The 72,089-nt window shown below is 38.8% G+C and overlaps 1 protein-coding gene and 1 pseudogene across 1 annotated transcript; one reads left to right on the top strand and one right to left on the bottom strand.

The window, feature by feature from the left end:
- The first annotated feature begins 30,603 nt into the window (after positions 1-30,603).
- Positions 30,604-34,763, top strand: LOC145821707 (uncharacterized). The gene is made up of 3 exons (XM_082918257.1): positions 30,604-30,736; positions 34,111-34,207; positions 34,352-34,763. Exons 1-3 carry the CDS (start codon positions 30,604-30,606, stop codon positions 34,761-34,763), a joined length of 642 nt encoding a protein of 213 aa, XP_082774383.1.
- A 4,531-nt stretch (positions 34,764-39,294) lies between these two features.
- LOC114314697 (adenylate isopentenyltransferase 3, chloroplastic pseudogene) lies at positions 39,295-41,087 on the bottom strand (annotated as a pseudogene).
- Positions 41,088-72,089: the final 31,002 nt, after the last annotated feature.

Here is a 72,089-nt window from a genome sequence, read left to right as displayed (position 1 = left end):
GCTTTCTTGCATGCTTTAGTTGTGTAGTTTGGTTGATTTGGCATCATCCCTTGCATGATTTCATAGCTTGACATGTTTGTCACATGTCCATATTTGTCTCTTTTAAGTGTGCTTAAGAGTTGCCCTTTTTATGCCTTAGTCTTTAGGCTAATTAGCATGCATGTTTGTATGTGTATTTCATGCCTTTGTTTCATCATTTTGGCCACTGATTTGGGCACATTTGAGAGCTGTCCATATTAGTTTAAGTCCATTATTCGCATCTTGTTGCATGCTCGCCTTGCATGTTGTTGCATACTTGGCCTATTGCATGTTGTTGCATGCTTGAGTCATATTGCATTTGGCATGCTTTTCTTTGCTAAGTTGCTTTGCATGTTTGTATGCTAGTCCCATTGCATGTTGTTGCATGCTTATCATTGGCATTGTTGTTGCATGCCTATTACATTGCAATGCTTTCATGATTATGCTACTTTGTTAAGTTCATCATGCATGTATTACATTGGTCTAAATATACTTGTCCCTTTACATGTTGTCACATGTTTGCCTCACATGTTGTTGCATGTTTGTCATTGGCATTGTTGTTACATGCCTTGCATGTTTACTTGTTTAGGTTGTATGCTTATTGCGCATTGCTTGTTTGCATGCTCATGTTGCATTAGCTTGCTTCCATGCCTAGGTTGCATAGCATTAAGCATGCATCCCTTGCCTCTTGATTAAGCATGATAGAGGTTGGGACCCTTTATATGTTTTGTGTGCATTTCATTTGACATTAAAATGCACACTTGGCTCCTTTGGCCATCATGCATTGAAATGCATAATTGGTGGCCCGAGAGTCGAAAACCATACTCCTTTGAGCTTTAAACATCATAAGGAGGGTGGTTGTGCAAACATTTCCTTGAAAATGCATTGCCATGCTCTGTCTATCCTCTGTCGCAGCAAAAATAGCATTCTACCGGAAGAGATGGTCGGTCGGCCATCTTCAGTGCCGGCTGGCTATGCATTGTTGGCCGAGAGCTTCATTCATGGTCGATGACCAATTTCCCTTGGCCGATGATCTCATCTCTTGGTCGATGACATCCCACAGTGCTCAGAAGGTGATTCAAAAGCATCCTTGAGACTTGCACAGTTTTCAGAGGTGCAGAGTAGTGTAAACAGAGGCAGCATGAGCATGGCGATAGATTTCCGAGCGAAGCCGAGCATGCATGTATTCGTCCCTCTTCCCGAGGCTGCTTTACTGCTTTCATAGTTTAATTAATTTGTTTAATTAGTTAAGTGTTGTGTAATAATTAATTAGCTAGGATAGTTAGTTAATCAGTTGGTTTGTATTATTCTTTCGGTCCCTCTGTCGAGAGGGCGCAATTGTTGTAATAAGCGTGCGTATGTGCGATGCATGTCTTCCAAACCTCCATTTCTTTCTCCCTTTTACTTAACCGCTTACGATGGTTAGTTCTAGGTCATTTTCAATTAGCATCCTTATGCTATGCATGTTTGCATCATTCATCTGTATTGCATGCACCGGACTCGGCGCATCATACTAACTGCATCGTATTTCAATTCCAAGTTGAATACATGAATCAAATCGTCGCATCTCATATGCCATCTTAGGATAGCCGAGCCTATTTCTAGTTGCATTTCGTATGTGTTGCATTAGCCATCTTAACATGAATTAGGATCATGCATTGATTACTAACTAGTTCTTTATTTTGGCTCGGAATACACTGTGAGTGTTTATGCTTTAGCATCTTGCATGTATGTGAGTGTTAACATGAAAGCATGCTTGCCATGAGGCTATTTGCTTATGTGATATAACTGCATGAATGCCTGTGGGTGAAGGTTGGATTGTTTGAATTGGGACAATTCATTGAAATCTGCATTTTAGCCTACTTGCGAGTAGCAAACTTCAAACCGTTTCCAAACAAACGGATATGCAATGCTTTGTTGCAAATTAGGCGATCTAGTCTATACTTGTGTATTGTGCGCATCACTTAGTAAATTCTAGCTAATTAACCGGAATAAGAACACATGTGTTTTCAAAAACTAGATATCATGCTTAGTACAAGCCGATCTTTGATCGGGTGAGCGGGGGTGCTCATAGATGACCTTCCCCAACCGTACCCAAGTTCCCGAGCCGAGGCAACTTTGGTGATGACGGACACGTGGCCTTAGGCACGAGTCAGGGTATCCTAAATTCCCCCAAAATAAAATATTTAGGTGGCGACTTTGTATCTGGCAAAGCAGTCCATGTTTGACACTTCTTTCTTAAAAATCAATTTTCCAAAACGATTTGCCGGATTTGGACTCTTTGGTGATTTATCGGTCTCGCATTGCACTTTGCGGGATTAGATTCAAAACTGTGACAAATGAGTCTGAACTGTAGCATGAGGCCCTTGGGGCGCGTCTACAATGAGAAACTTAGAACTGTATTGTAATAATTCAAGGGTTAAAGTCTAAATAGAGTTTGCAAAAGTTAGGAACCTCACAACTTATCCTTTTTAAGCAAATTTCATCCTCGAAATTTAAACTATACAGCAGGTTAAAAGAGTTGTGGATAATTTTCCCTCATCATGGCATTCCCAAGTTGATTCTTTGATCCTGTGATGACACCAGAGCACTCTTACTAGTGGAATCGCCTTTTCATTTAGGTTCTTCTCTCGCCTGTCTTGAATATTGAATGGCCTTTCTTTAAATATGGAAGCTTTATCTAATGTAATTTTCTCCTAGTTGACAATATGAGCGGGGTTGGCAAAGTAATTTTGAAGCATTGATATGTGGAAGGAATTATGTACGTTGGCTAATTACAGGGGCAAGTCTACGCATATGCAACTTTTCCAACTCTCTGTATGACTTTGAAAGATCCAATGTATTATGGAGAAAGTTTCCCTCTATTACCCAAGCGTATGATCCCTTGACGTGGTTGTATTTTTAGGAATACATGATCTCTAACTTCAAACGTTGGGGGGTCTCCTTCTTTTATCAGCATAGCTCTTTTGTCTATCATGTGCTATCTTAAGTCGTTGTCAGATGAGTTTCACGTTTTCGGTAGTTTCCTAGACAAGTTATGGTCCCACTAGTCCTGCCTTGCCAACTTCCATCTAACAGACCAATGATCTACATGGTTGGCTATATAACACTTCAAATGGAGCCATTCCAATACTAACCTAAAAATTGTTATTATAAGTAAATTTCACCAACAACACATGTCGTTCCTAGTTGTCTTTGAAATTCATTATGCACACTTTTAGCATATCTTCCAAAGTCTAGATAGTGCATTCAGATTAGCCATCTATTTGGGGATGGAACCAGTACTAAAACATAACTCTGTTTCTAGTGCATTCTGTAAACTCCCCCAAAATTGAGAGGCAAAGTGTGGATCGTAGTCAAAGACGATGGAGACGGTAATTCTATGTAGTTGTACTATGTCTCAGATATAAAGTTGATTCAATGACTCCAATGTGTCTATGATCTGATATGGTAAAATGTAGGCAATTTTAGTTGGTCGATCCACCATAACCTAGGTGACATCATGTCCTTTCGGAGATCTCGATAATTCGGTCACAAAGTTCATGGTCACATTGTCACGACCCGAACCCGCCCCCATGGGTTAAGGACGTAACCGGCCAGTAATCCTGAGATCACCTACGGCCTCAAACCAAAATAGACATAAGTCAACAGAGTAAAAGGCCAAACGGAAGCAATAATCAAAAACTTTGTCCATAGAGCCGTGCTTATATGCACTTCAAAACAAACCAAACTCATATACGTTAATAACCCACATCAAAAGTACAGTACCATAAAATTCTTTACAGACAGGATCATCTAATTAAGTCAACCCATGACAGACTATTTACAAATATACATAAAGTCCTTGCCGGCAAGACAAAATATAATTACATAACAAAAAGGCAAGGATAGGTCTCAAGAGTGAGACGCAAGGCTGACTTCCTCAAAACTCGTATTTTTCTTAGCAGACTTCACTGGGGCTGGGTTTGGACTTCCCTTGGCTCACCTACAAACACATGAATGAGCGTGAGCGATAGTCCAGTGAATAATATCAAATACAGAAGTCATATAAACAATATGTAGAACAACATACTCCAAACGGCCTTGGGCCCAATTCATATTCCTACTCAACATATGTACATTTATACGAAGTTTAGATCAAGTGGTTGTAGTTCTAAACATATCGGCCTTTGGCTCATTCTGATTTCCATTTACGTCAAAACGGCCTTCGGCCCGTTCATTTATGTCAAAACGGCCTTCGGCCCATTCATTCTTGTCAAAACGGCCTTCGGCCCATTCATTTATATCAAACGGCCTTCGGCCCACTCATTTATGTCAAAACGGCCTTTGGCCCACTCATTCATGTCAAAACGGCCTTCGGCCCACTCATTCCTGTCAAAACAGCCTTCGGCCCATTCATTTATATCAAAACGACCTTTGGTCCATTATCTCTATCAAAACGACCTCTGGTCCATTCATTTCCACGATCCCAATTAGCAAATTCATAAGGCTTATAAGGGAATAACAATTGGACATTCACAAGCTTTCAAATATTGATATTACTCACAGTGATCGGCTTGTGGATTTGCCCTGGAGCTTGACCCTTCACATTTCATGAACATAAAAGGGTCACTAACAGTTCAATCCGTTCTTTGCTTCACATGTTCCTCATTAGGCTTTATTCATATCTCATTAATTCATTTACAATGCTTAACATATGCCTAAGAGTGCTTACAAGTGAAAGAGAACAGAAAATAGAACTCAGAATGCAAAAACAGAATCTCAGAAAACAGGGTCCCCGCTCGAGCGTGGACTTCCCCGCTCGAGCGGACCCCTGGGGCCTGCAAAAGTACTGGATATAGGAAATTTACGCTCGAGCGTTAAATCTGGCGCTCGAGCGGAAGGCCTCTTTACATGGCTCCCCGCTCGAGCGCGAACTTACCCGCTCGAGCGGAAGCCATGCCTGCAAAAAGTTCTAGATGTCTCATTTTTACGCTCGAGCGTGACCTAGGACGCTCGAGCGGAAGTCCATCCTACGTAGCTCCCCGCTCGAACGTTGACTTCCCCGCTCGAGCGGACATCAAGGGCTGCAGAAAATATACTGGGAGCACGTATTTCCCGCTCGAGCGGCAGTTCCCCCGCTCGAGCGGACATTAAAATTTGGAAATTTCATATTGAGTTCTTGAGCTCCAATTCGAAATCTCAGCCTCAATACTTGCATGCAATGGCTCAAATCTCAAATATAATCATACTAACATGGTACCAATGCAAGATTATAACATTATGGAGCTCAATTTCTTGATTTACCTACATGCATGTCTCACAACATGTCAAACTCAACATCAACATAACAAACTCATGCATTCAAGCTCATGTCTTCTCAAATTGTACATGCATGTGATGAATTAGCCACATCCTCAACTTAGATGGCACAAATGATGATTATAACATGAGCTTCAATTAAAATTGTACATGGATTATACAAAACATGCAAATTCAAGGTACTTTCTTACATGCATGCACATAATGGCCTTCAATTCAACCAAACCACTTCAATTTCCTCATAATCAAACTAAATCATGTTCTTGACCATTATTTCAACTGGAATTCACAAAATTACAACTTAATATCCATGAATTCACTTACCTAGAGGCTTGATTCTCCCAATCTATGGTCAAAACTTGAATAATCTTCAAGGCTCCCAAGCTTTGAGCTAAGTTTGCTCAATTCTCTTCTCTCCTCCTCTCTACAGCCGGCTCTCTCTTCCTCTCAATAGTCTAACTCAGATTTTGAGTTCATAAGGGCTAGAGGGGAGTGTAATGCTATCATACAACAAGGCCCACTAACATAATATTTCAATATAAAATATTTGGGCACTAATTCATCAATTAAATCGACTTAATCTGGCCCGAATCAATTTTTCAATTAAATTTTACCGTAGGCTCTAAAAATTACGCTAATCACAAAGACGTAATCAATTTCAGGTTTTGTAGCCGATAAGGCCTCAATTTAATTTCCAAAGCGGATTATTCAAACAGATATTCCTACGGTGAACAGATAGAATTGCAAAATCACATATATTCACATAATGGCACATAAAATCATGCTAAACACATAATCATACTCAAATTAAGGACCAATTAGCGTACTTCGGAACAGGGGTATCACACACATACTCCCATTTCCACTCAACAATGGGCAAGGGTTAAAGCACTCATCCTAGCTTTTGACGCTCTACTTTTACTTATTGACATGTAAGACATTTGGCTACATACTAAGCCACATCCTTCTTCATTCCACTCCACCAATATTGGCGTTTCAAATCTCGGTACACCTTGGTCCCTCCTGGGTGTATCGCAAAAACTGAATGATGAAATTTAGCATCAGAAAAACGATGAAGAAGATTGGGAATGTCCAACTCCCCGCTGTGAACCAAAGCTCGAGCATCATGCAAAGTGAACCCGCACATCCTTTCTAGAGCCTGGATGTGGCCAAAACGAGACTGGGGCAAGATTTCCTCATCACGCCGGGATTCCTTCAAAGCTTGGAATTCTTCGATTGTGGGGCATATCTCTTGTATGCCAAAGCTAAACACATGTGTAACCGGGTTCTAACACCTAGCCACGGCATAGAGGAATGGAAAACACAGTGGAGTGCAGCTCAGCAGTAATAGTGCGTTTAGCCCAAAACCTCAGAAATTCAACTTTTTCGTGCCATCCAAGTTTGTAATCCACTCGGAGAGTTTTTTGGAGAAGAACAGTTCTATTTGGAGCAAAAACAAAGTTGGAATGAAGAAACCACGAAGCTGGAGCTTTTGTAGAAGATAAAGCATTGAGTGGAGGACAGATGGTAGCAATCTGAAGGTTCTCAAAATTTCTGGCCGACCGACCACCTTTACTAGCCGACCGGCCACTTCAAGTGGCTGACAATGAGAACAAATGGCCGGTAATGAGCCTAAGTGGCCGACAACCACTTCTTGTCTCCAGCAGAAAGCTTTTAGCCTTCCTGTGTGCTGAGGATGCTGAAAATCTGAGTTTGATTCTACTTTAGATGCATCTTGCTGTTCTGTTTAACGGTTGTACTTGTTTATTGAGTTGTTGTAATTTGTTTATCGAGTTGTTGCACTTAGCTTATCGAGTTTATTGTAATTCGTTTGTCGAGTTGTCGTTGTTTTGCTTATTGAGTTGTTCTTTAAGTTGTCTTATTTTGTTTGTTATGTTTGTTGTGTCGGTTCACTACCTGACTTTGCAATGTAAAAATGTTCAATGTTCATCAATCTCATTCTTGTGTAAAATGGTGCGATGCAATACTCAGAATATAAATGCAACACTTTTCGATCAAAAAAACTGTTTTTCATTCCAGTCATGTTTTCTTTTACAAAAGGAACAAGTTTTAAGAAATAAAGCTGCCTAGGACTGTACAATGAGCTAATACTACTAGCAAAAAGAAAACAAAGCAAAAACATCTGAATCAGTGCCATCCAGCTCAGGATTGAGAGGCTCTCTTCATCTTCTTCCATAGCTGAGCAGACTCTGTACCATCGCCGTCGGCACACCTGTCTGAACCAGGGCTGCCTCCGTTCCCACCCTCGGAGCCCTCCTCAACATCGTCGCCACCCTCAGAACCTGAGCCGGTGCCATCTCCTCCACCCTCAGATGACTCTGACTGAGGACTCGCTGGCTCCGCATCCTCACTAGACTCGTCATCGTCATCGCGCATGACGGGCTCCTGATCTCTCCCTCGGCCGTGTGCCGGAATCTCTCTCCCTGCTGCTGGAGTAGGCTCTGATGGTCCTGGCTGCAAGGGTGTGACCTGAAAAGGCAGTTTGAATTTATCAGCAAGTATCAAGTACAAGTTTGGTATGCAGAGTATATGTAGAAATCAGATACAGTATGCGCATGCAGTGTGTCGTGTCAAATGTGATCTATGCATGCAGTGCATCAGTGCAATGAAATGTTCAGTTTTAGTATATCAGCAGAAGTATGATAAATGCAAGAAAATCGAAGAGTACCGAAATGCCGTGGGAGCTCAGTATCATCTCTCTCCGCAAAATCATGCCCTCAAATGAGGCCATCACCTGGAGTAACCCCTCTACGTACTCTATGGAGGGCTGCAAATGCAAGTTGAAATGATCAATGCATGAATGAATCTCTGAGTGATAAATAAAAGTTGTAAAGTGTACCGGTGGTGAGCCGGGTGTCCTGACGTATCGGTGATTAGGCAACGGGGGCTTAAGTGGAATCTGATAAGGTACCCCACCATACCGCCAACCTGTCAGCTCAGTCGGGGGATTTGGCCATCCAACACACTGCCTAGTAGAAGGCATCCCTCTAGTCTCACCCATCGATGCCCGAGCCCTGCTCGTCGAAGGGGCATCTGCTGGCCGGGCCCTACTTGTCGAGGGGGCACCTATTGTCCGAGCCCTGCTCGACGACGCAATATCAGTTGTCCTCCCTGTGGGAGCACGAACACCTACCAATTGAGGCATGAGGTATGCCTGGATGTAGATTGTGTAGTCCCCTTCCCTAATGAACCGGTCTGCATCTACGCCTCGTATGACGTCAGTAAGCTCCTGATGGGAGAGGCTCTCTACGGCCCGCATAGATGGTGGAGGTAACAAAGGAACTGACTATAATGGCAGGCCTAGCGTCTGGCGCATGAAGCACTCACCTAAGAACCAGGCTCGGCCCACGAGTCCCTCGAGCATAAGCCGATATCGAGAGGCGCCCCGAGCTCCAACAAAATAAAATTGGGCAAACTCTAGCGTCGCCTCCCAAGGCTGCCATGTGACCTGCAGACAGCAAGTGCATGAACTGATTAGTTGCCATTAGATATGCAAAATGAATTGAAGTTGAAAGTAAGAAACTGTGAGTTTTCAATTACCTATGTCATCCTCACGGTGTCGAAGTACTGGCGCAGGTATGAGAGGGTCTCCCGGGCCCTAGGCAGGCACCGGCCGTCGTAACGACGTAAGTAGGGTACCTCAAAGGGTGTCTCAACCTTTGGCTCAGGAGCAAGCACTGGGAAATAGGCGTATGCCCATAACTGTAGGGGTGGCATTGAGAATACAGATAAACACAGATAATGCGGAAAGCAGAGTATGTGTACAATGTGCAGAATGCAGAAAATACAAGACAAGCACAGAAAATACAGAAAGCAAAGTGTGGCACAGTGTATAGAAAGTACAAGTGTAGAACAGAGATCAGATTATGTGTTTGTTTGCAGTGTGCAGTATACCATGTACAGAAAATGCAAGGCAGAAAGCATGGCAGGAAATTTAAAGCTGAAAAGTAAAGCATACCTCCCAGGCTCTCCAGTAGCCGCCCAATATGTTCCCGCTCCTGCGGGAGGTTGAGCTCATATAGCAGTAAAGGGTAGCAAGGCCGGCGCCCCCCCAATCATAGTTCCGCACCTGGGATAGGTCCACTATGGCGTTCAAAACATATAGCCCAACAGTGTTTCCCGTGTCGGCAAATAAGGCAGTGCCGAAGAGGAACATGAGAAAGCCTCGAGCGTACTGCTCTGTCTCCTCGATCGTCGTAGGCTCTCCCCCTCTGAAGTGGTCGGTGAACCAAGTGTACCGAACCAAGCCTGTCATGACCCGAACCCGCCTCTAAGGGTTAAGGACATAATCGGCCAGTAATCATGAGATTACCTACGGCCTCAAACCAAACCGGACATAACTTATCGGATTGAAGGGGGCCAAAGGGAAGCAAAATTTAAATCTCTGTCCATAGAGCTGTGCTTAAATGGCACATCATAACAAACCATACATAGACATATTAATAACTCACAACAGAAAACACAGTAACATAAAGTTCTGTACAAACAGGATCATTTAAGTCTAAGTCAACCCATGAAACTATGTACAACAGATTCAAAGTCTTCGCCAACATGACAAAATATAAATACATAACAAAAGGGCGAAGATGAGTCTCGTGCGTGAGACGCAAGGGCTGACTCTTCAAAACCTTGGTTGTTCCACACAGACTTCACTGAGGCTGGGTCTGGACCTCTCTTGGCTCACCTACAAACACATGAATGAGCGTGAGCGAAAGCCCAGTGAATAATATCAATTAAAGAAGATGCATTGGAACAATATACATCGGACGGCCCTAGGCCCAATTCATATTTCTATCTAGTACATAAATAGATATGGATCAAGTAACTTCGGTTCCAAACACTTCGGACGGCCTCGGGCCCAATCCATTCATGTCAAACTGGCCTTTGGCCCATTTGTCTTTCATTCATGTCAGACTGGCCTCTGGCCCATTCATTCTTTCATTCAAATCATACTGGCCTCTGGCCCATTCATTTTACCATTCAAATCATACTGGCCTCTGGCCCATTCATTCATTTATTCATGTCAAACTGGCCTTTGGCCCATTCATTCTTTCATGTCAAACTGGCCTTTGGCCCGTTCATTCTTTCATGTCAAACTGACCCTTGGCCCATTCATACTTTCATTCAAATCATACTGGCCTCTGGCCCATTCATTTTACCATTCAAATCATACTGGCCTCTGGCCCATTCATCCATTTATTCATGTCAAACTGGCCTTTGGCCCGTTCATTTGGCATAGCAAACATTGTCTACCAATCAATTTAACAAACTTACAAACTTACGTAGAAGTAAGCAATTGGACAACAACATATTTCAGATATCTTTGTCAAGATATTACTCACAGTGATCGGTTGGTTGGTTTGCCTTGGAGCTTGACCCTACACATCACATAACACACATGGGTCACAAATGATTCAATCCGTTCTTTAATTCACATATTCCTCTTTAGGATTTATTCTTATCCCCTTAATTCAATTACAATGCTCAATGTATGCCTAAGAGTACTTAGAAGTGAAGGAGAACAGAAAGCGAAACACATAATGCCTTTTTAAAATTTTCAAAAATAGGGTCCCCGCTCAAGCGTGGACTTCCCCGCTCCAGCAGACCCATGAGGTCTGCAAAAGTACTGGATGCATCAAAATTACGCTCAAGCGTGAAGTCGGGCGCTCAAGCTGAAGGTCTGTCTACATAGCTCCCCGCTCGAGCGTGAACTTCCCCGCTCGAGCGGACACCTTGTCTGCAAAACTATACTGGGAGCACGAATTTCACGCTCGAGCGGCGGTTCTCCCGCTCGAGCGGACATCAAATTTTCTGGAAAATCCAAAACGTGTTCTTGAGCTTCAAATTGATATTCAAAGGCTCTAATTGCATGCTTTTGGCTCAATCTTCGCATATACATATACTAACATGGTATAAATACCAAATTACATCATTTTGAAGCTCGATTCCACAAATTAATCACATGCATGTCCCAAATTACACAAACTCATTTCCAACATGGCAAATTCATGCATTCAACACTTACACCCCTATGAATTGTACATGCATGTGACATCTTACTCTCATTCTCAACTTACAGAGTGCAAATGGTGATTACAAACATGAGCTTTAACCAAAATTCTACATGGATCATGTATTTCAAGCTCAGCATGCGAATTCAAAGAAATTACATACATGCATGCATACATTGACCTTCAATTCAACATGATCAACTCAATTCATAGTCTAACTCACTAATTAATCTTCAATCCACAAAATTACAACTCAACTCATGAATTAAAGGGTTGATTACTCACCTAGAAGCTCAATCTCCCCAATGTACGATTAATTCTTGAGTTCAGCCTTCCAATTTCTCAAACTTGAGCCAAACACAAAATTTTCCCTCTTGTTCCCTCTCTAGCCGACCCTCTCTCTCTCTCTTAGAGTTGATATTAGCCAAATGAACACAAAAGAGCAGAATTGAGAGTGTAACAGCCCTTATATAACCCCACTAAGTCACATTAATTTAATATTAGATATTTGAGCACTTAATTGATTAATTTAATCTGATTAATTTGATCCGAATCAATTTTCAATTAAATTTCACCGTAGGCTCTAAAAATTATGTCAGTCACAATGACGCAATCAATTTCAGTTTCTATGGCCGATAAGGCCTTCAATTTAAATTCCAAAGTAGATAATCAAATAGATATTCCTATGGTGAACAGATAGAAATTCAAAATCACATATTTTCACATAATGGCACACAAAATCATATCCATATTAAGGATCAATTAGCATACTACGGAACAGGGATATCACAAAGCCTGATCCTCGAAAAATGGGCGGATGTGCTCCCAACAGATAGGTCCAAGCAGCCTCCCACTCACCCATGTCGGAGTCGTATGGGATCGGCTGGCCTCCTACCTCAAGGCCTGTCAGCATGGCGAAGTCGTACGGGGTCATGGTAATATCCCCTGTGGTAGAGAAATAAAAGGAGTTGGTGGTGTCCCACTATCTCTCTACCAATGCGCCTAAGACGGTCCTACTCATAAAGAGACGCGAGAGCCCCGTGCAGAATAGGCCAAACCCTGCCTCGTCAATAATCTGCTGGACGCTGTCAGGGAGCTCCAAGTACCACTCCCTCGTCGTGGTCGACCCGTACCCGCGAGTGAAACGAGAGTCAACCTGTGTGGATGAGCAGAAATACAGTGTGTGAATGTGTTCAGAATAAGCAGAAATACTATGTGTGAAAGTGTTCAGGATGAGCAGAAATACAATGTGTATATGTGTTCAGAATGAGTAGATGAAATACAGTGCAAAAGTGCGAGCTATGTAAGAAGTGTAAAGTGCATCACAGAAAATGTAAGAATACAGTGTATACCTTGGGCGCGTCATAGGATAAATGAGACTCAGGCTCCCGTAGTAGAAGATCTGCGGGTGCGTGCCGTGCAAATCCAGTGAAGTGGCGCACCGTGCTAGATGGTAGCACACATACCTTGGGATGGTACGTCGCGGGGTCGAATACCCAGACCCTCAGCGACAATAGAATGTGCTTGGGCTCCTCTTCCATCCTCGGAGAGCCCCCGTCATGTGGCACATCGTCTGCCATTTGAAAAAAAAAAAGGTGAAAAGTGGGCAAAAATGAGCAAAATGGGCAAAAATGCCAAAAAGTCAACAAAAGTCAACTCTCAGAAAGAGAAAGAGTCAAAGAAAGTCAAAGCCTGGGAAAAGGCGCCAAACTCAAGACAAACTTGTGGAAAACATACCTCAAATGGTGAATGTGGAGAAAAAACTCTGAAAACAACTTTTGTTCGGTTCAAAAAAAGAGAATCGAAAGGTCTTAGTGAATCAACTTCGCGAGAGGCGTTGGAAAACACATGTGGAGCACAGATTTGAGAAGAAAAAGGGTCTAGAGACAAGGGTGGAAGGATTTCGGCACTGTGGGTGTGAGAAAAAGTGATTTGGGTTTGTGTTTTTAAAGTTCTCTGTGTGAAAAGACTAAAACTGCCCCGAATTTCCTAAACTGGCCAACCAGCCAGATTTTGTGGCCGGCAGATGTGGCAAGTGGCCGGCAGGCTTCCATGGTGGCCGGCAGGTTTCCAGTATTTTCTGTATGTGTTTTTAGGCTACTTTGAGTCCTTGGTTCTGGAAAAAGTGCAATAAAAGTCCATTTTTCAGCTTAAAGTGTCTCTGCGGAAGTTCAAACTCATGTCTTCGATACGTGACTCGTCGTCAACCGGCATGAGCGAGGTGTATCCTTTTTGAAACATATTGTAACTCCTCCAAGAGGTAACTTGGAGATTACAACTCAGTCGCTCTTGTTAAGATGCGCATTTCTTTATTCGATGTTTCGCATTGAACATGCTATTGATGTGCATTGAATAATGCATTGTTGTCATTTTGCACAGAATACGTATGTCGTGTTGCATTGTATGAAACATACTCTCATGTTTGCATAGAATATGCATGTCATGTTGTATTGCATTGCGCATGCCTTTACATTCGCATAGAGGTTGTCCGTACCTATTGCATTGTGCGTGCATTCGGTATTGCATAGAATATGCTCCATGTTTTGTTGCATAAGATATGCTTTTGTTTCGTTCCTCACATGATGTGCATGAAACATGCCTCGCTAAGCATTGTGTCATGCTGTTAATCTCGCGTAGAACATGCGTTCCTATCGAACTGTACTTGTCAAAGTTTCTTTCTTGTGTAAGCACGATATTGTATGTACGGCTCATTCAAAGCTGGTGCAACCAGACGATATTGTATGTATGGTTCATTCAAGGACTCTAGGTAAGATTATTCCTGTCCTTTGAACACCTTGTTCCAGTCAAAAGCATTCGGGTACGCCCGGTGCATACACCGCACTTCGTTGGTTAGAGACATTCGGGTACGCCCGATGTTTACACTGACATCTCTGTTGGCTAGAGACATTTGGATACGCCCGATGTCTACACTGACATCTCCATTCGTTAGAGACATTCGGGTATGCCCGATGTCTACACCGACATTCCGTTGGTTACAGACATTCGGGTATGCCCGATGTCTACACCGACACTCCGCTAGTTAGAGACATTCGGGTACACCCGATGTCTACACTGACATCTCCATTGGTTAGAGACATTTGGGTACGCCCGATGTCTATACTGACATCTCCATTGGTTAAAGACATTCGGGTATGCCCGATGTCTACACCGACATTCCGTTGGTTAGAGACATTCGGGTACGCCCGATGTCTACACTGACATTCCGTTGGTTAAAGACACCCAGGAACTCCCGGTGTTTACAGTAACACCCAGTTCAAAGCGTTTGGGTCGTGTGCCCGATGCTTGTACCTTCCCCTTTGGTAAGGAGTGTTTGGGACGTGTGTCCGACGCTTATGCCACTTTGCTTTGGTTAGTAGCATTGGGATGTGCTCCGATGTTTATACCACCCTTCAGTGTTTGCACCACTTCCTTTTTACCTCTCGCATGTCATACGCTATGAGGTGCGTCCTTTTCTCCTCTCGCGTATGATACGCTAGGAGGTGCTTCCTTTTCCCCTTTCACGTGTGATACGCTATGAGGTTCGTCCTTTTCCCCTCTCGCGCGTGATACGCTAAGAGGTACTTCATTTTCCCCTCATGCGTGTGATACGCTATGAGGTGCGTCCTTTTCCCCTCTCACGTGTGATACGCTATGAGGTGCGTCCTTTTCATCTCTCGCGTGTGATACGCTATGAGGTGCGTCCTTTTCACCTCTCGCATGTGATACACTAAGAAGTGTGTCCTTTTCACCTCTCACATGTGATACCCTATGAGGTGCGTCCTTTTCACCTCTCGCGTGTGATACGCTATGAGGTGCGTCCTTTTCACCTCTCACGTGTGATACGCTAAGAAGGGTGTCCTTTTCACCTTTCGCATGTGATACGCTATGAGGTGTGTCCTTTTCACCTCTCGTGTGTGATACGCTAAGAAGTGCTTCCTTTTCCCCTCTCGCGTGTGATACGCTAAGAGATGTTTCGTTTGAGACTTCGGGTATTCCAGATAGTCGCTTTTAGCCTTTCCTGCGTGAGGCGTAGTTAAGCTTGCATAATTTTCTTACATCCTTTCTGCATGAAATATAGTTCGGTTTGTAGTTCCCACGCATAGCGTGTTTGCCTACTTGCTTATGTACGAGTTTGCTGTAGCATTTCTTTGCATAATATTTGCATTCAGATGTTTCATTACAGCCCTCTTTGCATAATCATAAGTTATGTTTCGCATTGTGCATATCATTTGCATTTTGCCCCAGCCTGTGGGCGCATCTATATCGTCATCTTGCTTGTTTGTCTGAGTCCTCGACCTTGTCAAAAATGGGTCGTCTCTGGGCTTTGACATTCACTCCCGTCATTTCATGACTTCCGAGTACTATCAAAGAGGGGCAACTGTAGAAACCCCATTTTAACTGATCTTAAGACTCAGACGTCATCGTTTGTGCGCTCGATGATTGCGCATGTTTGTGCTTGGTTTGAGCGCCCGAGGGTCTCGGCTATGCGCCTTGTCTTTGAGCCTCTAAAGGCTTTGTGTTTTGGCCTTGTTTTTGGGCCAAACCTTGGTGCCTCTTGCCTGGAGAGGAAAAGTGCCTTGCCGGCCACTTTTGGCTATCGTCGGCCACTTTTCTTCCTTGCCAGCCACTTGAAGTGGTCGGTCGGCTAGGGGAGGTGGCCGACCAGCCACCTAAAGTGGCTGACGGGCAATTTTCTCCTTTTTCAGATATTTTCAGATCTTTTGAGCCAACTGCTGAGCATTGAATGCATCCCCCATACACGTGTATGGAGGGATGAAGCAAGCTTTTTGCTTGCTTGCTCTATATAAGGGGAGGTCCCTCCCCCTATTTGAGGGTTCAGAAAATTTAGAAACAAAATTTTACTCTCTCTAGAATTCTCTATCTCCCTCTCTATATTGTGTTATATTATGCTTAAAAGTGTGTTTTCTTCACATATTTGCACTAAGACACCTAGTCAAACACCTTCACTTTGGAGCTGAGGTCCCTTAAAGCTTGGTTTTAGGTCTTAGGCTTGGTTTTGGTCCAGAATTGTTGTTGTGCTTAAAGGGTAAGAACTTGTCTCTTTTAAGCTTTGTTTTGATTAAGTTCTTGACCACCTTTGCATGCTATTTTGAGGCTGGTTTTAACCTCTTAAAAAGTCTGATTTTTAAGACTTTAAAATGTTGGTTTGAGTCTTGTGTGGTTAGGGGGTGGTTTCCCCCGTTGGCTCTTTGGCTTGTAAAGCCTTTTGAGCCACCTTTCTTAGCTTTTGAAACTCCCTTTGCCTGGCCTTTTAACCATTGAAACACAGAGGAATTTCAGTGGTAGAAAGTTGGTTTTGAGGGCCAAAATAGGAGGGGGTGGTTCCCTCTCTTCATGTCTTGTTTGCATGTGTTAATGGCCTAGTAGTTAAGCATGTTTTTCTACCATCTCATGGCTTGTTCTTAGCATGTTTTTGGCCTTATTCTAACATGTTATAACTCTATTTTGGGCTGGTAGGAGCACCTCTTGTTTGCTTCTTACACTTGTAGTGTAACCATGCTTGCTAGCCTAGCTTCCTTGATGTTGTAGCCTATTATTTTAGCATGTGTTGGCTCCACTCTAGCATGATTTTGCTCATATTTTGTCATGCTTAAACTCTATTTTGAGTGGTCTTCACCCCTTGAGCCTTGCTTTGTATAGCTATAGTGTAAATGGCCTTTACTAGTTTTGTGTTTTAAGGCTCTTAGCATGCTTTATTTGAGTTATTTGCATGATATGGCATCATTTGGCATGTGATTTCAAAGCATATTCCGCTGTCACACTCTCACATACATCACTCTTTAAATGCTTTTGAGAGTTGAGCCTTATGCCTTGCTTGTTAGCCAATTTGTATGCATGATTTTCATGTCCTGTAAACTTCAATCTCAGCATGATTTAACCTTTGTTTTGGCATGCTTTAACTCTGTTTTGAGTTGGTTTGGCCCTTTGAAGCTTATGTTGTAAGGTTGAGGCACAACCCATTTCATTAGCTTAATGAGTTAAGCCTTTAACCATGCATTACATGAGTTGTTTACATTGTTTTTAAGTCATTTAGCATGATTATTTCAGTGCTTAAATATGTGTCATTGCACTCCATTGTTCCGATCTTTCATTCACCTTGAAAGTGGTCTTAAGCCCCTTGTTGGCTTGAGCATGAACTTGAGGCATGCATGCCTAATGGTTTTAATCCTCCCTTGAGGGTTTCTACTAATCAACAGCATGATACCTCCTTCATGCTCAAGGCTCTCGAAGCTTAGGCCATCTTTCAAATTAGAGGACTTTTCACAATTGGACTTAACTGGTTAATGGACTAATTCGAAAGCTAAAAATGAGTAAACAAGAAAATGGACAAGTAAAACATGAATAAGATAAGCATTTGTGTTGCATTGCTTGTGTTTGGATCGGACGTTAATCCAAACACAAGAAATATCGGACGTTTCATACTCGAAATGATGAAACGTGTCACATTTCTTGGTCACCAACACCCTTGATCGTGTATGATAGGGTGGAGGCACTTAGAGTCTTATGTGCGCATTCACTAAGCTTGTACAAGCTTGGTTTTTGGGCCATCATGCATTGAGATGCTTGGTTGATGGCTTGAAAGCTGAGTGCTACACTCCTTTGAGCTTGAGAAATGATGAGGAGTGTGGCAGTACCTACATTTCCTTGCAAATACATTGCTCTGCCTCTGTTGTGCTCTGCTGCAGTAAAGCCAGAAGTTTGGAGAAGCAGGTGGCCAATCGGCCACTTTCACTAGCCGGCCGGCTAGTTGAGGTGGCCGGCAGCCACTTTTTCTGGCTGACCGGCCACCAGTCCAATTTTATGCAAAAATTATCCTGTTTTGGAGCAGCAACAGTGTGGAAGTTGGTTCAATGTTCAGCAATCAAGGAAAGTGCAAACAGAGGCAACCGGTGGCAAAGCAATGGATTTTTGAGCGGACGCTAACCGAGCATGCATTTCTCCCTCGCCTGTGAGGCCATTTTACCGCTTTACTAGCAAGTTGTAGTTAATTACATGTGTTGTAATTAATTAGTTTAATCTGTGTTGTAATATTTTAATTAGTTTGTGTAACTAGTTATTCAAATTCAATTCGATTTGTAATTAATTAGCTTTGAATAGTTAATTAGTTGATTTGTAATAATTAGCTTAGCATAGATTAGCATAACTCTTTTATTCAGACCCTCCTTCGCGAGGGCACAGTGTTGTAATAAGCGTGTGTGTGTGTGCATGTCTTCCAACCCCACATTTTTCTCTCTTTTACTTAACCGCTTTTGATGGTGTAGACGTTCCCGAACGTCCCGGGAGGGAATCCCGTCTTGTTCATTTGAGGCTCACTACAGTTCGGACTCAAATTGTCACGGTTCTGAATCTGATCTCACAATGTGCGATGTGAGATTGATAAATCACCAAAGAGTCCAAATCCGGCAAATCGTTTTGAAAAACAGATTTTTAGAAAAAAGTGCCAAACATGGACTGCTTTGCCAGATACAGAGTTGCCATCTAAATATTTTATTTTTGGAAAATTTAGGAAACCCTGACTCGTTGCCTAAGGCCACATGATCGTCATCACCAAAGTTACCTCAGCTCGGGAGCTTGGGTACGATTGGGGAAGGTCAGCTATAAGCACCCTCGCTCGCCCGATCAAAGATCGGCCACTACTAAACATGATATTTTGTTTTGAAAACATATGTGTTCTTATTCCAGTTAATTAGCTAGAATTTACTATGTGATGCGCACAACACACAAGTATAGACTAGATCGCCTAATTTGGAATAAAGCATCGCATATTCGTTTTGTTTGGAAAATGGTTTGAGGTTTGCTACTCGCATGTAGACTAAAAACACGGGTTTTGATGAATTATTCCAATTCAAGCAACCCATCCTTCACCCACAGGCATTCAGGCAGTAAATCAACTAAGCAATTAGCCTCATGGCAAGCATGCTTTCATGTTAACACTCACACGCATGCAAGGATGCTAAAGCATAAAAACTTACCTAGTACTCCGAGCCAAAACAAGAAACTAGTTAGTAATCATGCATGATCCTAGTTCATGTTAGCAATGGCTAATGCAACGCATGCAAAATGCGACTAAGATAGGCTCGGCTACCCTAAGAATGGCATGTGAAATGCGACAACTCAATACACGTATTCAAGTTGGAATTGAAACACAATGCAGTTAGCATGATGCGCCGAGCCCGGTGCATACAAAACAGATGAATGATGCAAACATGCGAGCATAAGTATGCTAATTGAAACATGTCCTAAACTAACCATCAAAAGCTAGTAAATAAAAGGGAGAAAGACATGGGGTTGGAAGACATTCACACACGCACGCACACTTATTACAAATTCGCCCTCTCGACGGAGGGTCCGAATAAATAATACAGACCAAATAAATAAACGACTACTCTAGCTAATTAAATATTACAAAACTCTAACTAATTAAACAATTTAATTAGAAAAGGAGGTGGCCGCAGTCCTGCCTCGGAATGATGGAATGATGCATGCTCGATTTGTCTTGCTCGGAAACCCGTTGCCATGCCTCTGTTGCCTCTGTTTGGACTGTTCTGCACCTCTGATAATTGTGAAAATTCTTGGGATGCTTCTGAATTACTCCCTGATCATTATGGAATATCACCGGCCAAGATATATCACCATCGGCTATGGAAATATGGTAACCGACCAGAAGTTGGTCCACCGGCTGGACTTTTGTGGTCGGCCGGCACTGAAGATTGCCAACAAGTGCCGACCGGCCATTTCTTCCTGCAGAATACTGGTTTTGCTGCAACAGAGGACAGACAGTGCATGGCAAGGTATTTTCAAGGCAATGTGTGCATAGCCACTCTCCCTATCATGCAATAAACTCAAGGGAGCGTGGCTCCCAGTCCTCGGGCCACCAATCACGTATTTCAATGCATGATGGCCAAAGGTGCCAAGTTCGCAAATCAATGTAAAATGAATGCAACGAAAACAAATGAATGTACACACTCTATCATGTTAGGATCAAGAGTTTCAGCGACCGAGGATTGAGGCGTATTTCGTCACTTTAAGTACGAACACACCTCATACCTCATGTTTGGTTTGACACCCCAAACCAAACACAATGCAATGCATGTATGCAATATGGCTCAAATATGCAAAATGGTAAGTATGCAATATGGGGCTAAGTTAGCAAAGCATGCCAAATGCGATGCAACCTAAACATGCAAATGTACAATGTGCTAAGCATGCAAGATGCAATGCAATGGAACCTAACATGCAAGCTAAGCTAATGAAACAAGAACATGCAAACATGATATAATGCAAGCATGCAAATGATGTAACAAGATGCAACATGCCAAACATGCAATCATGTACAAGGGTGGACTTAAACCGGAATGGGAGGCCTCAACCATGCCCCAAAACAGTGGCCAAAATACCAAAAATAAGGCACCAAAATGTGAGATAAATATGCACACATGTTGGTCCATCAATAAGGCCACAATGCACAACCTTCAAACATGAGCGAGATGTGATAAATATGAGGATATGGCATTACAATAAACTCTGAAATCACATGAAGAATGATGCCAAATCGACTACACAATGCAAACATGGCATGTTAATGGAGTTAAAGCTCAAAGCTAGCTACGAGACTTGAACCATGACTATGTCAACCAAGCCCCAAATGGTCAAAGTGACTCAAAATAGTCCCAAGGCAGACCAAAATGAAGCTAAAACTCATATGGAACAAAGCCAAGACATGTTGTAAAGAAGGGCACAAAACAAGACGCATACAAGGCCCAAAAGAGCAAGTGCACTACACCTCTTACAACCGAACATGACATGACTTAGGCAAATAAAATCAAAGTTATAATACACCAAAACAAACCCCAAAACCCAATGAAAAGGTCTTCCAAAGACCAAATCATGGAAGCACATGTAATGGTCCAAATAAGAAGCATGAAACAACAACTCTCCAAAGCATAGAATAGGTGATAAATGCAAGTGTGTGGCCATGAAACATGGACTGAAATATGATGACAAGTGATGCCAAATCGCTGAAATAGCTCAAATGAAGAATGCTAATGACTCACACACCCGAAGCCAACAAGCTAGAATGCAAAGAGGCTATATAAAGCATGGAAAGCATGACCAAATTTACACCAAACAGAACTTAAACATGTTAAAACATGACTAAAAACTTCACAAAGCTAAGTCAAAGCATTCAAGCATGGTGGTCTAAATGCATGATGCATTTCTAAGCAAAATAGAGGAATGCAAGGCAAGTGTATGGTGCATGCAAGGGGTCAACAAACCAACCTAAAATAGAGGTAAACCATGACCAAATATCACTAAATACCCACTAAGATGGAGCCAAAATCGACTAAGCATGCATGCTACCCTTATGAGCCAAAAACACAAGCATATGAGACACAAAGGGAGAGGGGTGTCCCTCCCCTATACAAGACCTCAAAACCACTTCACCACCACTAAAAATCCTCTAGATTTCAGTGGTGAAAAGGACAATATACGAAAGTTCCAAAGCTCAACAAAGAAGGCACAAAAAGAGGCCAAACAAGGCCTAAGAGGGGGAGGACAACCCCCAACACCAAAATGACCTTAAACAAACATCTTAAGAATAAAAATTCAGAACTTTTATCAGATATACACTAAGCTCAAAACAGCATGCAAGATAGGCTAAAAGCTAGTGCAAAAATCGGGAATATAAAGCAATAGTGCTCACCCTTGAAGAACACTTCAAGAACAGCAACTCCAGCCCCCTCCTTCTGATCAAAACCAACTCAAAACTCCAAGAACAACCTTTCAACACCTCAATAACCAAGGTATAGTGTAACACTAGGTGGTTTAGTGCAAAAATATGAACAAAAAGCACACTTTTGAACACTAATACACACACAATCTAGAGAGAGGGGGAGATATAGAGAGAGAGTGGTATATGTGATATATATCTCTGATATATATCTTTGATTTTTGCTCAACCTCTCTAAAGGAGAAGGGAGGCCCTCTTTTATAGAACAAAAGGGGCCTAAGCTTCTTGGAGAAGCTTAAGATAAAGGGGTCAAGCTTCCTCAAGAAGCTAGAACAAAGGTTCAAGCTTCTTGGGGAAGCTAAGGCAAAGGTCCAAGCTTCTTGGGGAAGCTAAGGCAAAGGGTTCAAGCTTCCTCAAGAAGCTAGAGCAAAAGGGTGCAAAGGGTGCAAATCCTCCATACACGTGTATGGAGGATAGGTATGTGTGCTCCAGCTGGTACAGCTGGCATGCAAAATGCCTGAAAAAGGAAAAAAATAAGTCTCGGCCAGAAAATATGGCTGATTGACCAAACAAACGGCCGGCCGACCAAAAACAATGCCGACCGGCCTCACCAATGGCTGGTAGCAACAAAATAGGGCCGGTGGCCTCAAGCCAAGGTCGGTGAGGTGTGGGGATGACCAACAAGCCATTCTCTGCCCTCAGAAGCAAAAATACAAGTGTTTGGTATACAACCAAGCACAAAACAAACAAGTCGAGAGGTCTTGAGGCAAGGCGCGCGACCAAAGCCTCCGAGAACTCAAGACGAACACGAACAAGGATGATCATCGAGTGTTCAAATGATGACGTCCAAGTCTTGAGGACGGTCAAAAATGGGGTGTCTACAGATGGTTAGTTTAGGGCATATTTCAATTAGCATACCTTATGCTTGCATGTGTGCATCCATTCATTTGTCTTGCATGCACCGGGCTTGGCGCATCATTCAAACTGCATCATATTTCAATACCTCTTTGAATACATGTATCAAATCAAAATCATATGCCATCTTAGATAGACGAGCCTATTTAGTTGCATTATTGCATGTGTTGCATTAGGCATCTTAACATGGTTAGGAATCATGCATTTTTTCTAACTAGCTTTTGTTTTGGTTCGGAGTACACTGTGAGTGTTACGCTTTAGCATACTTGCATGAGTGTGAGTGTTGCCATGAGGCTATTTGCTTAATTGCTATATCTGCATGAATGCCTATGGGTGAAGGCTTTATTGCCTGAATTGGAATAACTTGATGATTGTGAGTTTTAAGCCCACTTTGCGAAGTGGCAAAATCATGTTTTAAAGTCCTCTTGAGGGTGGCAAATCCACGCTTTAGCCTACTTGCGAGTAGCACTTTCAAACCATTTTCGAAAAACAAACATGAGTTGTTTTGTTCCAATTCTCGTGATTGAGTCTATACTTGTATGATGTGTGCATCACATAGAAAAGTTAGATTAATAACCAGATAAGAACACACGAGCTTTATAAAATAACATATCATGGTAGTAGAGGCCGATCTTTGATCGGGCGAGCGAGGGTGCTCATTTCAGGACCTTCTCCTCTCATACCCAAGTTCCCGAGCCGAGACAACTTTGGTGATGACGAACACGTAGCCTTTGGCACAAGTCAGGGTTTCCTAAATTTTCCAAAAATAAAATATTTAGGTGGCGACTCTATAATCTGGTAAAGCAGTCCAGGTTTGGCGCTTTTTGATTCAAAATCAATTTTTCAAAACGATTTGTCGGATTTGGACTCTTTGGTGTTTATCAGTCTCACATTGCACTTTGTGAGATTAGATTCAGAACCGTGACAGGAGTCCGAACTATAGTAAGACCAATTCGCGCCCTCTCCGAAAAAGGGGCGCGCGAAGAAAGTCGAGTCTACATAGCCACACAAAGAGCACATCAACAAGGTGGTGTCAACGCCACCAAGACTGGTGTCGACCACAAGAGTAAAACAAAACAAAGAAAAGAAGTCGATGTCGATGTCGACACCACCAAGAATGGTGTTGACCCTCAAAGCCAAAACTCAACAAGAAAAGAGAGAAGGACAACCGCTATGGATATGGTTTCCTGGATTCAAAAGCAATAAATGGGTCGGTCTAAATCAGGGTTGCTATAAGGAGGGTTCTAGAGCTTCCCCTAGCTCTATAAATAGAGCCCTTCCTCCTCTCTTTGGAGGAGGTTAAGAACTTGAAGCATTTTTGAGAGGTTTAAGAGCCAAACACAACTCCTCCTGTAACAACTCGGGTTGAGATCCTACCCTTATTCTTATTTGTATAAAGACGGTTATATTAAAAAGGTTTTTTGTCAAAGATTGAACTTAGCCTAAAAATTTTATAAGTGTAAAAATTGGATTTTTCAAAAGTTGCGATTTAGATAATAATTTTTAGCGGTAATTGTTTCTTATATATTAAATAGTCTAATTTGATTTTATGAGATTTTTCTACAAGGTATTAACCACTTTACTTCAATGCCAAACTTTGAAATTTCAATTGGAAAATTATTTTTGTACTAAAACTAGGGGAACCACTATTTGATTTAATTGGATTTTGATTTTTAGTATTTTTCTTTGAATCCAAATGGGGGTTATTTCCTTATTTACATTGTAAACTTAAGTAAATGAACTATACATGTAAGAGGCTCAATGAAAGCATTTACTTAAATGGTTATATATGGAAATAAGGTTAATGTGCTGGGAGTGCCTTAGGAGCTAAGCTGTGTGACATGCTATGTCTTGAGTGACCGGTTGAGCGATTGGTTTACTGCTCGAGTGGTGAAGAGGGTGCATCCATTATTTTGCTCTTCAAACTGAAATGCTGAGAGTTTGAGTTCACTGCTCAAGCGGTCTACGCAATATCAGTAACTTAAAAGTTGCATTTTAGATCATTTCTTTCACTTTTTCTTTTCATGTTCCTCTCCTCTCCCCTCAACTTTGAAAACCCTAAATTTCTCCCCCTAAATATTTCATTTTTCACTAAGATCCAAGCCTAAACCTCTTGTAAAAGACGAAGACCACGTGGGGATCTTGATTTCTACTGATTGGATTTCGATTTCGTGAAGAGTTCTTCTTGAACCACGCTTCTTGCTCTTATTCTTGAGGTAGGGAATTCTCTTAACTCTATATATTTATGATTTGGCATGATTTTGTAACATTTTGGAGTTATGGGTTGTTATGAGTTAGAAATTTTTGATGAAAAGTTGTTATGTACAAAAATAGGGTTTTCACTCAAAATCTTACAATGTTTGACATATTGAGGAATAATAATTGATGATTTGATGAAGAAATGAGGAAAACCCCCAATTTTCTTGAAACCCTAAATTTGGGATTTTGCTTTTAAGAGAAGGTTTGAACTAATTGGTACTTTATGTTGAAATTTCAATTGATTTTCTTTGAATATATGTAAGTGGGATGAATTTTGATTTATAAGGACATTATTGAGGATTCAAGGAAGTTGAATCTCGTGAAAACTTGAGAATGTTGGAAGTACGTAAAGCTAATATTTCGTTTGAAATTATTGTTGGTAATGAAGAAGACTTGGAGTCATTGAAATGAAATATTTTCATTAGTTTTTACTTGTTGAATTCTTGTGCAATTAAATTGAACTTTGGGTAAATTAGAATATTTGGAAACTCATGCATCACATTGCATTCTCATGATTTTGGACTGCGTATCGAGTGATTTAAAAGTCCGTGTGTGTTTTGGACATGCGCTGTGTATGTTGAGGTGCCCAATTGCCCTTCCATGCTTGTAGGCCGAAAAATGCGGGAATGTTATCGGTATATTGTTAAGGTGCCCAATTGCCCTTCCATGCTATTTGTTCTTAATGTGCAAAGTTGTATGTTTTGGATGTTTTATGAATATTGTTAATTTTAGATTGGGTTTATGGCAATGGATTGATAAAATCCATTTCTTATTGAAAATCATTATTCTCTTGAAAATATGGCTTTATTCCTTCAAATCTAAAATAAATGATATTCATTTTTCTTCAAATCACATAGTTTAGGTTAGTTAAAGGTTTTAGGTCTAAAAATGAATTTATGTGAACAATTAACCATTGAAATCATAAAACAAAAAGCAAGAAGAGGCCAATCTTTGGATTAAGTAAAAAGGGGTGCTTCTATGAAAGAGGCCTTTACTTTTGTACCTAAGCTCTCAAACCTAATGATGGGCTAGGCCTTAACTTAATTTTCATCGTTAAAGGTTTCTTAATTCCCCTTTAAAAATTAAGTGGTGACTATTTGTTGGTCAAAGCAAGTCGATGTGGGATGCATGCCTTGGACTCTAAAAAGGCATGGTGCCTACAGTTGGCGACTCTGCTAGGGAATTAAGTTAGCTTAAAATTTCTAGTTTATAAAATTAGTGGTTGATTGTTAATTGCATCACATCATGTTAGAACTAGGAAAACCTGCTTTGTTGCATAATATTTCGGACACTATTTGCGAGCTATGTTATGTCAGTAAGGCAAGCATCAACTTAAGCTATTAGTACTGTTTAATCATTCCCTTGTAGGATGAGAGGTATATTGATAGTGATAACTGATGTACCATTTTGTGACCGAACATATCTTTTGCATATAGAGAGCATTAGCACCTTCTAAGCTAGGATAAGATACCCTCATTTCCATGATTGTATTGTTGTTTTTTTGTATGATTTAGTGAATCCTTGATCTCATTTCCAAATTAGGATAGGACAACCCTACCCCCCTAATAGGCACGAACGCAAATTATGTACTTATTTGATATTTTAGAAATGATTTGATTTGATTTCAGGGATTAACAATCAGAAAGGCAGTGATTTCATTCCAAAAATCTAGAGAGTCTGATATGGCTATGATTTGATTCTGGGGCAATCTGAGTTATTTGGAGCTATGATCCAATTACAAAAATTTGGGGATTCAATTTAGACAATGATTCAAAATTCTAATTATGATTTGACTAATCAGTGGAAAATTAGGGGGTAGTTTCCTAATTTAAAGGATTTGAGTGTGAATTTACCTTAGTGATTGAAAATAAATAAATAAATAAATAAAAGAAAAAAGAATGATTGCATTTTCAAAATTTAAATCCTCAACAAAACATGTGATCAAAGAAAAACTTCCATAAAAAAAAAATTAAAAATAAAAATAAAAATAAAAACGTTTCCAACTTAAGTAGAGTCTTGGAGATTATGGAAGGTATTTGATTGAATAAGAATCTTTAAGTCATTGATTTTAGGGGGAATTTCAAATTTTATGAAAAATGGTAGATAAGGAAGTGGTAACCAAATCTTCCATTTTAAATGAATTTTCAATTCCCCTAAAAGATATTTGATTAGAAGACAATTGCATGATTAAATACTTAGAATAAAATCCAAAACTCCTTGGGCGGAAAGAATTTCAAAAAAAAAAAAAAAAAAGATTCAAGTAGAATTTTAGAAATTATGGAAAGTTTTTTATTAGACAGAAATCTTTAGGTTGTTGACTTTAGAGGGAATTTGATTTTGTGGAGAAGTGTTAGATAATGAGGTACATTTTGGTAAAATAATAAATAATGGAAAGGTGATTGTTTAGATTGATCACTCTGGTTAGAATCCTTAAAACTTCTTAAAATTTCCTTGATTGGGTAACCATCACCTAATGGGTAATGATGATGACTTTGAGATTCTATGGTAAAAGTTCGAGCAGAGTCTGACTGAGCTCATCTACATGCTTTCGAGGTCTGTGGTCACAACTATCACCCTTAGAAAAGTAACGCCCTAAGTCAATTTCACTATGTCTCATACTCAAGCAAGCTCTACCAATTTCATTAACGACCAGCCATGTCTCAACAAAACAAATTAGGGGATCCAATCGTGCTGCTTCAGAAAATGTCCATCGATAGTGAAGGCCAAATTAACACCCCAATGGTCGACAAATGTTTGGTTCAAACAAGGAGGTGACCCAAATAGAAGAAGGCATATAGTGGGAAGATGAAGACCTTCACTTAGCTTACACTGATGAAACATGGGGGAACATTAAGTCAAATAACACTTGGTATGTAGAGGAAGTGGATCATCTCACCCGTAGTGAATGACATTTCAAACTTACATTCCTTAAGCAAGGTGAAGTTTTAGAAGTGTCTAAAGGGAAAGGAAAGGAGCATGAAGAAAATTGTGTGCTTTAGCAACTGAAGAAGATTCAGGGATATATCTCTATTTGGTGTATTTTCATGGCTTCCCATGAACATTGCCAGGCCATGTTGATTGCACTAAACAAGGCCAAATTGTCTGTTGACACCACTCCAAAACAATTAGTGGCATTACTTGTACTTGCAAAAAAGAACCCTACCATCACTTTCTTGGACAAAGATATACCGCCTGAAGGAGCGACTCACAACAAGCCCCTTTATATGTCATTGAAGTGTCGAGAGAAATTGGTTCCGGTGGTGCTAGTTGACAATGGATTTGCCATAAATGTTTGCCTGGCTAGGACTGCATATGCTCTGGGGTTAAGGCCCAAAGATTACATTGCCACGACACGAGCCATCAGAGCTTATGACAACACCCAGCGGGAAGTTTTGGGAATGGTGAAACCAAGAATCGAGCTTGAGCCAGATGAACATGACTTGGAATTCCATGTCATGGACGTTGCAGCCACATTTAACATGCTATTGGGAAGACTCCAAGCCATACCTTCGACTGTTCACCAAATAATCAAGTATGTTAAAAGGGATTATGTGGTTACTTTGGATAATGATACTTTAGTATGTCCAGCCCCCAATGTGACCACTTCTCTGCTTCAGATCCACCATGGAGATGAAGATGTCTTCCTTTTAGGCTTCACCCTAACAGAAGGTCGGATAATACAATCTATCATGGCAGTTGAGAAAAATCGATATGTCGGTGCACCCTTTATTCTAATGATGAACAAACAAGGATACATTCCTGGTTTTGGTCTAGGGAAGAGAAGTAAAAAGGGAATTATGAAGGTACCGAAGGTCAACAATAATTTGTTCACCTTTGGACTGGGGTACAAACTAACAAAAGTAGACTTGATAATGAAGGCAACTGAAGTGAAAGACAAGGCAAGGGCAAAAAGAGAAGGTAGAAACTACAAGCTCAAGTACAAACCCATCCAAGGAACCCTCAACAAGCATTTTGTTAGAGGAGAAGATTTCTCATTTTGTGGGTTTCCAGAACCCTGGATTAATCATACAACAAGGAAAAGATATCTGGGGTTTAAAATCTTCTCTAACCATGAGCTCACAGATAGTAAGGAAGAATTCATAGACCCGAATATAGATATTAGACAAGATGGATACAACAGTTCAAGCGAAGAAAGTGAAGGCTGGATAGACAATTTGACTGGGGCTAATATTGAGACTAGCTTGAGTACTGAGACTGGTTATGTTGACTTTGGGAATTTCAATTCTGTGATGATGCTGGAGAATGGAACTTTGGAGGAAGATGTCACCAAATACATAGTGGATGCAATGGAGGGTCAAGCATAAGACTGGTCCGTCATAAAGTGAACCATTTATACGTTTGATAGCAAGTCTACTAGTAAGTCAAGTGAGTCAGAATTTGGCATGTTGGACTCCAACTCATCCAATGACTTGGAAGTTATAAGTCTAGGGGTAGAGGTTGAGTATAAATTTTCTATTTATTTTGACTTTGAGTCAAATGTAAGTTCCCTTACTTTAATTAATGAAATAATAGATGATTCTGAGTACCCCGCAGTGCCATTAGTTAACAACATTCACCCCGCCAATTTTGAAGATAAAAATAAGGAAGATTTTGAGAAAGAAATCCCTCAAGGCATAAAAGATTTAATTGAACGGGAAAAGAAGAGATGTTCTAAACCTATTATGGACAAAATAATTTCAATAAACCTAGGCAATGATAAAAATTCTTGCATGGACCAGATTGGATCCACACTGTCATCAGACGAACACAAGCGCTTAGTCGCTCTTTTAAAAGAATTTAAAGATGTTTTTGCATGGACCTATGAAGACATGCTTGGAATTGATCCTAAGATTGTACAACATAAAATCCTTTTAGAGCCCGAGGCTAAACCTGTGAAGCAAAAGTTAAGAAGAATCTGCCCAGATTGGTCCCTTAAGATTAAGGAAGAAGTGACAAAACAAATCAATGCCTGGGTTTTTAATAGTTTCAGAATATCCGACATGACTAGCCAACATAGTCTTGGTCCTAAAGAAAGATGGAAAAATCAAAGTCTGAGTTGATTTTAGGGATTTAAATAAAGCCAACCCAAAAGATGATTTCCCGCTACCACTGATTAATGAGTTAGTAGACTTCACGGCGGGGCATGCACTTTTATCATTCATGGATGAATTTTTGGGGTACAATCAGATCATGATGGCACTGGAAGATAGGGAAAAGACAACTTTCACTACTCTATGGGAAATGTATTGCTATAGGGTCATGTCATTTAGATTGAAAAATACAGGAACTACCTACTAAAGAGCTGCTACTGCGCTATTGCACGACATGATTCGCAAAGAGGTAAAGGTGTATGTGGATGATATGATCGTCAAGTCTAAGGAAATAAAGGGTTACTGTGTTGGTCTAGAGAAATTCTTTGAAAGAATTCGTAGATATAGACTAAGGTTGAATCGTAAAAGTACACATTCAGGGTAACAGCAGCGAAAATGTTGGGATTCCTAATCGCACAAAGGGATATAGAAGTGGATCCTTCCAAGACCAAAACTGTAGCACTCCGGAATTTTTTTTCTTTGCTTGAGCTCAAGAGTTGATGCTCTAGCAGTCTTGTGAGGCTCCCAGTACTTTTACAGGTCTATTAGAGATTCTGAGAGTGAGTGATTTATGCTTGAGCGCTGGAGTTGTCGTTCGAGCGGTTCGTCTTGTCTGTGTCTGTTCCCTCGAGCAAAGTGTAACATCCTGTACTTTTGGGACTAGTGGGATTGCTGCTGACTTTCTTATTATTGTATTTGGAGCCTCCTTGTTTTATTTTGAGATATTGATCGAAATGGTAACATAATGGCAAAGTAAGATTGGACCAAAATTTGAATAATTTTCATATGAACAACCATCACTGTTTTGTCCTTCTCTTTTTTCACACTTTGAATTTGAATGTGAGGCTAGAATCATTGCAAATCTTGTTTTCGGAGCTTTCATTTGGACACAATAATGACCTAAAACGGAGTCCAGACGAGACAGTTATGACCGTTTGAAGTTTTAGCATCTGTTGGAACCAAGTGCGCTCGAGCGCAGGAAGATGCGCTCGAGCGAACTATGCAAATTTAGCAGTGTAAAAAGTACCTTTCTAGATCATTCTCTCCATTTTTCTATTCTCTCTGCCTTCCTCTCATCCTAAGTCCGAAAAACCCTAGATTTTTTACCCAAATATCTTCCATTTGTCAAAGATTTGGCCAAGATCTCTCATCAAAAAGTGAAGAATACATGAAGATCTCATTTTGCTACCGATTGGATTTTGGTTTTATGAAGGAATCTCATCAAAGCCTTGTTTTCTTGCTTGATCCTTGAGGTAAGGATTTCTAGTTCTCCTTCAATACTCTCATTTATAGATAGATTTCTGGTAGTTTCCTTACACAAATACAAAATTTACATTTTTAAGCATATTGTGAAAAATCATGAGATTGGGGGGTTTAAGATTTGAAGTGTTGGGGTTTACTTGTTAGGTTATGATTTTGGGATATGAGTTTGGGTGTATAAGCAATAGAAGAGTTGGAATAAAAAGTGTTTTTGTGAAAAGCTTTAAATTTCTCTTAAAAACCCTAGTTTGGTTCATGAAGATAGATGATGGTTTTGCTTAAATTAAAAGTAGTGTTATGAAATTGAGGTGTTAAATTACACATAGATAAGTTTAATTAAATTTTGGAAGTGTTTGGAAACTTACGTAAAAAACTGTGATTGAACTCTTATTGTTGATCTTTTAAATTATGTTATAATATGAAACCAAATTTGGGTAACTGAATTGTTAATGGTATGGATGATATGAGATTTGTGATAAAATGATGAAGTGAATATTTAAGAATTTTATTGTGTTATGTTGAATTGCATTGAGTTATGTTAAATTATGTTAAGTCTAGGTTGGATTAAGATGAGTGTGAGTAATGATAAATGGGGGATTGTGACATATAACGGTGTTATATGAAGGAGTTGTATGAAAGAAATTAATGTTGGAGATTTAATTTATAGCCTTGGGTAGTAATTGATAATCAATGTGTTGCGAAAATTGAATTTGAAGACTTGATAATAATATGGAGAAGTAAAGAAATAGTTTGAACCCAAGAATTGTGAACACTTTAAAGATGAATCTTTATGCCTCTAAGCACGTGCTATTATATTTTTGTACCAAAAACAATGAATGATTTGATGGATAATAGAGAAGGTGGTGGAACATATTGTGTACTTGTTATGTAAATGGAATTTTAACATATTGTGGATGTGTATTGAACTAATGTGTTATAGGAATAATTGAACGAATGTGTTACGAGAATAATGGATGATGTGTCGGTTTTGCCCACTAATCACAATGACGGATGACTCAAGAAAATTTATGGAATGTAATGTTGTTTCAGGGTCTGTTTCCTGCCTTATTTTGAGCCGGCAACGCGTGGCACTTAAAATAGGTTCCGCCTTCCTTCCGGAGTAGCGCCCGGTAAAGCATGTAGTATGTTGGGATATGTTGAGATTTCGCATTCCTTCTGGCTTGTGACCAGTAAAGCTTGTGACTTATGGAAATGACTTGTTAATAGATCCGATATTTGATATGAAATTATTTGAAAGAATGGAAGATGAAATGGTAATTGGATTAGGGGTTGGTGATGATGAACTCACAGGATTGTTTGTGACTATAAAAGAAGATTATGAGTTTTGTTTTGTAAATAATTGAGAAATTGAATTAAAAATGGTTTGTTATTCTTGTGTTATGTTTGAACTCTAATTGATAATGCAAATGCTAATGTGATGTAATTTTTAGACAAGTGGGAGTTGAATGTATGAGGATATTCTTTTTGAATATAAAGGAAATTTGGGTTTTGATGTTATAGAGCTATAGTAATTGGAAATAGTATAAGGGAAAAACAGAAATGAAATAAGGAATATTAAAATGGAAATGAAATGAGGAATAATTTGGAATCAGGTTAATAAATTTAAGATGATGTTCTTTCTTAAGTGTACTTGTTTTCAAAGAGAATTTATGGCTTCCTAATCATGAGAGACAACATTCATGGCAGGGAGTTTTCTTAAATGTCGAAATGAAATTTTAAGAAAAAGATACTCTACGTATGATATTTTGAACTAACAAAACGTCACCTTACTATATGGTCTTACCCTGCATGCATGATAATTTCTATATCTGTGATAGTTATTGCTTTAGAACTATGAGATTTCCTACTAGGCATTGGTGCTCATCCCTCGTTCTTTTTTATTTTATTTTTTTCAAGAAGAGAATTTGGATTCATTAGTTGAAGAGTTAAGAAGTCCATGAATCTCTTGTGGGTAATCTCATTATAGATGTGAAGGAAATGAATTTTGTACATTGATGTTTGTAATTATTTATTTGTAGCTCCGTAGCGGAAGCTTGGCATGTATAATTGTTATTGTTGTATTCATTGAGAGAGAGTACATGTGTTATTATGTTTCTATTACTCAAGAGTAATAGATATTTGTAAAAAACAAAAAATGGATCCAAATTAAAGGCTTTTGGTAATGTTTCCGAGTAATTAAAATTCGGGGGCGTGACAAAAGCTATCTTGGAAATGCCTCCACCGAGGATTGAGAAAGAGGTGAGAAGCTTTCTAGGCAAAGTGCAATTCATAAGTCGATTCATTGTAAAGTTTACATCGACATGTGAACCACTGTTTAAGTTTCTGAATAAGGGAATCAAGTTCCATTGGGATTAAAGATGCCAATTCGCCTTCTAACAAATCAAGCATTAGCTATAAACCCCACCAGTATTGTCACCACCAAAACATTGGAAACCATTGATTCTGTATTTATCAAATACAGATTCAACCATGGGATGTATACTGGCACAAGAGTTGGAGGCAAAAGTAGAAAAGGCTATCTACTACCTCAGCAAGAAGATGTTAGACTATGAAGCCCGGTACACACCGTTAGAGAAGACCTATCTCTCATTTGTGTGGGCCACTAAAAAGTTACGACATTACTTGCTTTCCCACTTAGTGGTGTTGGTTTCAAGACTAGATCTCATCAAATATCTCTTCGAGAAACCATCATAAATTGGTAGGTTAGCACGTTGGTTGTTATTTCTAGCTAAGTTTGACTTGAAGCACATTACCAAGAAGTCAGTAAAAGGAAGAGCAATGGCAGAATTCTTGGTTGATCAACCAATCAGTAGAGAGGATAGCTCAGAGTTTTTCTTCCCAGATGAAGAGATCATGCAAGTAACGGAGGAAAGTTGGAAGTTGTACTTCAACAGGGCTTCAAACCAAGTTGGCTACGGAATAAGGGTACTCCTTATTGCCCCCGATGAGTCTCATGTCCCTTTGGCTTTCAAGCTCCGTTTCAAGGATTCAAACAATCAAGCGAAATATGAGGCAAGTATTCCTGGATTAAAAGCGGCCCTTGAGCTAGGGGCAAGATGGTTGGATCTTGTCGATGATGCAAACTTGGTAGTCTCACAAGCCAGGGGAGATTAGAAAGTCAAGGAAGAAAAGCTGAAAGTATATCAAGGAAGAAAAGTTAAAAGTATATCACCGTACTTTGGATTGTCTGTTGCCAAGGTTCAAGAAAATCACATTCGCCCACATGGATAGGGAAAACAACTGGATTGCTGATGCTTCGGCTACTTTAGGTTCTATGGTAGATATCTAGGAGGGAATCAAAATGAGACCAATCATCATAGAGTAAAGGTATGCACCTGCATACGAAGTGATCGCTTTACTTTCTCAACCCCCCCCTCCCTCCCAAAAAAAAAAATCTATTGTTTTCATTGATGAAAAAATATTCTATTTTTTTGTTTAAATTTTGTACTCAATATTGATCTTTTTCGAAAGATCTCAGAAAAAAGAATTTACAGATATCAATTTTGTTACAAACGGATTTGTAGAACTCAAGTTATGAGATTTTAAATTTTTCTTTTTTTAGCACAAAATATATACAAGGGTAAATTTGTCTAAGAGAAAATGCATGTCTATATGGCCTCAAGAGTTTAACTCTTGGAGTAATTGCCAAATAAGGCTTGTGCATCCTAATATATATATATATATATATGTACTTTATTTTTATTTTTTTATTTTTATGTGTGTGGGGAAAAACTCCACAAATTTGGACGATAAAAATGGAAACCTCAACTGAGAAAGACACTTTGAAGTTGATTTAGGCTATCTCACGTTTAGATTGAAAACCTCAAGGAGAAAGAGTGGATAGAGCAAGATAGAGACATATTTCATTTGGCTAGTTGCTAATAAGGTGAGCTATACCCATTAAGGGAGATAAACCTTTGTCAAATTGCCTATGTGCCTGCAGCTACTTTCATTTTGCATGATAGTTATTAAATACTAGGTTCAATAGAAGAGACCTATGTTGCGAAAATTCAAAGCAGCCCCCGAATTACTCTATGGATGCGACGAGTAGCTTCCTCGTGTCAAATAGGACTTGTGGAAACAGACGGGATGTAATTAGCACACGTAGGTTGGAAGTTGACGTAAAAAACACCATAAACTTAGCCGAAAAAGGCCTTTAAGGGCCGAAAATTGAAAGTAGCCCCCGAACCACTCTATGGATGCCACGAGTAGCTTCCTCATGTCAAATAGGACCTGTGGGATCACACAGGATGCAATTAGCACGCGTACGTTGGGAGTTAGCGTGAAAAACGCCATAAACTTAGCCGAAAAAGGCCTTTGAGGGTTGAAAATTCAAATCAGCCCCCAAACCACTCTATGGATGGCACGGGTAGCTTCCTCGTGTCAAATAGGACCTGTAGGCATAGACGGGACGTAATTAGCACGCGTACATTGGGAGTTGGCGTGAAAAAAACCATAAACTTAGCCGAAAAAGACCTTTCGGGGCTGGAAATTCAAAACAGCCCCCGAACCACTCTATGGATGCCACGGGTAGCTTTCTCATGTCAAATAGGACCTATGGAGTTAGACGGGATGTAATTAGCACGCGTACGTTGGGAGTTGGCGTAAAAAACACCATAAACTTAGCCCAAAAAGGCCTTTGAGGGCCGAAAATTCAAATCAGCCCCCGAACTACTCTATGGATGGCACGGGTAGCTTCCTCATGTCAAATAGGACCTGTTGCGATAGACAAGATGTAATTATCACCCATACGTTGGGAGTTGGCGTGAAAAACACCATAAACTTAGCCGAAAAGGCCTTTCGGGGTCGAAAATTCAAAGCAGCCCCCGAACTACTCTATGGATGCCACGGGTAGCTTCCTCATGTCAAATAGGACCTGTGGGATCACATGGGACATAATTAGCATGCATACATTGGGAGTTGGCGTGAAAAACGCCATAAACTTAGCCGAAAAAGGCCTTTGAGGGCCGAAAATTCAAATCAGCCCCTGAACCACTCTATGGATGGCACGGGTAGCTTCCTTGTGTCAAATAGGACCTATGGGGGCAGACGGGACATAATTAGCACGCGTAAGTTTGGAGTTGGCGTGAAAAATGCCATAAACTTAGCCAAAAAAGGCCTTTTAGGGCCGAAAATTCAAAGTAGCCCCCGAACCACTCTATGGATGCCACGGGTAGCTTCCTCATGTCAAATAGGACCTATGGCGTCTGACAGGACGTAATTAGCACGCGTAAGTTGGGAGTTGGCGTGAAAAACGCCATAAATTTAGCAGAAAAAGGCCTTTGAGGGCCGAAAATTCAAATCAGCCCCCCAAACCACTCTATGGATGGCACAAGTAGCTTCCTTGTGACAACTAGGACCTGTGGGGATAGACAGGATGTAATTAGCTCACGTACGTTGGGAGTTAACGTGAAAAACGCCATAAAGCTTATAAATATATATTAAAGCTTATAAATATATATGTTCTAGAAGCATGTCTATATATGTAGTTTTATAAATAAAATACATATATTTTTATGTACCAAGGCTTTGACCCAAAATCCAAAAGAATTAAAAAATCAATGGCCCCAGAGACTCAGAGAGCATGAGACAGAATCAATATTGGCTGGCTAGAATTAAGAAGATAATTTTATGAACTCATAATTTTACCCAGAAATATGATATGTGGCTAACATTCAATCTAACTATGGGTTCCACAATACACTAATTTAATCTTAGCCACACACTAATTTAACATTCTCTCTCCATCTCATTTTATGTTTCCAACTCCCCATTTTTGAAAACTCATTTTATGTGTCCTAGTTTGAGAAGTTAAAAAATTTTAACCATTACTTCCTTATTTCAAACTATATTTAAATACAATTTCAATTACAATTGACATCCTTGAAATTTTTGTTTTGTAGATGGCTGTAATTTTTGTTTACAATGGAACTAATTGGTGTAATTTTTGTTTTGTAGATGGCTTTTGGCATTGACATGTGGATCTTCCATTTTTTTGTACAGAGGATAATTCACACTTCTGAACAACTGGGAAGTTTTTCGTCATCCTCTGCTTTTTGTGTGAAATTTGGATGAATCGTACATATAATTTTTGGCGGGGTACATAATACTTTTAACATAGAACTTGTTTTTATTGCCCTGGTATATATAGATTACCTTTTGTCGTGGTACATATTACCATGGTAATTTGTACCATGCCAAATGGTCATTACAATGCATAGTATAGTAAAAATATTTTTTGTGTACGGAGGACATTGTTTTGATAATGTATTTGTTATGTATGACATTATTACTTGTAATTGGAATATGTATAGTTGGTTTGTATTTACATTAAAATGTATTCTTTTTTGTTTGATGGTTGTAAGTAAAATATGCGTTATGGAATAGATGATAATAAATACGTATTGTTTTGTTTGTATACCTATTACAAGTTGCGGTGAATACATACAGGTTGTGGAAAAATATATTAAAATGAAAAAAAAAATGAAAACATAAAATGATGTTTTTTGCGACAAAACAATTGGTAGCCAAAAATGGAGTTAAATATTTTTAGTGACCAAAAAGTTAGTAGCGAAAAAAGAATTGAAAACAGTTTAGGCGACTAATTATTTAGTAGCTAAAAAGAAAAACACTTTTGGCGACTAAAAATTTAGTTACCAAAAACATAATAATTATATCATAGGCGACAAAACCTTTGGTAGCTAAAAAAAATTAGACTTTTGCCGACTAAACTGTGTAGTAGCTAAACAAGAAATCAGACTTTCCGCGACTAAACATTTAGCAGCTAAAACAACACTATTGGTGACTAAAAATTTGGTCGCCGTAGATACTTGAAGTTTTGGCGACAAAAAACTTAGTAGCTGAAGATGTGATTTAAATTAAATTAATATTCTTTGGGCTACTGATAGTTTAGTCGCCAATTTGCCTCATCAGCGACTAAATCTATTTTGTTGCGAATACCTTTTGTTTTTGCCTACTAAAACGTTAGTCGCCATTTTGTAGGACTTTTAGTGACTAAATTTTTTTAGTCGCCAATACCTTCCCTAACAATCTTCCCGCGACAAATCCAGCGACCAAAACATTTAGTCAGGAAAATATTTCGGCGACTAAAAACCTTACTTTTGTTGACTAAAAATTTAATCACCAAAAGTGCAATTTCTTGTAGTGGTATATTACTTCGCTTTTATGATAAATAATGCTAGAAATAATTATTCTCAAAAGTTACTTTAAATGTCGTGACAATGTATATTTCTTTACCCGTTCTAATGTTGAAACACCACAAATGCGAGCCTTAAAGCGCCGTCCTTGACAAATGTCGGCCAATTTCTCATTATAAGTTTGCTTAATGAATGACATTACTACAATTTAAAAACAAAAACAAAACTCAACAAAAATAAAATGAAAAACAAAAGAAATCATAATAAACTTAGCAAATATTCATAACTTTTATAATAATTATGTCACTTCATTAACCAAATTCATAGTAAACATAGAAACAAGTCCTAAAAAACCCTCCTTACTCTGTTTGGTTTGCATCAATAAAGTTTTTATTTTGCCGATCAAAAAAAAAAAAAAAAAAAAAAGACTTTTATTTTATGGTTTCAACCAACCCAAATTTGCTAAATCATTAGCTCTCACTCCCACTTTAGTTCAAAACTTTAAGCCCGTTCAAATGTTGATTCACAAAAGCAGAGGAAATATTTTTTACAGCAACTACACCATTTTTATTCTCTTTGAGAAATTCATTTACCACCTCCAAACTTGGCTTTGCCACAAGCTCTTCCCATGCATGGTTGGCCTCTTGGCCACCTTTCTCGAATACACATGTTGCGTCAATGCGGTGCAATGGCCAACCAAGCTTGTCCCTTAATCGATGAATCTTTGTCAACTGGGTATGGACTAATTTGCGAGTGTTGGCTTTGATCTCTTCAATGGCAACTCCAAGTAACATTTCCTTGGTTTCATTGTCAATTTCGGGTTCGACCCTAAAGTACCTGTCCATTTCACGAACTCCAATTGCTCGACGAATGCCCCGGGTATAGTCCACCTCAGGTGTAAACAATTCTCGTACCTCATCAACTATCCCTGCATGAATATAATGAAAATAGTAGTTTTTTACCCCCAAAAAAAAAAAAATGTTGTTAACGAGACATGCTAAACATTTAGGTGGTGGGCATCACATCACACAAACCAATAACTGTCGTATTTGAAAGTTGTATACATTTAAGGAAAAACAAGACACTTAATCGGTTGTAAAGGACAATGATTAATGTTTATTATATCTAAATTCATACAAATAGTATAGTGGTATAAAAGTGATCGAGTTTTAACATAAACTTTGACGGCTTAAATACATTTCTTACTAAAGCTAGTGCACGTGCGTATCTAGAATTCACTCAACCCATGCAAAAAGATGTATGGGTAGAATTCCTATCATGAAAAAGAAAAAGAAACAGAAAAAAAGAAACATGACAACAACAACAATGATAGTGGCTACAGCAAACCTGCATGGACCATTTTTGTTGACTCGTTTCAAGACAAACAAGTCTTACCGTAACTAAATCTAGAAAGTGATCGAGCATTACCACAAACTTGGATGCCTTAAATACCATTCTTGCTAAAGTTACACGCAAGTGCATGACTGCATTCAAGGGATGTTTGTCAACTAAACATTTTTGTCAAAAAGTCATTCAAGTTGTCAAATCATTTTTTTTTTATATTTTTACACATTTTTTTATAAAATGTCAAAAGTCACTAAAAAAAAGTCAATTCTCAAACGAGCCATAGCTCAACCCATAGTGGAATTCCTATCATAAAAAAAGAAAATGAAAAATGGCAATGACATTAACAACTAATGGCCACGACCAACCTGCATCGACCATTTGGTCAACTCGTTTTGAGACAAACGAGTGCAGAATAGGCAATGAAACATCAAGCCATATGAAGCAACAATCGTACTGCGACCTGAACTTGAAGTCAGGGTCCTCCACCAATGCTTCAATGAAGGAATTTGACCCGCCAACGATGATCGGAATATGTCCAAACCTATTTTTTTATCAGCAAAAATATAATTTTGTTAACTCAAAATAAATAAATAAATAAAATACATCATGCTAATAAGGGCTAAGGATGAAGGTGTCCAAACCTTACTATCTTTTCAATAGCTATAAGAGCATGATGACAGAAGTCTCGAGCAGTGAAGTCGGAATCAGGATCAAACTCCCCTAGCAAATGGTGAGGCACTTCTTGGCACTCCAAGTTGGTAATTTTGTTGGTAACGATATTAAGTCCTCGATAGATCTGAATTTTATCGGAGTTGATGATCTCTGCGGGGAAATTGGTGGCAAGGTCAATGGAGAGCCGAGATTTCCCGGTTCCCGTAGCACCCATGATGAACACAACCTTATTCTTAAAGGACTGAGTGATCATGGAGCTCATGGTTGATTACGGTAAATGAAAAAACCTACTTCACAGGGTAGTGAAGTTCTTTTGAGTAAACCAATTGAACCATTAACTAGGATTTTATACTATTTAGGTTCAAAAAAATGATTTACTCACTCCGTTCCAAAATAGTAGTCCTTTTTGGAGAATCCAACTTATTTTGGTAGTACAATTATTATATTTCAAAAATATTAACTTTTCAAAACAACCATTTGGTAATACAATTATTACACTTCAAAAAAAATAATGTTAATGAATTTAAATGAATGGCAAAATAGAAAATTAAAGTTATTTTAGTCCTTGATTTTTGAAAATGAACTAATATTTTGTGACAATGAAAAATAGAATAAGAGACTAATATTTGGAACAGAAGAAATAATTTAAATAAATAAAAAATATTTCTTCATACAAATGGTTTTTCTTTCTCAGGAGCTAGATTTCATGAGTAAGTTTTAAGAGTAATTATTACACATAATCACATTCTAATTCCAAGATTACAATGGATAAGGCTCTCCTTAGTAAATGCACTAGTCAGCGGTCTAAAATATTTTAAAGAAACTTAAATTCAAAGTGTGCAACAATTTAATATTTTAATTTAGGGAGTTGTATCACAAATATCATTTAAGATAACAAAAATGGTAGAAATCTCAAAAATTCTATTAAAAATTTTACCAAATGTCTCACGTGGGACCCACATGGGACCCACATGGGACCCATATTGTGCGGATCCCACACCCATATGAGACATTTGGTAAAACTTTTGGTAGAATATTTAGAGTCTCTAACATTACTCTTAAGATAATTGTGCCCATTCTTGTGCCCATTTTTACCGTCGCCTAATGTTATTGTCCTCTTTTGTTGTTACTTAACAGTTGCCATTTTTATTTTTATTTTTTTGCAACAAGTATTGTGTTATTTGCCTTTGCCATCACAAAAATCAATTTTCCAGAAGTGATAATTTGTCAATCCCATTCATAAACCCAACTTTAACGACATGTTATTTTTCAACATTAGGTAAATTCTAAAGCCTAATTAACTATGATAATCATAAGCCTATGTGCTATTTTTGTTTTTTAAGGATTTAGTCTGATATCAAGTCTCAATGTTGCACGAAGCAACTATTGTTTCCTTCTTACCAATTGTTAAAAATAAAATATTCATGGCAATAGAGTTTTAAATTTAAACAATGGATTTTCACTAGTAAATCCTAGGCATTTTTTTGTACTACATAGTTTTCATGATTGAAAGATTTGATCCAATAGATATTTTTGATAAAATAGGACATAAATATAGTAGAAACAATATAAATATGGTGTAAATATCAGTTTTTTGAATAGATTGTACATAATTACATACATTTTTTGGGATTGTTGAATTCATAATTATTAAATCATCTTTATCCAAATTTATTGCGCATTGAAAGTGTTAACAAATTTTTAACGATGTGTCACCAAAATTACAATTATAACCTACCATACAAGTCCGGTTAATAAATGCAGTTAGATTTACATAAATTGTGTCAAAAAAAAAATTCACAATTCATTATTCATACTCAAGGATTTTAATACTAACCATATATATTTACAATACCTATCTAATGAACATTTTATATTTAGCCTTTTTTAAATATATACATATATCTATATATACACACACATATATGTTAAGAGTGCTTAATTGATAGGTTGGATATCATTACATACATTTTTGGAGATTGTTGAGTTCATTATCAAACAACAATGCTACATTCCTCTAATTTACCACCCATAAACCACCCCTAATGATGTGGCATTGAGATTATATACCACATGATGGAATGTTTGAAAAATTAATATTTGACACCTATTTGACACATCATTAAAAGTGATTTTTAGGGATGATAAATGTAACACCCCTATATTTCGAATCCATTTATATTCAAAACCTTTAAATATTTTCTTTTTATCGCCATTACTGTCAAATTCGCATGAAAATAAAAATAAAGAAATATCGTCTTTTACTTAACAATACTCTCTTTCTCATTGAACTATTTCCAATAAATTATACATCATTATATCTAAATAAACATTCATGTGTAAAACAGTTCAAGGAGTAAGAGAGTTACAAAAATAAGGTGCCTTGATGGCGTACAAGTTTCAAGGACAGTCCCTTGAGTACACATAAGGTGGAATTTAGTCCCAAAACACATTAGCTTTGGAGCTTCAACAAATAACATCAAAAAGCCTTTGTGCTCCAATCAAAAATCTCCACCGTCTTCTTATTTGGGTGGAGTCACACCATTAAGTTCTAAAAGTTTGTTAGATTCAGGGTGAGTTAGTGCCTAGTAGGAATACCATTAATGGAGTATATAAATAATTGAAATGAATATGATCACGTTATGCACGTTCTATGATAAAATCCCTATTTTTTCGTTTTAAACAAATATGATGTTCAACGCTCAATTTGCCAATTTAACATCTCGTCATCAACAACGGGGCAGTGTATATGCAATGAGGTCCTAAGCACGAGTCGAACACCATACATATATATATATATATAGATTTATGAACTGAAAATATCCTCACATTTGCCGACTCTCACTACGGCAGGACGATGGGCACCTAAAAACATTTTTCCCTTCCACATTTGCCGACTCTGAAAATGGTTGGGCTAGTGGATACCCAAAAATATTTTTTCACATTCATCTAGTGATAAACTCAAGACAAGGAAATTGGGCACCTGGACTCCCTGTACAGGTACCAATACAATACTTATCTCGTTTTCAAAACTTGACTCAAATGGCTGGACTTGTTATTTACCCCTTTTAACATTTCCAAAATTTTTAGAGAATGTAATAATCATGGAACAAAATTATGAGAATGTAATATGATGAATGAATTTGAAAATGTTCCCATTTACCTAAGGTATATTCAATATTTCAATGATAATTGAATATAATCAACAAGCCAAAGAATTTCCCATTTCCAAAACATCCAAAATGTTTCAAAAATATTGATTCATACCCATTTCTACTAATCATGAATTCAATTTCATGGTTCGAGACCCAATTGAACATGATTCCTTCTTTAGAGCAAAATCAAAAGTAGGGTTTTTGCAAAATTTAGGGCTTTTTCTTCACTAATATAGTTAAAATAGATACTCTTCCTCAATATCCTTTACCATCAATAGAAAAGCAAAATCTTTCCAAAATTTTGGGTGGAACACCTTTTCTATGCATCTACATCATTTAATCTATACCATTTGTATCATACATACATATAACTAAGAGAATACCACATATACATTTCGAATCATAGATACACTAAGTTAAGTGTGCCCCTACCTCAAAGATGGAAGCTAGAAGACGAAGATCCAATAAGAAACTTCAAGGAGCATGCAAACTAATCAGTGAAGATGTTGATCTATGCTTGCTCTTCACTTTCATTACACGATCAAGGGTGGATTCCTGGTGAAAATGGGTGAAATCAAAAGTTTAGGGCTAGGGTTTTCCAGAAAAAGAAGAGACAAAGAGAGACAAAGAAAGACAAAAAAAGAGAGAGAGAAGAGGAAAAGAAAAAAAAAAGTGAGAAAAAGTGGAGCAAAAGTGACTTTTAATCAATTGAATCTGAACAGACCGTTATAGTAGTTAAACTTGCGCTCGAACGGTATGAGAGCAACAACCGATCGAGCGGTAACTTCTTCGGTCGAGTGGAAAACTTCCCTTCCTTGAACCTCAGGCATCCAAAAGAAGATACTATATGCCTTGATTCTCTGCTCGAGCAGTAACTCCACTGCTCGTGTGGTCCAGCCTTTTCCAGACCGTCACAACTTTCCCTCCTTAGAAAATTTCATCCCCAAAATTTCGCTGTGCTTTCACAACAACAACAACAAAAACACAACCATCAAGCTAAGACCAAATTAACAAGTGTAATTGAAAGAAAATGCAAAAGCCAAAAAGTTAGTAAATATTGTTGTTTCCTTCACATGTACATATCCAAAACATACGCCCCCAATGTATCTTCTAAGATCTAAATAGTGCCCTTAACGTATCTTCTAAGAACAAAATGCTCTCGAATAGCTATGACAAGAATCCTCTAGTGTAATGGTCAAACTAAATATGAGAGATCGATCGGCGGCATTGGAAACGAGTGTAGAACCACTGATATGGAACGAAGCCAGTCTCATGAGGCAAGAAGTGCCTCAGTGCGTCATCCTAGTAATTAAGCAAGGTTAGGGTCAAGCAATACGGGGAGGCTATCGACCGGAATACCTGACAGCATCGTGAAGTCCTCCAGCATCATAGTCATCTCTCCGGAACTGGGAAAGTGGAAGGTGTCCGTGGTGTCCCATTATCTCTCCATAAAGGCTATAAGTAGGCCATGACCGACCCAAGTATTACCCAAGGACACGCATAAGGGGCCGAAGCCATACCCATCCACTGGAGTCCTAACGATCACAAGGAGTGCTGGGTACCACTCAACTACACCAGATGTGGAGCCGAAGCCACATACAGAACGAGAACGCTCCTGCAAAGAGGAGGGTGGAGATAAGTAAGACTACTAAAAAATAAAGAAAGTACAACAGAAGGTACGTAAGCAGAGAGATGGAGTCATACCCTGAAGCTCGTGTAGGATAAATGTTGCTTAGGCTCGCGAAGAACCACTAAAAGAGGACAGTCCCCGTCCATCTCAAGGAACTGATCCATACCGATTTGCGGGTGTGGACAAGAGGCACATAAGTGGCAGGGTTGAAAGGAGGGAAATCCCTTGCCATGAGGTAGCTTGTTACAAGTAACACAATGACTAATACGGTGAGAAGCCGTGCAAAAAGGTGTCAAATACAATGAAAAAGTGTAGAAAATGGGACAAACAATCAAGAGCACGTGTGTTCAAAGGCAATATGGGACAAAGGTGGTAAAAGAGTGACAAGCATGGGCAAATAATCATATACAAAAGGAAAACATGTGAAAAAAATCTTGGCATTCATGGGTAAAAGTCAAAAAGTCACCATATAGCTCGTATAAAGCCACAAAAGCATGCAACAATGGAAGAAAATCCAAAAAAGGTAGAGAAAAGGTAAGAATACCTAAGAATGATCAAGGAATAGCTAAAACTCAAAACTGTTCAGTAGAAACGGAGGTTGTGAAGTGAGGTATCCGAAAAGTCAAATGAAAACCCGAGTCACCAAGCGATGAAAAAGCACTAAAGTGGAAAATGGAGAACCTAGGGAGGAAATAAAGGGATTTTCAAATGTAGTGGGGTGAGAAATGAGGCAACAAAATGAATTTAAACCCTTTGGTACACGCAAATTGTCCCAGTCTGTGCCGATTGTGCATGTGAACGAGACTTTTGCGTGTGCACAAGCCTAGTACGTGCGCAAATCAACCAGTTATGCACATACAAACCCTATGCTGGCACATATAAGGCCCACATGCCCGCATGAATGGCCAACTCATGGCACCCTTTGGACATCCTTAAGGCACAAGTATATCCTAAACTCAGATTCAAGCATTGACACGCCTTTCAAGGCATGTTATTTTATCATTCATGGTATTGGCACACCTTTTGAGGCACATTATTGGCACACAAATCATTTGGCATGGCAAAAAGGTTTCCCAAAATTAGGTTTGGTATCATGGCACACTTGCCAAATCTCAGTGCCCATCTGGTAAAATTTTGGCAAAAACTTGACATACAGTTGGCACACTTGGTGAATCTTGGCATTTGGCAAATTTTGTCAAACACCTGGCACCATTTAATACATTTTGGCAAAACATTCCATACCGCCCAATACATCTTGGCAAAATCGGAACTACTTGGCCTCTAAATACACCCCACGCCTTGCCGATAGGAGTGTAAGAAAGGCATCTATTGAATCTCCATGACTCATTGATACGAGCATGGAATGGCATCACTTGGCATCTAAATAAACCCCAAGTCTTGCCAATGCGAGCATGGGAAAGGCATCTAATAAACCCCCATGTATCGTCGATACGAGTATAGAAAGACACCACTGGGCACCCAATATACCCCATAACTTGCCGATGAGAGCATGGAATGGCATTTATTAAATCTCCATGACTCGTTGATACGAACATGGAATGGAATCACTTGGCACCAAATAAACCCCATGTCTTGTTGATGCGAGCGTAGAATGGCACTTATTAAATCTCCATAACTCGTTGAAACGAGCATGGAATGGCATCACTTGGCACCAAATAAACCCCACGTCTTGTCGATGCAAGCATAGAATGTCACTTATTGAATCTCCATGACTCATCGATACGAGCCTGGAATGGCGTCACCTGGCACCAAATAAACCCCACGTCTTGCTAATGCAAGCATGGAATAACATTTATTAAATCTCCATGACTCGATGATACGAGTATGGAATGGCACAACCTGCCATATTTTTAACCTCCATAACTCGTTGATTGGAGCATGCGATGGCACCACCTGGCATCTATTTAAACCCTATAACTCATTGATACGAGCAGTGGATGGCATCAGTCGGCATTTAATACCTTCATAACTCGTCGATATGTGCATGGAAAGGCACCACTTGACCCTTAGTAAACCCATGGCTCACTGATACAAGTATGGACTGGCATATATTGGCACACTCTTGCCTAGTTGATAAAAGCATGGAATAACATACATTAGCATCAAAATGGCATCATTCTAATCACACTCGATGTGTATTATTTGGCATAGCTCTCTTTAGAAAATTCTGCAGGATTGGCAGAACCTAGAAAAGAATAAAAAGGAACATAGCATAGGAATGACAAGGTATGGCAAGTATTGCATGCTCTCCTCTTCTTAGAATGCATGCTTAGATGATTGCTTGAGTTCTTATTTCACATACTTACTCACATATGATTTGTTGTACCACTGCTCCTGAACTACACTGATTTGATTCCTTACATCAAGGATATGTAGGCAACCTACAAGTTTGATCACTTACATGAATGTATGGAATTGCCTTAAGCGTTAGGGTCATGTCAACTAGGATGGTCTCTGATCTTTGACATTCACTTCTCATCACTTCATAATTGTTTGAGCTCTATCAAAGAGGGGCAACTATAGACATCCTATTTTTGACTAACCCTAAGACTTTGGGAGCTTGCAAACCTCCCGATGATGAAATGGTACTTATTTTATCTTTAGAATGTTTAAAGAATGCTTGGAGCTACTGTGTAAACTTGTTTTCACCAAAAATCAACTTTTTCACCCCGAGAAAGATAAGGAAGTTTGGTTGTGCTTCGATCAATCATATTTTCCAAAATTAGTGGTCGGGTTTATCATAAACATTAATTAGAATCACTACAATAAAAGTTTCCTATAACCACGTTTTTTAGACAACGTTTTTTGACAAACGTTGTGGAAGGTGTAATGTGAAATTAAAAACACGCGTTATCCTCTTTTAAGCACGCGTTTCACTTTATTATAACGGTGTTCTGTCTCCATTTTTGTTTCTGTCTCTGTCATTCTCTCTCTATCAGTTTCTCTAGTTCTAGGGTTTTCTCTGTCTCTCCGTCTCTCCTCATGCTCCTTGAGAGATTCATCAGGTTCAATTTCGATTACTTGTTCAAATCTAATTCTAAATCCATCGATTCTTGAATCGATTTAGGTGAAATTTCTTGACGATTTTTTGTTTTTCTTAATTCTGATTCTGATAATTTTATAGAGGAAGATGGACTGGTTGAGTTGCACGAACGCGAGGTTACGAGACCGAGAAGTGAAACAGGATCGAGATCATGGATCGGGATCGAGACAGGGATCGGGACCGAAACTGGTCGAGTCGAAGCAAGAGGAGGAGACGAGATCATGAATACTGGGTTTTTGGAGGGATTCTATCTAGGGTTTCGAGTGCGATGGCATTGGATGCGCCCTACCTGTTGAAGCTCCTCCTAAGGTTAGTCCTCCCGTCGCTACCACACCTCTGGTCTCGTCCTCACTCTCTCTCTCTCTCTCTCTCTCTCTCTCTCTCTCTCTCTCTCTCTCTCTCTCTCTATTGCTCCATCAGATCTGGTCTCAAACACATGATTTACTATCTTCCTAGCTCTTCGATCTGGCCGTTCTTCAGTCGAATTGTACTCTTTTTAATCTTTTCAGTTGCTATTTTTGGTCTGCTCTCTTTTCAATAGAATCTCATTCACTTTGATCTTTCTGTTTTTCAATCTCAGTATTTTCAATTTTTTCAATCTATGTTTGTATATTGGTAGAACATAATTTTATGTATTTCTAATCAACATAGGTTATTATACTATGTTATTCCTTTTTGTCTGGAAGGAAGAACATTAGAATCGTTGATTTTTTTTTTTTTTTAAATTCAGATTAAGGGTGAGAATGAGATTCAGCCCAGTTGATGTGGGAGCCATGAGAAGATGATAAATTGATTACTAGTATGAAGAGTTAGTCTTGTTAGTATAAATTGGGTATAACATCCCACGCTCTACAAAAACTACCTCTGGACAACCTCTCCTTCAAGAGGCAAACAAATCCTGAACTGAATAGGGCATCATAAATAACAATGGCATAAAAAGATAGTTGTCACTTCCCACCTCACTTTTGCACATGTAGCACCAATCCATCAAAAATTTTCCCCCTTCTCCTCAGATTATCAATTGTCAAAATAGCTTCTTGTGCAATTGTCCAAGTAAAGAAGACCACGTTAAAAGGAGTTCTCAAGCACCATAAGGTCTAGAACTTCTGGCTGGTGCAGATATTTTCTGTCTTGAAATTATGCTGTTTGGTGGGGCAACAAGGGGTGCACTTGGTCAAATTTTCAGCAAAGCACATAGAAATTAGGTGCAGAAAAGCTGAAAAATGCTAAGCTTGTTTGTCTTCTGGCCCAAAAACAAGGTTGATTCAAATAAGCTTGTCCATTTTTGAATACATGATGAACGCTAGTTGTTTGCAGATTGCTTTCTAACACTAGTTTCAAGAATTGGATGTTATATACAATATATAGTGGTTTTCATGTTGAATATATAAATTCTGAAAAAAAGGCTTTCCTATTCTTCGATTTTACTTGTATACATATTTGCTTTAAAAGCATCAATTTTTTGTTGTTCATCCTGACTCTTCATTGATTTAATCCCATTCTGTTCTCCAAGTTATGAGGAAGAAAAACGAAGAACTAACACTAAGAGCTATTAAAGGATCTACTGATCTTTGTGTATGTGGTTTCAAGAATCATGCCAAGAAGTTCAAGCTGTAATCAGTTTTCTAAAACCACAGGTGATTTCGTTTTAGAAACTCAGTAAAACTTGATAATGGGCAGATCATTGAGCAGGTTGATTGCCTCCTTCATATGGCTCACTACAGCAGTCATCTTCAATCTTTTTATGGAGACATTAAATAAGTGTGAATGTTTTGACTACAGGCTGTTTTCTTGTATATATTAGTTCAATCCTCTTTTGGTTTGTTTTTCCCATGATTAACTTTTAAATGATCATCTCTGGGCAAGCTTGCTTTGCAAAGGATGGTAATATGTCATTTTCCTCCTCCCCTTATCTTAGTACATAGCTATCTTTTGTTGAAATTCAATATGGGAGATTTAAAGAGGTATTTTATTAACTATTTATAAGCATTACCATTTTGTGTTTTGGAAGAGTAGAAAATATTCAAATGTTTTAGATCAAGCATACATGAGCTCATTTGTTGACATTAATGGCCCATTCATGAAAGGTGGGTCTGGGTTTTTTTGTTTGTTTGCTTCTTTTTGTTTTGTTTTTTTCCCAATCCCATTTAGTAGATTCTAAGATATCATTTTGGGGGTCATATTATGTGGAAGCTTGTTGATCTTCTTTGAGCATGCTTACTTTGTCCTAGAAGTCTGTTGCTTTTGAATTTTGTATATCTTGAATATATACGACTTGAAGGTCCTGACACTCTGTACCCAGAATGCCTCTGTATGTTAGATCTGTGCAGTGGAAAATGGTTTTTCTCTTCAGCATACCTTTTATTTAGTCTTCACACCAACCACAAAGGAAGGGATCAAAATTAGCTACTTTAAGAATCTAAGCAGGAGACCATTGTTATTTAGATGAAGTTTGTGTTCTCTAAAATGTAGAGAACTTGATCATAGGGGTAAAGGAGGCCTATTTCCATACCCAATAAAAGTGTTATGGTGTGTGACTTATAAGTTAGCCAAGAAAAGTTGGTTTGAGGTTCATGAAAACTGCATAATGCTTTTAGGTTTGGGAATTCCCCCTCCCCCCTCCCCCCCCCCCCCAACAACAACAACAACAACAAAATTAAAGTTTGAAAAGCGAAATCCCCATGCAACCTTAGTTTGGGTTCTTTATCCATAATTAAATCCCCTCCTGACATCTAATATTTCACCTGGCACTTAGTAATTTTCAAGTTAGGGCATTATTGGGTTGCATTCTTTGAAATGTCCTTTTGATAAAATTTATATCCTTTGTCTCGCAACAATTTATATTTCAACTAGCATTTAGCAATTTTCAAGTTGGGCATTGTTGGGTTGCATTCCTTGAAATGTCCTTTTGATATCCTTTGCTTGTTTTAAGAGTGACAATCATTTATATCCTTGTCTTGCAACGATTTATGTTATTACCTTTCAACAAGTTACATTCTGTTTGCCTTATATATATCATACTCAGCATGATATCATGAGAGAACAAGCCAAATGTTATTAATTATCACCTCATTGACACAAACCAGAAATAGTGATACTGAACAGGTGTTTTATGTGCGAGAATGATTCCAACTTTTGGACCCCCTTAAATTTCTTCCTTGAAGCAATATTCCTCCATTATATGCTTTTCCTGTATGATTTATTTGTGCCTCAATCCCTTATGTTTGGGTATTGATCTCTGCTGACTTCAGAGACATACTTGATCTTTTTGTCTGTCAACTTGATGAGTATCAGATTCGAAGCTGAACTGTTCTAAACTGATAGCACCTTCAGCTGAACTTTTTGCTCATTCCATTATATTCTCATTATTGCTTTGTGAGATTTTCCTCTGGAAAATGAAATCTAGGGATTCTTTACCAATTGTGTTAATAAACCCATATTTTGAGATCGAAACTTTGCTTCTAATTTCAGCATATTGGTTCTATTTCTAGAAGTTGTTTAATTTTTTCAAAAAGAAATGGGAGATTACTTGATGAAACTTCTTTCTAAATTAATTTCTGAAAATTGTTTGTCAAAAAGTTTTTTGAATGTTCTTAGATTTTGTCAAGTAGTCTTTTGAATATTTATCATGCTACTTGGAAACTTACAAAATGGGCATCCACAAATTACTGAAAGGGAGTTGACATCTGCAAATGATGGTAATGTTGCTGAAGATCTGATGCAGAATCATGATGTATTCTTAAGTACCCTTCGGTCTCACTTGAAAAAATTACAGGTCTGTGGATCTCATTTATTACTATTTTGGCATTATTGCTGATTGCTGAAATTATCTCATGTATTAAGCAGTTTTCCTGCATAGGACTTAAGGCTTGGTTGGTTTGGTTTGGTTTGGTTATTAAGCAGTTTTCCTGCATGGAAAATTACTAGATATTTGTAACAATTGACAAACTTTTACCTCTGATTTTCCATTTTGAAGAAAATTGCTATTCTCTCTTATGTGAATTGTATTCAAGCATCTTGTTTTATGTAAGGAGGCAAATAATATAAAATTCTAACGAATGTAGGTGGTGCGCCATTTTTGGGAACGGAATAATATCAAGGGTGCTATAGATGCTACGAGGAAGTTGCCTGATCATTCTGTGGGTATTTTTTGGAGGATTTCAAGCATGTTGCTTGTTCGTTTCAAATGGTTCCTATTGGTAACCAATTTCTTCCTTGTTTAAGAGCGATTCCACACAGGTCTTCGCAGGACTGCGCAAAACATTTTGTTTTTGAAAGTTTTTAAGAAAGTGACAAATCGCTCGCGCTGAAGACAGTGTGGGACCAATCTGGATCAAGTCAGGATCCTTCTTAGAACTCACATTAACAAGCGTGATCTCGATCATTAAGGGCTTAGCATGCCTCTCTTTCTCTCAATTGATCAAATTTTGCAAAACCCGAGGAATTCCTTCCTCTTCGTTTTTATCACAATGTTTCGAAAAATGTTTTGGAAAACTTAGGTCGATGCGATGAATTCAAGGCACAGAAAAGACACAGCTTCTAGTCAAATACTGCCATCTCATTTAGAATTTCTGGCATAACTGGCACATGGCAGAAGCAAACACAAGAGTGTGAAAATCCACTGTTGTTCATTCAAATCTGTTAGCATTACTGGCTCCAAGGCAGAAACAGACTCAAAAGAAAACGAAAAGACAAACACAAAACCAGCAAGTGATGTCCGAGGTAACACCCCCGAAATCACCCGACTCTAACAAAACAGGACTGACTCGATACAACAAGACAGACCCGACTGACTCAAAACAAAACGACAAGACTGACCCAATACCCAAGTCAAAAAGTACAAAACTAACATTCGCAAATGCTCAAAGCAATGCGTGCCAAACGTCACATCTTGGAATAAACTGAACGCCGCCCGTAGATGGTTCATCCCTCGATCACATCACATTATCCCCCACAAGTTCACTGATCAAGTGTCGATAGACTTTGCAGGACCTGGTGCGGGGATGACCTTGTTGTCAATCAAATTTTGTATCTCGTGGCGGAGACAGACGCAACTGTCGGTGTCATGACTGGTCTGTTGATGAAAAGCACAGTACTTAGTTAGGTCATGCTTTGGAGGAAGAGGATCGGGTAGAGGCCGTTGTTCCAACGGTTTCAGATGTCCTTTCCTGAGTAGGACCCCCAGGGCTTTAGACAAAGGCATAAAGAGTGAGGTGAAAACCCTCTTGCCTCGGGGTAGATAGTCTGAAGTTCGGGGGTCTGAAGTGGATGCACCAACAAAGGGGGTGGCTGTTCTTGGTGTGGTGGTGGCGACCATGCCCATTTTAGAAGATCTTGCAGCTGCGTCACTGCTGGTGGTCGCATTCGAACTGCGGGTAAACGCCCTCCTGGGCTGCTTCTTCTCCTGATCAATAAGGCCCTGCTTCATAGCATCCTCGATCTGTACCCCCATCTCATGTAGATCCAAAAAGGTAGGGAAGGGGAGCACGATCATTTTCTGCATTAGTTTGGGTTGGAGGTTGCGCACAACCATCCTTATCTGGTCTTTGTCGGAAGGCCTTGTAGCCATCATCGAGGCCTTTGCTCTCCACCTCGCCACAAACTCTGAAAAACCCTCCTTTGGCTCTTGGCAGGTGACTTCAAGATCACGAGTTGTGACCTCAATCTGTGTGTTGTAGGAGTATTGATCACTGAAGGCCTCAGCCATCTCTTCCCAATTCTGTTTCACAGAGTTCTCCAATTTCGCATACCAGATTGCGGCTATCCCAAACAGGGTCCGGCCAAACAATGATAGCTTCTATAATCTGGTGAGGCCCATCGGCCTTAGAATGTCTGAAAACAGCCACAAGTACACCATGGGATCCCCGGACCCATCGAAACGGTCAATATGTGGCATCTTGAATCTATCAGGCAGCGTCACAGCTGCATCAGTATACCCATCCTTGATGTCCGGGACGAATTTCATGCCTTGAGCCTTCTTGAACAACCTTTCAAGCTTGCTCATCTTTAGTGCCATTGGATCCGTCTCTAACTCAAAAGGGGAGTCCGGTAGGTTGATGGGTGTCTTGGATAGCTGGGGTAGAACCGGGGGCGGAGCTGGCCCGACTGGAATGTCCGTATCATCCTGGACGTGGGTTGCCTCCCCGAGTATGGGAACTCTTGGTGGGGGAGGAGCCTGGTGCGAAGTAGATACTCCAGTTTGCTGCTCCAATCTGGCAATTGTCTCTGCCTGTTGGGCTATGACCACAGCCTGTTGCTTGGTGAATTCTGCTTGACGGATAGTGTCTTGCTGCATGGCTTGCGTACTATCCTGGAGTTGGCGCACCCTCTCTTCCAGACTCGACATACTGTTCTAATCTAACTGAGCAACCGGTATATCTGTGTCAACAATAGGCTCGGAAATCTCAGCCCGACTGCTCAAAGATCACTGATCTGGTAGTTATTGTACTGGTGGTCTGTGCCTGACTAGCCTTCTCTGGCCCTGATTACCCTTGAACTGAGTCTATGACCTGACAAAGTCTATCAGTACAAGTCCAATGAACCCGGGGGATAGTGGAGCCTTCTGAAGCTATGGTTCCCAGACTACCTAGCAAAAGAGAAAACAGACAGCACCTCAACCTGATTTCACTAGAACGGATAGTGGAACGATTGTACTCAATACTGATAACTGTTACCCAAATATCTGCCTGTAAACTGATACCCTCGGGTAAAATTAATTCCCCAAATACTGATGCTGATGGCCAGAGGCCTGATACCCAGAGTTGCAAACTGGTATATGCATTCCTGTAGAGATACACTCTAAAAGCACATAGCAAGTAAGAGAGAGCCAAAACACCCCTATGTTGGGGTAGGGTTTCCCTGTCCTATTTTGTCAGGAACTAAGGTTTCACTACGCACACAGCAGTTTTCAAACAACCTATAATCGGGTAAGCAACCTGTCCTAGCTTGGAATGGTCACTATGGATTCTGAATATGCACTAGGTCAAATGGTCAAAAGGGTGCCCCAGTAAAAACCGGGGTTTATGTTCCCATACTGTCAGAGCCCATAACCGGTCAGCCTTATGGTCATGCCTTGACAAGACAAGCCTCCGGCAAACCATTCAGCAATGGCAGATGGCAAACACGGTGTCCTAGGCACACCAATGCACATGCAATGCAAAGAAACATGTAAGTGAAATCAAAACAGGATATCACAAGTTCGAGTCAAGCTCTCTAAATCCCCAGCAGAGTCGCCAGAAACTGTAGACGCGCCCGTGGGCCTCACTACAGTTCGGACTCAATTTGTGTCACGGTTCTTAATCTAAACCAAAGAGTCCAAATCCGGCAAATCGTTTTGAGAAACAGATTTTTGAAAAGAAGTGCCAAACATGGACTGCTTTGCCAGATACAGAGTCGCCACCTAAATATTTTTTATGGGGGAATTTAGGAAACCCTGACTCGGTGCCAAAGGCCACGTGTCCGTCATCACCAAAGTTGCCTCGGCTCGGGAGCTTGGGTACGATTGGGGAAGGTCAGCTATGAGCACCCCCTCTCGCCCGATCAAAGATCGGCCTCTACTAACCGTGATATCTTATTTTGAAAGCATTATGTGTTCTTATTCCAGTTATTAGCCTAGAATTACTATGTTATGCGCACAGCAAACAAGTATAGACCAAATCGCCTAAATTGGAATAAAACATTTCATGTTTGTTTTGAAAATGGTTTGCTACTCGCAAGTAGGCTAAAATGCAGGTTTTGCCACCCTCAAAGTGGGCTTTAGAAAAGATGGTTTTGCCACTATCTAGTGGGCTTAAAACTCACAGTTTTAATGCATTATTCCAATTTAGGTAATTCAACCTCCACCCACAGGCATTCAAGCAGTTATATCACATAATTAGCTAGCCCCATGGTAATCATGCTGTCATGGCAACACTCACACGCATGCAAGGATGCTAAAGCATAGAACTTACAGAGTACTCCAAGCCAAAACAGAAACTAGTTAGTAATCACATGCATGATCCTAGTTCATGTTAAAAATGGCTAGTGCAACACATGTAAAGATGCAATCTAGACAGGCTCGGCTATTCTAAGATGGCATATGATGATGATACAACTAACACGTATTCAACTTGGAATTAAAGTACAATGCAGTTAGTATGACGCGCCAAGCCCGATACATGCAAAACAAATGTATGGATGCACGCATGCATAGCATAAGGTATGCTAAATTAAATATGCCCTAATACTAACCATCGAAAGCAAGTAAGTAAAAGGGAGAAAGAAGTAGGGATTGGAAGACATAAACACACGCACCCACGCACCCACACTTATTACAAATTCGCCCTCACTCGGAGGGACCAAAAGAATAATATAATTAATTAACTACGAGCTAACTAATTATTACAGTCCGTTAACTAGTTAAGCAGATTAACTAATCTAGGAAAACAGTAAACAGCCTTGGGAAGAGGGCCCCATGCAATGTATGCGCGGTTTCGCTCGGAAAGTCACAGCCATGCACAAGTTGCCTCCACTTTGACTGTTATCCTCCTCTGAAGACTGCACAAGTCCCGGGGTTGCTTCTCTGAATGCTTCGGAACATCACCGGCTAAGGGGATTTGCCACCGGCCATGGAGAATGACCACCGGCCTCTGATTGGGATATCGGCCACGGATGGATGGCCGGTCGGCACTGAATATGGCCGGTCGGCCAAATCTTCCTGCAGAATCTGTTTTGACAGCAGCAGAGGGAAAAACATGGCATGGCAATACATTTCAAGCAATGTTTGCACCAACCACACTCCTTATCATGTTTATGGCTCAAAGGAGCATGGTACTTGATTCTCGGACCACCAATCGTGCATTTCAATGCGTGATGGCCCAAAGAACCAAAGTGTGCAATTTCAATGTGGAATGAAATGCACATAAACAAACAATGAACTCAACCTCTATCATACTCAATTCAAGAGGCAAAGTATGCATGCCAAAATACTATGCAACCTAGGCATGGAAGCTAAGTATGCAACATGAACGTGTGAATATGTATAGCATGCAACAATCATGCAAAATGAAGCAAGGATGTGACAATATGCAAGACAAGCATGCAACATCATGCAAAGATGGACTTAAACTAATATAGGTAGCTCTCAAGCATGCCAAAATCAGTGGCCAAAATGATGTAACAAAGGCATGAAAACTCACACACAAGCATGCATGCACAAAGGCCTAAACATGGAGCATAAGCTATCAACTCTCCAAAGCATGAAAAGGGATGGAAAATGCAAGTATGAAAGCATGGAACATGGACTGAAATATGGTCTCCAATGATGCCAAATCATGAGAACAAGCCAAGTAAAGCATGCTAGTGACACACACATCCAAGGTTAACAAGCTATAATGCAAAGAGGCTATACAAAGCATGGCAAGCATGACCAAAACGACATCAAACAGAACTTAAACATGTTAAAACATGACTAAAAACTTCACAAAGCTAAGCCAAAACATGCAAGCATGGTGGTCCAAATGCAAGATGCCTTTCTAGGCAAAATAAAGGAATGCAAGGCAAGTGTAAGGTGCATGCAAGGGACCATTAAACCAAGCAAAAATAGTAACATGGTATGTCAAATAAGCCCTAAAAACCCATGGAAACAAGGTCCACACGTGCTAGAATGGGGTGTTCCTTTGAAAGGCCAACAAGAGGGTTACTCTACACATGCAATAAGGACATTCAACAAGACCAAACCAACTCTGGAAATGGCTTGTGGGGGTCCTAAAACCCACTGAAAAATGCTTGAAACAAGGCTTGGAAGCATGCAAATAGGAGCCCCTTTGGAAGGCCAAAAAGGGCAACAAACAAGGCAACAAGGGAGAGGGTCACCCCTCTCCTTCTTAGGACCTCAAACCACCATCCTCACCACTGAAATCCCTCAAGACTTCAGTGGTGAGGAGGCCCAAACAAGGTGGTCCCGGAGCTCACCAAAATCACACAAAAATGGGGCCAAACAAGGCCTAAGAGGGGGTAAACGACCCCAAACAGAAAAGTGGTCTTAATGAAGTATCTTAAACACAAAAAAACAGAACTTTTTTATGTTATATACAAATCCCAAATCCATAAGCAAGATAGGCTAAAAGGGTGTACAAAAACGAGGAATAAAGAGGGTAAGAAGTTACCTTTGAAGACCAGCAAGAACCAGCAGCCTTTAGGTCTCAAAAACCAGTCCTCAACCTCTAGAAACAAGCTCTAAGAACATCCAAGTGATGATGGAAGTGTGTGGCTATGAAGTGGTGTGCAATAGGCCAAGAACAAGACCCTTTTGGACCCTCTAACCCACCCAAATGTAGAGAGAGAGGGAGATATAGAGAGGGAGTGATATATATGTGATATATATCAGATTTTTCTAACCCTCTAAAGGGGAGGAGAGGCCCTCTTTTTATAGAGAAACCAAGGAGGCAAAGCTTCTCTTAGAAGCTTTGACCAAAAAGGCCAAGCTTCTCTTAAAAGCTTGGAGCAAAAGGGCCAAGCTTCTTAGAGAAGCTAGGCAAAGGGGTCAAGAGGTTCAAGCTTCTTGGAGAAGCTAAAAAAAAGGGTCAAGAGATTCAAGCTTCTTGGAGAAGCTAAAAAAAGGGTCAAGCTTCTTAGAGAAGCTTAAAAAAAGGGTCAAGCTTCTTGGAGAAGCTAAAAAAATGTTCAAAAAGGTCAAGCTTCTTGGAGAAGCTAAAAAGGTTCAAGCTTCCTCAAGAAGCTAAAAAAAGGTTCAAAAGGGTCAAGCTCCCTCAAGAAAAGGTCTCGGCCAGGAAAAGTGGCCGACTGATCAGAAACAGTGGCCGGCCGACCATCAATAGTGCCGACCGGCCATCACCAATGGCCGGTGGCAAGGAAACAAGGCCAGTGGCCTCAAGCCATGGCCGGTGAGGTGTGGGGATGGCCTACAAGTACTTCCCACCCTCAGAAGCAAAACAACAAGTGTTTGGTGCAAAACCAGACACAAAACAGTCGAGTCGAGAGATCCTGAGGCAGGGCACGTAGCCGAGACCTCCAGGAACTCAAGACGAACACGAACAAGGATGATCACCGAGTGTTCAAACGATGACGTCCAAGTCTTGAGATCGGTCAAAAATGGGGTGTCTACAGTGTGTTTCTTGCATTGTCTTTTAAATACTCCAAGTTAAATGCTCTTTCTATGTAAAATTGTATTTTTGAACGTTTTTATGAATATTGCTTGTTTTAATTTGAATTCATTGCCATAAATGATTAAAATATCCTTTGTCATTGAAAATCTTCATTTTCAAAAAATATGGCATTGTTCTTTTAATCTAAAATAAGTGATATTCATTCTTTATTTAAATCATTTAGTTCTTAGGGTTAGTAAAGGTTTTAGGTCAAATAATGAAGTTTGTGAATAATTAACCACTAAAATCATAAAATAGAAAGTTAGTAGAGGCCAGTCTTCGAATTGGGCAAAAAAATGTGCTACCATTTAATAACCTTCCCCTTTTGAACCTAAACTCCTAAACATAAAATTTTTTGGTTATGAAGGATCGGTCCTTAACTTAGTTGCCATTGTTAAAGGCTTCTTAATTCTCCTTTAAAAATTAAGTGGTGATTATTTGTTGATTAAAGCAAGTTGGTAAAACAATCTGTGCGGGAAATGGGCCTTAAACTCGAAAATGGCATGGCGTCCACAAGTCCCCAGCAGAGTCGCCAACTATGGACACTATGCCCTTTTGGATATAAGTCCTGTTTCCATACTTTGTTGTGCCAACTCGCTTTTTGACACTGATAAAGTTGCCATTTAATTTTAAGTGGAATTAAGAAACCTTTTAACAATGAAAACTAAACAAAAGACTGAATCCGTCACAACTAGAGAATTCTAGGTTTGGGAACTAATGTACAAAAGAGGAAGGTCATTGAATGATGCACCCTCTTTGCCCAATCCGAAAATTGGCCTCTACTAATATTCTATTTTATGATTTTAATGAATAATTATTGCATACAAAATTTCATTATTTACCCTAAAAATCTTTGGTGATTCTAAAACTATATGATTTGAATAAAAAAATATCATTTATTTTAGATTTAAAGAATAAAGTCATATTATTCAAAACTAATGATTTTCCATTAAAAAATAGACTTTTAATAAATCATGGCCATAAACTTAAACTAAGATAAACAATATTTATGAAAATCAAAAACAACCAATTTTGCACGGAAAGAGCATCTAACTTGATTTATTAAAAATGACAATGCACCAATCAAGCATATACTAAGAAGACTGAGGAAACTTATTTGGATGCCCTCGCAAGCGTCTTTCATGCATTTATAAAATAAACATGAACCTAATATAAAATTAACTCATACAATAATGAATCTAAGCCCGATTTGAGGCTACTAATATGATGATTGTACACAAAGAACAAGTAACAAATAAAATGCAAAAATACGCTAAACCTACACGATGATCAAACCGGGCTTAATGCATGATCAAACGTATCTAAACATGTTGTTTAGATAAAATAAACAAAACATGCTATAATATGCGAAAAACTTAACAAAATCAACACCTTACATGATGATATGATGAACTAACACCCTAACTATGATTGACTACTGAACATAGGTTCCAAAAAAGTAATGAAATAAGCAAAAAAAAAAATAAAAATAAAAATAGAGAGAGAGTTTATCTGCTAGTTTGATTAAACTGAAGAGCACACGAAGAAAATATGATTTTCCTTGCGTGCAAGCCTCCCTCAAGCATAGATTTCTGATTCAGTCCAAGTTCTTTAAGCCTTAGATTATTTAGTCCTAGTTCTTTAAGCATTAGATTATTTGTAATTGTTAGAATTGCTATGGGATGTGATAATTTTGGAGTTATGGTTTAGGGAGAGAAAAGACAATGGATTTTCACTCAAAAGCTCACCAATTTTGTTCAAAAGTCCTACCCCTTGAAAAAGGGAGGTGAAGAGGTATGAGGTCTAGAGGTGTACACGGTCCGGATTGGTGCGGTTCTGAGAAAATCCAAGAACCAAACCGATCCTAACGATTTTGTGATTTTGAGAACCAGACCAGACCATTACACTTGTAAAACCGGACCAGAACCAAACCGAAAAAACGGTTCGGTTTCGGTTTGGTTCACGGTTCCAAAAATTTCTATTTACAAAAATAAATTGTTAATATTAGCAAAATAATTACTCAAACTAATTACATTTAACTCATGATAAAAACTAACAACATTAAGGTATTACTCAATATTACATATCTATATCATCCTAATAACATTAAAATTACAAAAAACCAATTAATAAAAATAAAACTTGATATTATATATATATATATCTTTTAAATTTTGGTTCGGTTCGGTTCGGTTCGGTTCGGTTCGAACCGTGATTTTTTCATAAAATCCATTAATCAAACCGTTTTTACGGTTCTCATATTTCTTAAACCAAAACGGAACCAATTCTTAATAGAACCAAACCAACCCGTACGATTCGGTTTGGTTCAGTCCGGATTATCGGTTTGAATGGATTTTTGAACAGCCCTAAGTGAGGTCTCTGAACTTTGCAATATTTTCTTTAACCCTTAGCTTTAAATTACTTCCTTGTAGTCCCTCAATTTTTTAATTAATCAAAAACATGCGCCAACCGAAAACTCACAAACCCTAAATTGAACCTGGGAACTCAGGATCCATTTCTAAAACCCTAATAATAATTAAATTAATTTTCTAAGCATATTTTCCACATAGAAACCCTAGTTTTTTGGTTCTCAGTACAATTCGCCGTTTAATTCAAAATAAAGAAACTTTAATTGAATTAAAAATTCCAGAACTTAAATAAATTAAGTTCTACACTTAATTAAATGTTCAAATTCATAAATTAAAGCCAAAGCCCTCACATTTTAATCAAATTACAAATTGACCCCAAGTTAGTACCATTACATACATATACATATATATACTTGTACATTTCTTAAATATATAACTTTGTACACAAAATATATTCATATTGTACACAAATAATCAAAAGAAATTCCCTCAAATCCACTCCCCAAGGCCGGCTATGCTATGTGTGTACATATATAGGCGATATCCTTTTGGGACAAATTGCTTGATTTAGGGAAGAAAAATTGACCAAGGCTACAAATAAGATTATATATTGATATATATACATTGTACTTGTAACCAATTCAACTTTGATTAAACCTAAGCCTAACTAGAACATGTTTAAAGGTGTAATTAAGGCTCTAATCATCATACATTCCATTTCATCCTAACTAAATCCAAGACTATTTAATTGAATTGGAACTAAGGATATTTTGAACTTTTCAACATTCTTTTTTTTATTATAAATACACCAATTCTCTCTACACTTTTGACCACAAAACACACTCACACACTTACATATTTGGCTCTGAGAGAGAGAGAGAGAGAGAGAGAGAGAGAGAGAGAGAGAGCGCTTTGGTGGTAGAGGAGAAAAATAGAAGAACCTTTGTGAAAACTCTTCAACTAGGCAACAAGTAAGCCACATCAACATCTCTCCCTCTATTTCCTTTTTCAAATACATGTTATTAGAGATTTAAAATCATATTTTCAGATGTGTTGTAATGGTGTTCATGTGCTCAAAGTTGATGAATTGGGCTTTGATCCTTCTTTTACTCATATTTCCTCTTAATAGATGCAAAACTATCTTTCTCTTCCCATGTCGCACATTATTTCTAACGGCATACCATCACTCTAAAAATCTAAGTTATTGATACATTAGTTAGTATGTTTTCATCACAAAATAAGTGAAAATTTTCCCTTACTAGGCCTCTTTTCTCAAGAATCTTCTTATTTTGAGTATTTCGTATGAAAAACCAGTTTTATAGCCAACTTTTGAAAATACTATAAAAATATAGAAAAATATTATGGACCTCATTTTTATGTCAAAAACTTCCTTAAAGAGTTAGCTTTCAAGGAAAATTGGTTTCTTTGAAAAAAAGTGAGCGGTGTGTAAGAAATTCTAATTTTCGTAACGGTCGACGAATCTGGACAAGGCTGGAGTGTTTCTTAAATAATTAAAAATCTAAAAAATCTATTCCATTTCCGAAACATGTTCTAAAAACTAGATAAAATTCTCTACAAACCATAGGAAGGCTAGGTTCGGGAAAAATCTAAAATAGCCCTTTTGATTTCAATCTCTAAGTGGTACTGAATCTAGAAATTTTGTTTTGCATTGGTGTTTATGCTCTTGTCTTCATGAATATGTTTTGTCACAGCCCCAAACTTGCCCCTAAAAGTTCGGGCATGACCTATTCAGAAACAGACAGATAACCTGGTATATATATATATCATATGGGGCCTTGACGGAAGCACAAAACATACAAGAATACAAAATTAAGCAAATCCCATTGAGCTATTTCTAACATGCCAGGATCTCATACATTACATGCACCATAAGAGGTTGATAGAATCCAAAAAAATATTTCTTGACAGTACATATATACAAATACATAAACAGACCCAGCCCTGTAGTCGGGCATGTAACAAAAACTATTGGAGTTGAGAGTGCTTAGAAGGGTAGCCAAGAAAAAGCCAATTATCTTAGTAGACTTCACAAAATGGGTGGCCTTGAGAGTGCTTGGATACACGAAGGTTGTCAAAAGGAACCGGGCATCATAGGTTAGGATTGACCACCTGGTTGGTTGCCTACAGAAACAGACATAACAGAGAGTGAGCCGGGCTCAGTGAATAGTAATACATAATGAAGCAATGCTCAACTTGAAACATGACATATATCAATATATGTGAAAATGCAGAGGTTACAAAGTTAACCTGATTCTGTATTAATCTTATAACGGCCTTAGGCCCAATCTTGAACATAAAAGCTTGATATATCACATTCTTAACTCATAACGGCTTATAGCCCTTAAACATGGTGGCATAATGCCCTTGAACATAGTGGCACAAGGCCCTTAATCATGGTGGCACAAAGCCCTTATAACATATGGCACTAAGGCCCTTGAAACGTGTGGCACAAGGCCCTTGAAAGTGGCATAGAGCCCTTGAAAGTGGCATAAAGCCCTTGAAACATATTTATACGAACTCAAGAGGTGTCTCACACGGACTCTAGAGGTGGCTCACATCGTAGCACTTAGTTCCGTGTAGCACTTTGTTTCATATCATAATAGCTTATATTGAGTGGCCGTAGGCCCAAAGTCTTATAGAGTAAAGGTCTTTTATCTTTCCCGTTTCTTTCCTTACATACTTGAAACATGCTTGAACATTAACATATATTCATACGTACTTGAACATTAACATAATGCTTGAATTATAAACATAGTTGCATACTTAAAACATTGATATAATTGCGTGAACGGAATGCTAATGAAAATCATTAGCCATATGCAAAGCGGAGAGTGATATTACTACTCACAGTGTTGCGATGATGTGCTTGTTCTTCCCGAAGTGTGCCCTGCACACATTCAACCTTACACAATTTAGTTTCCTTTCCATATTAGATCATTTTTTGTTTCGTTTTACTTCGGAGAAATCTATACATATTAAAAAGCATCAAATACATATTCCGACAACATTAGAGGGTTCTACACGCAAAACGGAGCAGACAACATTTTTCAACATGAGCCGTACGTGCGGCTGTGAGCCCCGCACGTGCGGCAGTTGGCCCCGCACGTGCGGCCCTGAGGTCCCGCACGTGCCTTTTTAGCAGAACAGAAGCCCCTGTTTTTCACCATTTCCCGCACGTGCGGCCATGACTCCCGCACGTGCGGCAGCACCTCCCGCACGTGCGGCCATGACCCCCGCACGTGCAGCGATTCTGCCCAAAATGTCCGAAAATTTCTTACAAAATCCCATCTTTTGGTACATCCCCACAAGGCTCATTTTGACATATTTAGTTGACAATACTTAATCAAAAATTCATATTACAAAGGCTTCAAGTACATACATTAAAGTAGGTAACATTAGTTCTTGAATTCTTAACTATGATCAAATGTTCTCCTTTTTCAACAACATCACATATATTGCATCAACATACATATATAAGGTATGTTCTTCATGGTCTTTCATGAGAAGGAAAGAAACTAAGCCAAATTCTCCACATACATACATAAGCAACCTAGTTCAAGCTCATCCAATGGATAAAACATGATTCAATTACCCCTTGGGTTCAATTGTCATGGTTGTATCATCCTCAAATTCAAGAGAGGAATTATACAAGTTAGACAAACTCACCTTGAATTGAAATCTCCCAAAGTCTCTCTAGATCATGCAACCTCTAGCCTTTAGTGAGACTCCTTTCTCAATCCTCTCCACTCTTACTCTCACTATTCTTTTTCCATGAAATGTGTTGAACTCCCCTCAAAGCTCAAAGAACACACATATATATATGCAAGGCTAATAAGACGAAAATCAATCGTTTAAACATCCGAAATTGAAATTCCCCATAAATGCTTAATATTACTTAAAAATTATGCTGATTATAGATATGAAATCAGTTGCAGATAATTAAGCCTCTAAGGCTTCCAATTCCTGACCTAAGCATTCTCATGTAACAGATACTTTTCTTATTGAACAGATAGACATCTTTAATCATATGGTTTACTTACTTAATTTAAATTTCCCATAGGATTCCACAGTAAACTTTCAAAATCACAAAATAGGATCCGAAAATACAACAAAGAACATGTACGAGGGTCGGGTTGTTACATGTTTATTAATATATGATCATGTCTTGGTATGATATTACATATGTCATGGTTACATACCTTTTATTCTAGTCCTTTGATGATGCTCATACTTATGTAAATTTATTCTTTTGTTATTTGCTCGTGCTAACTAACTTAAAACATTAATCTAACGGGAAACTTAATGGGGTGGCTAATGGGGTGTCGATCGCATGAGTATTGTTATGAGATAAAGTTATGTTCAAATTGAATTGGTTAGCGGGATGTGTTCCCCTTTGAAAGTTAAAGTCTTGCGCAAGTGGTTATTCGGAACCCTTAAACAAAGCAGTTGTTTTTGAACCCTAGGTGGTTTGGTGTGAGGAGGGAATGGGCAAGGCCCTATTTTACTGTCTCTTTTGAGGCCCTGCGGTTGACGCTAAGCGGTATATAACCATTGGTAGGCATCCGAGGTAAGATCTGTAACAAAGCAGCAAAAAATGGGTCATACCGAATAATCCGCGTCCGATTCTTGTGATTGGGAGGATGAAATCTCTTTGAGGGATTTCTAGACTACTAACAACTAACCTTGTAACCCTTGTTATTTACTTGAATATCATATTTCTTTCCCTATTGTTGTAATTACTATTGTGTGTTGGATGGGAAAATGGGACAGAGTGTGTGTGCATTTATTGGGCATTCAAAGCTCATGGCGTTTCATGTTAGGTATCGAAGAAACATGCAAGGTCGACAAAAAGCCAGAGACATTTGAAGACTTGTGTCTATTGTAGAGAAAGTTAGCAGCCATTTTGCTTATGAGTCGATTCATGCTTTTATTTTTGGATTGTAATAATAATGGAACTCATTTTGTAATTTAAGAATTGCAACACTGTAATTATTATTTGCTTTTGTAATTTTATGCCCATCTACGCGTTAGTTATAAGACATTGTGTTAATACCTCTTAAGATCTATCAAAAAGATAACTCGCTATCTAAGGTGGTTGGACTTAGAAGGGAGGCTATATTAACTCCTCCGACCTTTCTGGGATCTTACTCGGCTATTGATCAAAGGACTCTTAGTGACGTTACCCTAACCCTTAGAGTAGAAATTGGGGCGTCAAAAGAGGTCTTATTTATAAGCAAAGAGAAGCCTTGGGGAACACCCTAGATCATACTAGGGTTTCCTCATCGTTTCCTCTTGTCATCTCTCTCTAAAATTGCACTAAGATTGCTTTCCAAAACAGATTGTACCATGGCCAAATGTGGGGCCACACAGAGTATGTGTGAGCGCATAACTCATGCATGTGCGAACACTACATGTGTAGATGCACATGCTGCCTTGGTGAGTGTGTCATCTATGCATGCACAAGTGCAGGGTCCCATGTCCTTGGCTTGCTTGTAGCTCAAGTAAGCCTGGATTGCCTATCAATTAATGTTTTTGATATAACTAGTCACTAATTTTGAAAAATATCATCAATTAAGATACAACCAGATTTCCTTCTCTCTCTCTCTCTCTCTAGGGATCAAAAATTTGAGTTTTGGCTAAAAATGGTTTTAGGGATAAAAACTCTAAACAACCTCAAATGTTGTTAAGATGAAGTAATTAGCTATAACACCTCGAAATAAATACAATAGTCCATCTACCATATCAATAAATGACAACAACGATAAAGTAATTATCTTCCATTAAATCCAATTAAGTTTACAAAAGGGAAACATATGCGGTATACATTCATAATGCCTAACCCTGAATCTATAGCATATGTTACAAACAAAGGAAAAAGAATGGAAGTTAAACAGATAAGAAATGCCCTAAGGGCTTACAGCTTTTCAAGACGATGCTTGGTTATAACAAAAGTGGACTTAAGTCTAATACAATTAAAGCCCTTAGCTTGTACAAAATAATTACAATAAATACACAAAAAAGAAGCTCTCGCTCCAAGTCCTCCCAAGCTATTACCTAGGCGGAGGCATATCATCAGTACCTGAAATGTTTTTCTCATGTAGGGTGAGTCAAAGCCCAATAGAAATAATCCAACACAGTATATAAATTTTAATAACGCTATGAGGTGAATGCATATGCAATGCTCGTGCCAAAACATTTTTATACCTCTTTCCAAAACTATGCAATACCAAGTATGTATATTGATTCATAAATCATTTCTATTACAATAGAAAATGAGGCAGTGAATTACACTTTGGGAATTTCAAAACAATACAACCTTTTTCGAAAATTTCGTCCGGAGGAAATCGTAAGCCGGGACCCATGTAAACGTAAGCTATATGAGCACTACTTTTGCCATTTCACAAAAATTCTGTCCATGGGATCGGCACCCATCTATATACTCGATTTTCGAGACTTTCACCCAAGACACACAGGCCAACTTGTTTAATGTAACAATAATTTCTTTTCCAAATTCACCCATTTTCTCAAAACAATAACATTTCAATATATATGTGTGGGATAATGCTCAATGCAAATGAATGAGGAAATAGTTTCAATTCTCCTAATTCACATGAAATTTCTACAACAATCGTAGACACCCTCCACTGATAGTCCCAAACAGATATTTCTAAACAAATACTTTATATTCCATAAAGATAAACTTTTCAACTTTCAAGAGGTGAGTGACAATACATATCCAACTCTACCATCATCATCAATACCAATCCAATTTCACAATTTCAACATCAATTTCATTATTTATACAAAACCAACATTTGAGGCATTTAGGGCAAAATTCTTACTCCTTTCAAAATCAACCCCAAGTATCCAAAATCAATCATTTCCACCCAACTCAACATTATTTCCAACATCAAAATCATTTCCAAGAACCTATTTGAAAAACCCCTCTTTTGATATTTTATCCAAAATCCTAGATTTGTTCCAAATCTTCCAAATTCGCAATATGGTTTAGAAATGACAAATAAATAAGCTAAAACTCATAAAAAGTGCGAAAAGTATCCCTACCTCAAGCTAGAACATGAGAGAGAGAAAGAGAGTGAGGAAACCCAAAGACGCCAAAAACCAACTTTACTCTAATTAGAACGAAGCCCACGTCGAGCTCTAACTTTTTAACAAAGGCACACGGGTGAACAGATCAATGGATCTAGGTGTATTTGAGGGAAATATGTGAGTTTCAAAGAGAGAGTGAGAGATATTAGGGTTTTGAAATGTTTAGAGAGAGCGATGAAAAAGTGACTTAAAATGGGTTGTTTACAAACTGATATACGCACAGTTCGCTCGAGCGCAAGATATGTCGCTCGAGCAACCAAACACAATAAGTTTTACCGCTTAAGTACAAGAAGCTTTGCTCGAGCACAGAATACAAATGCACAGTAGTTTTGCAGACAGAGGTCATTGCTAGAGCGCAAGAAGCTTCGCTTGAGCGAAAAATACAAACACTCAGTATTTTTGCAGGCCTACAAAAGTATTGGAGGTTCACAAAGACCGCTCGAGCACAAGAAGCTTCGCTACGCTTGAGCGAATGGACAAAAATTTGGACAACAAAAGTTTAAAAAAAAAAGCTACCAACCTGTTTCAAACGCAATCCACATATCCCAAAAGCCAAACTCAAGAAGATATAAGGGGAAACAAGACATGGATAACTATTTATGACAATAAAACTGAATCCAAAACATCAAATGAGTCACGTCCAAACCAGAAACGCTAAATTACCAATTTTATCATCGGGAGATTTACAAGCACCCAAAGTCTTAGGGTTAGTCAAAATGGGATGTCTACAACATGTCGCTACTCTATTTGGCCACCTGGTATTTTTAGTACCATGAAAAATCCTATGAATAAGACCAATTTCCCAAAGTTAAAGAATAGAATTTCTTAGGATTTGGAGGATATGTTGCCCATTTGCACTGCCACATTCTCCTCTTGAATCACTTGCTCTACCTTCACCCAACCACACACTCTCTGGTTACCTAAGATTGTTGACTCATTAGCATAGTTTTGTCTCTCCAAATATTATGATTATTACTATTCATTTTGGACCCACTATGCAAATTAATTAGGTTGTCAAAATTAAGGGAGATTCTATTTGTATCCAAATAGTAACTTTGTATGCTTAACTAAAATTTTAAAATTTTAGTTCCTCTTATACCCTAATATAAATTTACTAATAAAGACAATAAACATTAAATCTTAAAATAAATTTTGTTTTTCTCATGATACACCCTAATCACTTGTACGTATTCTTCATATTCAAGTCTCTTCATCTTCTTCCTCAAGTTTTATAATGCCCCAAAATAAATAACAATAACCCAACTCATAACATTAATTACAAATGATCAACAACATCATATCTTTTATTCCGTTCATAACTTTGATCAATACAAAAGATGACATATGCAATATATATTCATAAATCCTCGATTATGAATCTATAGCATATGGCATGGATACATGAATTAAAGTAAAAGTAAAACCAAATAATTATATGCTCTAATGGCTACAACTTTCCAAGTCGATGCTTGAGTACAACAAAATGAGTTTAACTCAATACAGGTAAAGCCCGAGGCTTAAACAAAAATAATTACATCAATAAACAAAAATAAAGCCCTTAGCTCCAAGCTACAGCACCTGCAAGCTGTTTTCCACATAGGGTGAGCCAAAACCCAATAGAGATACTCTAACACAATATATGAATCTTAGCAAAATTATAAGATGAATGCACATGCATGTCATTTGTCAAACATTTCTCATTTTCCATCTTAAAACAATGCAATGCCAGATTATAAATCAACTCATGAAAGTAATCATCTTATAGCAGAAAATAGGGCAGTGGATACAAAACACTAAGAATCTCTAGGTACGTATCTGCCAGTAGGCTATACAAGCACTAACAAAGCCATTTTACCGGTACTAACCAGAAGGATCGGCACCTAACCACACAGGTTTCTAGACTTTCACCAAGGACACACAAGCCAACATCATAACCACAAACACACACCCCCTAACCAAATTCACCAAGGTATTTATCCATTTTTCTCAAAATCAATACATTTACAATGTTTAATAAGAAATGATGCCCAATGCACAATGTATGAGAAATTAGTATCAATTTAACATAATCCTCTTGCAATGTCTACAACAATTGAGACTATCTTTCACCAATAGCCCAAAACAAATATTTCTATACAACAAATAGTTTCCAATCAAAAGATAAAATTTCATCATTTTACAATGGGAGTGATATTACATATCCAACTCCACCATCATCATCAACATAAGCATTGTTCCAATCTTACAAACCCAACATCATTTTCCATTCCCTTTCACAGATCCAAATATTCCAAATTTTTGAACAAAAACCCCTTTTTACTTACAAAATCAATTTTAAGAAAGGATATCCACCATTTTAACACATGTCTCAACCATAAACACATCCCGACAATCATTTTCAAGAACCCATTTGGAAAACCCCTCTTTTGATTTCAAAATCAAACCCTAGGTTTTCCCAAAAATTCCCAAATCACTAGCCCATTAAAAAGAGCAAATAACTAAGCTAAAAATCATATTAAAGGTCAAAGAAATCCCTACCTCAAGGAAGCAAAGGTAGAACTTGGTGAAGCCAAAAACAATAACTCATCCGATTAGAATGAAGCCCTCAACGTGCTCAATCTTTTACTCCAAGACTAGGGAGAGGAAACCAATGGATTGGGAGTATTTGGAGCTAGAAGTAAGAGCTAGAGAGAGTGTGTCAATGTTTTAGGGTTTTGAAATGTTTAGAGAGAGAGATGAAAAAGTGATTCAAAATGGCCTTTTCTCGAACT

This window comes from Camellia sinensis, chromosome 3 (assembly GCF_055761805.1).
Source record: "Camellia sinensis isolate YWXY chromosome 3, ASM5576180v1, whole genome shotgun sequence".
In the NCBI taxonomy this organism is placed as follows: Eukaryota; Viridiplantae; Streptophyta; class Magnoliopsida; order Ericales; family Theaceae; genus Camellia; species Camellia sinensis.
Note: the sequence above shows the minus strand (reverse complement) of the source record. Positions and strands in the feature narration are given on the sequence as shown.

Bases quoted from the DNA above. Each gene is read 5' to 3' on its own strand.
- LOC145821707 (XM_082918257.1), top strand. From the start codon at position 30,604: ATGATTCGCAAAGAGGTAAAGGTGTATGTGGATGATATGATCGTCAAG. The intron at 30,737-34,110 runs GTACACATTCAG...TATCAAATACAG, and splicing joins ACTAAGGTTGAATCGTAAAA to ATTCAACCATGGGATGTATA. The intron at 34,208-34,351 runs GTACACACCGTT...ATAAATTGGTAG, and splicing joins ATGTTAGACTATGAAGCCCG to GTTAGCACGTTGGTTGTTAT.